At 46.6% G+C, this 72,089-nt stretch overlaps 1 protein-coding gene across 1 annotated transcript; it reads right to left on the bottom strand.

Moving 5' to 3' along the window:
- Nucleotides 1-33,217: 33,217 nt before the first annotated feature.
- Nucleotides 33,218-63,864, bottom strand: LOC141088173 (NADP-dependent alcohol dehydrogenase-like). Its single transcript, XM_073574096.1, has 6 exons — nucleotides 63,844-63,864; nucleotides 59,938-60,023; nucleotides 52,717-53,258; nucleotides 52,546-52,601; nucleotides 35,174-35,242; nucleotides 33,218-33,865 (listed from the first exon to the last, which is right to left on the bottom strand). The coding sequence occupies exons 1-6, from the start codon at nucleotides 63,862-63,864 to the stop codon at nucleotides 33,218-33,220; spliced, it is 1,422 nt and encodes a 473-aa protein (XP_073430197.1).
- Between the last annotated feature and the right edge of the window lie 8,225 nt (nucleotides 63,865-72,089).

Below are 72,089 nucleotides of genomic sequence, written 5' to 3'. Positions count from 1 at the left end.
TGATGTCATAATGCCCCTATCTGCATAATGGGGAAAGAGTGTGTGCGTGTCAAGCCCCGCCCCTCATTATGATGTCATAATGGTTGCCATGGCGACGCTGATGTCATCATAGGTTGCAAGCCCTGCCGCTCATTATGATGTCAAAATGGTTGACTATGGGATGGAGGATGTGTGATGGGTATATGGGCACTGGACTATGGGATGGAGGATATGTATGACGGGTATATGGGCACGGGACTATGGGATGGAGGATGTGTGATGCGTATATGGGCACTGGACTATGGGATGGAGGATATGTATGACGGGTATATGGGCACGGGACTATGGGATGGAGGATGTGTGATGGGTATATGGGCACTGGACTATGGGATGGAGGATATGTACTACAGGTATATGGGCACAGGCCTATGGGATAGTGGTTATGTATGATGGGTATATGGGCACGGGACTATGGGATGGAGGATAATTATAATTTGCTATAACTAACCACAGTTAGTAACTATGCCCAGGCAGCGCCGGGCTCTTCAGCTAGTTGTAAATACATTCTTGTAAATATACCCCTGTAGTTTTTATCTCCCCCACCTCATTGTAAATTGTAAGTTGTCACGAGCAGGATTGCATTTTTGGGGGTTAATTATTGATATCGTTGTTACTTAGTGTAGAATGCAAGCTGTCACGAGCAGAGTCATTTTATTTTGGTTTAATTATTGTAATATTGTTGTCGTTATTACTTAGGACTGTTGTGCTTGAAACTGTTAAACTGCAAATATGTTTGCTCTATATAAATAACCACCAACTTGGTGGATTCCTCAAAGTTTTGGAGGATGGCACATATGTCTGAAATCCATGTCCACTCCTGAGATCTTATGTGTGAAGTCAGAACTGATTGCCGACAACCTTGTTGATGCTGGTAGATTAGTCACCAAATGCCCTCTTCTGCTCACAAATCCTTTCCAACATCTGCAGTGTAGAGTTCCATCCCCTGAGGACATCACACACCAGTCAGTGAGCCAGAAGCTGCAAGCGCCGCTGAGGCACAGCAAGGACGGATGAAGATGGAGATGACTTTCAAAATGGGTACGCAGAGAGTTGTACTTTTCTAGCAGATCTGTCAGCTCTTTGTCGCTTTTCAGAAAACATTGACTAATGAGATTAAGCGCATGAGCCAGCCATGGCACATGTGTGAGCTCGCATCGCCACAGACCAGCCACCAGGTTCCAGCCATTGTCACACACAACCATGCCTGGCTGTGGGTTCAGCGGTGTCAGCCACAGATCTATTTCAATGTGAAGCGAAAAAAGGAGAAATATGCAGCACTCACCGATATAGCTGAAAAACTGTGCGTCTTTATTTCACATAAATTCCATCAATAGTTAAGTGGACATGCAGGATGTTAGAGGAATGCTAGGGGAGGGAGGTGCCGGACAACGGCCATTTCGCGATTACTCGCTTCTACTGGTCCAAGACTGGAGTGCTGCATATTTCTCTTTTTTTCGCTTCACATTGAAATATTCATGTTTTCCATTTCGTCCCTCTGGACAACACCATGGAGGAAGTCCTCCCTTGACCTATAGCGGGACAGGATCACAGAGAGGTTAAAAGGTCCCTCCAGCCTCCAGTGTTTTTCATGTCCCAAAGGGGACGGTCGTAGGAGAGGTTGCTCCAGGAGGAGTGAAGATAGAAGGTGAACGTTTGACGGGGCCCAGGGGGATCGGGCGGCTGGGCCAAACCTTCCCCCTGTCAAGCAGCCCGGGGCTGAAACCCTCCTAGGGGGGTCCCTCAGCCACAGAGACCAGGGTGCGGACGAGGCTCCTGGGTAGAGCCGCTTCCTCCCACAGTCGAGGCTCTCGGCTCTGATGCCGGCCTGCAAGCCACTGCTACTTACGGAAATCGGGGGAGAAGAAGGCGTCGCTCCTCCGGTAATGCCAGAGCAGGTCGGCGTGCGTTCCGCTGTAGAACGCGGTTGTGCAGAACGAGACAGGCAACGGGCGAGTTTCCTGGATCTCGTGGGGCACAGGAGAAGAAATCATTGGCAGTAATGCAGCATGCCTGACGGGACGCCGCTTCCCTCCATGGTGGGCACTCGGCATTACCAGCTCCCCCTGTTTTCTAGCAGGTATGGAGCCAGCACAGGTAAGTGCACGGTGGAATGCTGTTGATGGCCTAGGCCTCTGGACGGATGCTAGTCTCATGCCTTTGTGCTGAAAGCTGCTCAGGTGATGAGGTATTTGTTCACATATATGCAGCTAAGCCTTGCACCTCTAGGCTATAATAAGGCCATATGTCCAGGTTACATCTCATGGTTCGACTTAACTACTCTATCCATAGGAGGACACAGGGGGTTAATGCAGCACAGTGTCTCCATGAAGGCCCTCCATCTGCAGCTCAGTAATTAGCTCCTTCGGGTGGGGTCAGGCTGACAAATGAGATGTTCCGTTCAGAGTGGCAGCTCATGGCCCTAGCCGTAGAGACACAGAGGGAAAGGAAAAGAAAGAAAATCACACCACTCAACAGGATTGAGAGCAACGGTTGGGTCTACGGATTATATTGAGCATCTATGCTTTAGATTGCATTATAGCGTTTCCATGCTTTATATTGTGGGCATCTGTACATCATATTGCATCAGACTGCCTCTATGCATTACATTGAGTGTTTCTCTGCACCATATGGCTTCTATGCAATATATTGGGTGCCTCTATGCTTCATATCGCATTAGAGTGGTTTTATGTTTTATATTGAGGGCCTCTGTCCATCATATTGCATAGTGCCTCTATGCATGGCACTGAGTATCTCTATGCATCATGTTGCTTCTTTGCATTGAGTGCCTCTATGCTTCATATTGCATTATAGTGCTTTTATACTTTATATGGAGTGCCTCTGGACATCATATTGCATCATACTGCCTCTACGCATTACATTGAGTATCTCTATGCATCATGTTGCTTCTTTGCATTGAGTGCCTCTATGCTTCATATCGCATTATAGTGCTTTTATGCTTTATATGGACGTGTCTCTGTGCATATCATTTCAACATAGCATCACATTGAGTATCTCTATGCATCATATTGCCTCTATGCGCTATATTGAGTGCCTCTATGCTTCATATTGCATTAGAATGCTTCAATGCTTTATATTGAGTGCCTCTATGGATCATATTGCTTCAGGATGCCTCTGCAACATATTACATCATAGTGCATCATATTGCATCCATAGTGCCCGGGGCATCAGATGGCATCATAATGCCTCTGTACATAATTACATCATAGTGCCTCTATGCATTATATGGAGTGCATCACGTTGCACCAGATTGCATCATAGTACCTCTGTCATACTGCCTCTAGGCATTATATTGAGTACATCAGGTTGCACCATATGGCATAGTGCTTCATAGTGCCTCTGCATATTGAACCATAGTACTTCTCAGTAATTCGACATCATATTGCATCAGAGTGTTTCACAGCAACGCTGCATCATATCGCATTATAGTGCATCATATTGCCTTTAGGCATCATAATGCTTCATAGGCCTCTGTGTATATTGCAGCATACTGCTTCACAGTGCCCCTCATCATATTACTTCATATTGCTTCATATTGCATCATAGTGCTTCATAGGCCTCATGCCCCTCATCATATTACTTCATATTGCAACATAGTACCTTTTTGCATCATATTGCATCAGTGTTTCAGGGTGCCTTTGTGCATCATATTGCATCATAGCGCTTCATAAGTGCCTTTTTTCATATGGCATCATAGTGCTTCATAGCGTCTCTATACATCATATTGCGTCATAATGCTTTGGTGCATCATATGGCATCATAGTGCTTTGGTGCCCCTGTGCCTCAGGGTGTATCACTAGTGTTTCATAGTGCTTCATGGTACATCATGGTGCCTCATAGTACTTCGGGTGTTGTGGCTTTGTGCCGCTGGCTGTGGGCCTCTGGCTTAGACCATCTGACTTGGGCCTTGTTGTGTGGCCGCACCCTGTTTTGTTGGCCTACCACTTCACGTTTTATCTCAGGCCCAGAGTCCTTCAGTTTGGACCCAGATCCAACTTTTGTTGCTTCTTTCTTGGCATCCGAGCTTAGCCAAAAAAAAAAAACCACCTATGCTTGAATTGGCCCAGTAAAGTAGCATTTCTTCCGTCTGGAACAGAACTCTCATGGAGCTACTGCCTTGAGTGCTAAGGGCAAGTCTATTGCATAATTAGCTTTAAAGGGAGATATACATCTTTGGGTTCATCCTACAAAGGACATACTATGGTCCTGGGAGCAGTAAATCCCATGAGGTGGAAGGAGAGAATCTTTCCCAGCTCCACATACGGCAATCAGACTAGTTGCCTTGATCAACATCCAGTAGACAGATTTTTGTCACATAAGTCTGTTGTATTATGTTTACCAGGAACTGCATCATTGCCTTTGTAAAAACAAAAGAGAACATTCAGCTCACCCCCGAGATATAATTCCAAGCACAAGAAGGAGCACGGCTTCCTCACTGCTGCACAGCCTCCAAGGCAATAGGGAAAATAGAAGTGGATCCAGCTCACTCACAAGGCTTATTTAAAAATTAAAAAAAAAAAAAAATTTTATTGGATGATCCTTAAAAAATTCAAAATGACAAAACAGACATCTCAGATGGCACAGCAATGACAGGGGGTGGTGTGTAATGAGACCATATGCGTTTCGAGCAACACGGCTCTTAAACACTGTTTTTTTCATTACCTTGTGGCGAAACAGCAGCACTGCGTCAGGTGGCAGAGGATACCACACACACTGTCCTTACAGCAGTCAGGGCTCCTGAGATAAAGAATCTGTAACCTGGACGCTTAGAGTTGAGAACCCATAGTCCCATTGCCTCACAGTAGGTAATCCCCCTCTGTGATGGGGAGAAAACTACTCTCTCTAGCTATAGGGTATGGTTACTCCCACCATGGCAGTCTGGGTGTATAAATATCACTGAGAAAATTGCCTTTTAGGCTACGCGTGTATATATGTGTGTATAGATAGATAGATAGATAAGTTGACTTATATATAATGTCCGGACTAATGACTCGTATAGAGGCAGTTCGAAATAATCTCTCGTATTACAGGTTTTTTACCAACAACCCCCCCACCAACACCACTTTCATCGATTCCAGAGTCCAGACTCCCTGTATCTAACATACTGTAGGTAAAACAGGCATGATCCCCGTTTCCCTTTCAGTGCTTCTAATAAGAAGCCCTATGTGGGTAATGGCAGGAGATATTACCTGGCAGATAGCATATTTCCTTAGCTTCAATAATAATCAACCCTTAGGCCGGGGTCACACTGGCGAGGAATACGGCCGAGTGAGAGGCGCTAAAAGCACGCATTAGACACGGACCAATGATTCTCTATGGGGTCCCTCGCACCAGGCGTATATTACTCATCCGTATTCTAGGCTCCGTGCCAATCGCAGCATGCTGAGATTGTCAGCGTACTACGGCCGTAGTACGCCAATGCAAGTCTATGGGTGCGCAAAAAATACGGATTACACACGGACCATACATGTGACCTGCGAGAAATACACACCCGGTGTCTTTTAGCAAAGCCGACAATTCAGTGCGCTTTACAGTAAACTCACACTGACAGTTTTAATAAAGAAACGAATGAATAGATATATACACATAGAATACATATACCGTATATATATATATATAATATATATGCATTCTATGTGTCTATATCTATTCTTTGGTTTCTGTTATAAACCCTGTCATAGGGCTCCATTATATGTCCATTTTGCAAGCCGGCGAGAAAATCTCAGCATACGGATGCCATACGGATTACATACGGATGCTGACATGCGCAAAATACGCGACCACATCTTGCTTACGGATGACATACGGAGCACTCTTTAGGGGTAATTCATCCGTATTACGCATGTAAAATACGGACTGTGTTTTGCGTCGGTTAGTGTGACCCCGGCCTTACTTGGGGGTTTAGACATCAAAGGGTTCGGAATAGATGTGATCTCCTGGATGAGTAGTGTATGTGCATCCCAATGCTCTGCCCATTATCCATGTACTAACTTATTGGTTTGATCTTCCCGCAGTCCAGGGTCTCTGTCTTGCAGATTTCCTTGTACTATGGTAAGCTGATCTCTAACCAGGGTTTAACCTTAGCCCAGGAGGACCAACGAAGGAACAACCTTTTGTCGTTAACCACATGCAGCGGATTACTGGTCTGTACAGTCCTCATGGTGTTGTGGCTGCGGCTATCACCATACTTTGCTGGGCAATAAGGTTTTTAAACCTATTCTGTGGCTGCGGTGTTTTTTAAGTATCTATCACAACAACTATAATTCACGGCTGTTGGTTATTGGTATTGGGGGTACGGCGGGTGTGTTTCACTCTGTTTCTGCTGCATACCTTGTTTACCACATTCATACTGAAATTGGAGATTATAGACATAGATCAGACACTCACTACGGTGTTTATCTTTGCGCTTTTCTTTAGACATCTATATTTCTTTAATCTTGCAGATCATATCTATATCTGGCCTGGTTCTTGCCTGGGACTTTGGTCCTTGGGTTTCTGTACCCACCCTGGGATCTTTCCTTTGGTATTCTCCATGGTGCTGTCCGGAGGGACGAAATGGAAAAAGGGAATTAGACCTACCGGTAATTCTGTTTCCAGTAATCCCTTAGGACAGCACCCTTAATTCCCTCCCTTATGTTTGTCTTTAGGCTTGCACGGAATCAATCTTCCGGCAGATCGTTCGTCCGTCAGGTCGCCATGGCTCCAGACTAAGATGAAGTTATTAAATGGTCTCTTATAGATGCGTTTGTAAGGGCGCGTTTGGACCATTTCCATCCATCCTCGGTGGTACTTTGAAAAAACACTGGAGGGTGGAGGGACCTTTTAACCTCTCTGTGATCCTGTCCCGCTATAGGTCAAGGGAGGACTTCCTCCATGGTGCTGTCCTGAGGGACTACTGGAAACAGAATTAACGGTAGGTCTAATTCCCTTTTTTTCATGCAAGCACCTCCGTTTTTTGACTGAAATATATACCGTAATACTTCAGATAAATAGCTCTGTCTGTTAATGTGGTGATTTGTGTGCTCTAGTATGCCTTTCATATGTTTGCTCTTTGCTGGGATCAGCCACAGATCTGCCTGCTCTTTTACAGCTGTCCACAACTCTTCATCATTTTGCGGTTTGTCACCTAAGCATATTAGCTTCAGCACAGCCTGTTGCCGCTTGGATGAGGCAGTGCCTCAGTAGTTCCAGCTTGTGACTGATGTGCTACTTTTGGAGATGGAAGCTGAAGAGGTGGCGAAGGAGGAGGAGGTGCAGGAGCTGTAGACTGTGTGGGCAACCCAGATTGATGTAGGATCCGCAATACTCGGGGTTGGGAGGATGTGCACGATACCAAAGTCGGAGTGGGTCCCGGCTTCCACTATGTTAATCCAGTGTGCCTCAGTGAGATGTGCCGTCCCTGACCACAAGCACTTGTCCACGTGTTTGTGGTTAGGTGGACTTTCCCAGTAACAGCATTATGGAGAGCACGGGTAATGTTATGGGACACGTACCTGTGTAATGCCGGGAAGGCACACCGGGACAAATAGTCCCACATGTTCGTGGCCTCGGTTTGATCCTCGACTCTGCCCTCTCTTTCAAGCTACAAATCCAAGCCCTTGCCTCCTCCTGTCCACTACAACTCAAAAACATTTCCTGGATCTGTACATTCCAAGAAACTTCAGAATGTTTGTGCACGCCCTCATGATCTCCCGCCTCAACTATTGCAACCTTCTACTCGCTGGCCTCCCCTCTAGCACTCTTGAACCACTCATATCTATCCTATCTGCTGCCAAAGTAATCCAACTGTCCCTCTGTTATTCCCCAGCCTCTCCTCTGCCGGGCCCTTCACTGCCTTCCTATTGCCCATAGGCTACAGTTCAAAATCTTAACTATGACATACAAACCCTTCCACAACCTGTCTCCTCCATACATCTGTGACATGGTCTCCCAATGTCCATCTGGGTCATGACTTCTTCTACGGTAACCCAGTGTGCCATCAGCGAGATGTACTGTCACTGCCGAAAAGCACTTGTCCAGGTGTCTGTGGTTAGGTGCACTTTCCTTGTAACAGCATTGTTGAGGGCCCGGGTAATGTTGTGTAATGTCATGACGGCAGACCGGGAGAAATTGTGGTGGGTGGGGAGCAAGTACCTTGTGACGGTCACCACCATCAGGTTGCGGAAAGCTTCCGTCTCCCATGAGCCTAAAATGCAACATTTCAAGTGCAAGCAGATGAGAAATGTGTGAATTAAGTTCTGTGGAGTTGGCTGCGTAATTACGCTTGCATTCCAAGGACTGGGGTATGGAAGACTGAATGCTGCGTTGGGACATGGACGTGGACGTGCTTGTTAATGGTGCTAGTTGAGTTTGTGTGCAACTACAGATGCAGGGCAGGAGGCATCTTTGCATGCACCATGGGCAGGGGATTGGCTTGCACGCACAACAGTGGAAGAAGCAGTGGTATCACCCGTAGACACTGTTCATGGAGCCTGATGTTCAATCAACAGTCGGGTGCTTTGCTGCCATGTGCCTGATCATGCTGGTGGTAAGGCTGGTAGTTTTGCTACCCTTGCTGATGCGGCATGGCCGGTGGTGCAAATGGCCTTTTAGGGGTTATCGGCAGAGTCTTTAAAAAACAACAAGACTGTTAGGGGGACATTCATTTTCTCCCTCTCCCACACCACCTCCTCACCTCGACACCTGTCTTTCGGTGTTCCCCAAGGCTCAGTTCTAGGATCCCTACTCTTCTCCATCTAAACCTTTGGCCTGGGACAGCTGATGTAATGTCACGGTTTGCAATATCATCACTACGCCGATGACACACACATCTACCTATCTGTACCTGACATCACCTTCTTGCTGACCAAAATCACATGTCTTCAGGCTGTATCATCCTTCTTTTCTGCTCGCTTTAAAAAGTGGACATGGACAAATCAGAACACATCATCTTTCAAGCATCTCACGCTGAGTAGACATGAGAGCTTTGTATGCATCATTCAGTACCACTTTAGTAAGAGGGAAACTTTGCCCAAGAGAAAATGATTTTCCAAACATTCACGGACTTTTTTGCACATTTTTTTGCAGCTGTGATCTTCATCTTCTTGGTGTGGATATGGTAAATTTCAAAGTTGTCATCAATACCATCATCTTCCATAATTTGTAAAGAGAAAATCTGGTGTTACCAAGGGTCGTGGTTATGTACGTTTAGTGGCTTTCCTTAGTGTTCGTTACACTAGGACAAATTATTTTCGACTGGTACATTTGGATATTATTGGTAATATGTATGGGTGAAGATAAAGAAGCTTATGCCACGGGTGTGTTTATACACCGTGTGCAGAATTATTAGGCAAGTTGTATTTGAGAGGATTCTTTTTATTATTGAATAACAACTATGTTCTCAATCAACCCAAAAGACTCATAAATATCAAAGCTTAATATTTTTGGAAGTTGGAGTGGTTTTTTTTTAGATTTGACTATCTTAGGAGGATATCTGTTTGTGCAGGTAACTATTACAGTGCAGAATTATTAGGCAACTTAATAAAAACCAAATATATACCCATCTCATGTGTTTATTTTCACCAGGTAAACCAACAGAGCAACACAAAATTTAGAAATAAACATTTCTGACATTCAAAAACAAAACAAAAAAATTAGTGACCAATATAGCCACCTATCTTTACGATGACACTCAAAAGCCTTCCATCCATAGATTCTGTCAGTTGCTTGATCTGTTTACGATCAACATTGCGTGCCGCAGCCACCACAGCCTCCCAGACACTGTTCGGAGAGGTGTAATGCTTTCACTCCCTGTAGATCTCGCATTTTATGAGGGACCACAGGTTGTGTATGGGGTTCAGATCAGGTGAACAAGGGGGCCATGTCATTATTTTTCCTTCTTTTAGACCTTTACTGGCCAGCCACGCTGTGGAGTATTTGGATGCATGTGATGGAGCATTGTCCTGCATGAAAATCATGTTTTTCTTGAACGATACAGACTTCTTCCTGTACCACTGCTTGAAGAAGGTGTCTTCCAGAAACTGCCAGTAGGTCTGGGGGTTGAGCTTCACTCCATCCTCAACCCGAAAAGGTCCCACAAGTTCATCTTTGATGATACCAGCCCATACCAGTACCCCACCTCCACCTTGCTGGCGTCTGAGTCGGAGTGGAGCTCTCTGCCCTTTACTGATCCAACCTCGGGCCCATCCATCTGGCCAATCAAGAGTTGCTCTCATTTCATCAGCTCATAAAACCTTAGAAAAATCAGTCTTAAGACATTTCTTGGCCCAGTCTTGACGTTTTATCTTTTTTGTTGAAAGGTGGTCGTTTTTCAGCCTTCCTTAGCTTGGTCATGTCCGTCAGTATGGCACACCTTGAGCTTTTTGATACTCCAGTAACGTTGCAGCTCTGAAATATGGCAAAACTGGTGGCAAATGGCATCTTGGCAGCTTGACGCTTGATTTTCCTCAATTCATGGGCAGTTATTTTGCGCCTTTTTTATCAACACGCTTCTTGGGACCCTGTTGAATATTTGCCATGAAACGTTTGATTGTTCGGTGATCACGCTTCAAAAGTTTGGCAATTTCAAGACTGCTCCATCCCTCTACAAGACATCTCACAATTTTTGACTTTTCAAAGTCTGTCAAATCTTTCTTTGGACCAATTTTGCCAAAGGAAAGGAAGTTGCCTAATAATTAAGCACACCTTATATAGGGTGTTGATGTCATTAGACCACACCCCTCATCATTACAGAGATGCAAATCAACTGATTTACATAATTGGCAGTTGGCATTCAAGCCTATACAGCTTGGAGTAGGACAACATGTATAATAAGGATGATGTGATCAAAATACTGATTTGCTTAATAATTCTGCACCCAGTGTAGTCACGGACGGTGCACTCCTCTTTAAACTTAGTTTTCCACGAGCATCAGTTTGTTTGGTTTTCCTCCAACACTGACCTGCTTTCTCTAATTTAGCATCTCACGAACATGTTGCACTTTGCCCTTTATACAGACACGTGCATCTTTGGCAACATATTTTGGACGGGCAATTTTTAGGCCGAGTCTCACACGTGCATCTGTTACACCGATCTTCTGACGGGCATGAAAACCATTCTGGTAATTAATGGTGGCTAAACGACGAATCATTGTAGGCTGTATCCTAGATCTCATACCTCCCATAGCCACTACTGTTATTAATCATGTATGTTCCCATTCCTGTCATCACCATGCCCCTTTTCCTGATCACTTCATCCAGTGATTCGTTTGCCATATTTTTACTGAAAACCTGCACCTTCCCAGCAGCAACTGTGTAGTAAACCACATTACAGTTTTGCAAGGTGTTTATGATGCCCCTAAAAAAAAAATTACATGCTATGTTGATATGTACCCCCAGGGGGAAATGTTTGTGTATGGGCATTCCAAGTATAGATGAAATGCTCCTTTGTAATGTGAATTTTTTATGAAAGCCTCCCCCATGTTTCTTACAAGGGGGATTGTGGTGAGTGCAAATTAGGGCCAGGTCTTGCATTCACTTTAGGGACAAACTTTATGGTAATAAAAAATAAAATAATAATGGAAACTTTTGTTTCATGTAACTATCCAGTACGTGGTTTCAGATTCTTATTGGGGTGCATATGACTTGGCAGCGGGCCAGGCCTTGCAGTCAATGCATAAGAAAAGAATATGGGAGTACAAAATGAATAATGTGAAGTGGATTTTCCTGTGCCCATCCAGTACCTGGGTTCAAAGGCTTATTGGGGTGCATATGACTTGGCAGCAAAGCGCTCTGCCCATTCATGTGCAGCAAGACATTTCTTAAGTGCTGTTCCAGCTATGGCCATTAGATGTCATAGTTGCCCTTCTTTTTCCTATTCTTGGAGTTAGGGGCTCCTTCCCCTTAATTGTTATTCTGTTCAGAACCGCCCCTTCATCTTCCAGTGCTGAAGGATGTAGCCATTTTCCCTCAGATCCCAGAGCTGCTCACACGTGTCCAGCTCCCTGCAAAATCACTGCTTATATCAAGCGGATTCCGGTGAGGGTTTAATGCAATTATGTGATATGTGTTGTGTATCTGTGTTGGCTGGCCATGATGCAGCCCCATGATGTTGCAATGTATTTTCAGTTCCTTGTAAAACTTTTACACTGCATGTTAGACAGATGCCCCATTATTCAGTTAGCACAATGCTTGCAGCCTAAGTTGTTTATATATCTCTTTTCACTGCATTGTGTGTTGTATTGTTCAGCCTCTGTGGTGATGCCTACTGATGTAACAGCACTTTGTAATAATGCCTGCTGTGTATCATTGCTTTACTGTTATGATAGCACCTTGTATTATTGCTGTGATGTTATCTGCCAGCACTGACATATTGCACTGTCTATTTATTTATAGTTTTTACCCAAAATCATCCACTTCTATATCTCCGATATCATCCACTTCTATATCTCCGATCTCATCCATATTGTGTTCACCAATCTCCTCCAATATATCATCCTTTATCATTTACCATTGTTGTTCACATCATCCTAATAAATATGGACTTAAGCACCCATACAGTCTTGTTACTGGGAGTGGATGAAGGGTTTAGCCGTATGCTGGAATCCACACAGCGTCATACATGGAAGAAGGCAGAACAACAGGCTTTGCTGTCAATGTATAAAAAAACAGTATTGGAGTACGAAATGAATAATGTGAAGTGGATTTTCCTGTGCCCTTCCGGTACATGGCTTCAAAAGCTTATTGGGGTGCATGTAACTTTGGGGCAGGGCAGGCCTTGCATTAAATGCAACATTTTTTCAGGAAGCCCTCTTGTACCTCTCGTGAAAGGGGTATTGGGGTGTGTCGTAATTCTTGGCAGTCCATCCACTCACTGCATAGGCAATAACAACATAGGAGACCCACTGTTTAATAATGTCCCTTTAAGAAGATTAATGCTGCCTGATGCCCCTGTAAAAATAGGCTCTTTCACTTTAAGAGTCCATCCTTCATAAATGAAACAAGATGTGTCTGCTTATGTGTCACAAACCACATGGCCAGCTAGGGTTGTGAAATGTTGCAATGACATTTCCTAGTGGGGAGACAGTGCTTTTCGTTCCTCCATAACAGAGCCAGAGTCATTGTCCACGGTCTATGACGCCATGACGCCGGCGGGAGATATTCCAGCCTTCCCCCAACAAAATCTTCAAGCGATAAGTTATCTCTTTTTCGATCACCCTTTTCAAAATATTGTGTTTTTTGTGGAAGTCCTGTTGTTGCGCTCAGAGTTTCTGCATTTTCCCACTGTTGATTTGATCTCCCTGCGCTGAGTATTCCTTGTACTTCCATAACCTGTTGTAGTAAATCTTGTTAACCCCTTCTCTGCCTCCGGCTCTTCACTGCATCCAACTAACCTCTTACAATATTACACAAGGGAAATCTGTTTACTGCAGGTGTGTAAGTGACCTTCTACAGGTGTCAGTAATAGAGGGGTCCTGTTTTGGATAGTAAGCCAACATGATCACAGAAGTTCCAAGTTAAAAAAAAAAATAGTCTATTACAATAAGAGTTTGTTCACATAACCATATAATATGGCCTAGAACTATCTGATGTTTTATCAGATAGCACAAGACCCAATGTTATACCCCTGGGCAGAGCAGATCTGCTATTTTTTTCTCATACTAATTTGGCATGAGAAAAAAAATCGCAGCAATGCCACCTGGCCACGTCCTGATGGGCACCATCAAGAATGTTCATGAAGTGACCAGATAAAGTCCATTATCATCCTTCTCCGTGGTTCAGCTGGACGTGGCTCTTCTTTAGCACATGAGGTTCACGAAGGAGTCACAAAAGCATTTTTTTACTAAGCAGATATTCCATTTGTTGCTCAAACTGTTTTTATTGAAAATGTTCTAATTATTATATAAAATGGAGTTAAACAACATGAAGTAAGAGAAAAGGAAAAATATGGTGAAACAAGGGAAAATAAAGGAAAATGGGAGAAGGAACTATCACAAAGCAATAACAGTTATTGTGTCTCTGATACATGTACCAAGAGATATTAAGATCAAGGGTAAAACAATGGAATTATCATTTCTTTGAGAGTATCTCACCAGTTTGATAGTTTCATTATCACATATTATGTAAGCTAGCTATGTTCCTGATCAGGGCTACCAAAAGGAATTTCAGGGCCCCATAATGGCAAAATTTTCGGGCTCCCTTGAAACTCCACCCAGGCTCCACCCCAGTTCTGCCTCTACCCCCAAGCCCCGCCTACACCCTTCGAACTTTGCACAGTCCCATCGCCCACTCTTGGAAAAACTCTTCTGCCCCGTCGTCACCAATCACACATTAATAGTTCCCATGTAACGATACCACAAACGTAACCATCAGCTTTTCTTTTGACCAACAGGTTTTTTAAGCCTGCCACCACGACAAGGTAGACTCTTTTGGCAGGGCCCTACTCTACTCTAACGTATTAAACATTTCTTAAAATATCCAATAATCTTTTTAGGTATATTTTTTACTTATTTTTCTTTAAGGGAATGTGTCACATGCATTTATAAAATTTTTAAACTAATTGAAATCAGATTGTTATAATCTTTTGTATAATCTGTATTTCTGATTGCAGATCATTGTATTCTGTTTCCTGTACATTTATGGAAGCTGCTCTCTTGCCTGTTTGAAGATATGGACATTGGACATATACATGTACAGTATATATATCATAAGACATTATAAGGGACTCTATTTCCTTGGCAGAGTTTTCTATTCATGTTCTCATGTTTAGTGACATGCAGATGTCATTGTGCAGGAAGTGGGAAGAGGTGAGCTGTGACACTACCTACTGTGAATGGTGAATTCTATTAACTCTCATTGTAATCCTGCCTATTATGGTAATGAGGTGACTGCTAATAAGGGATCTCTTCTGGACATGCCAGTCTATTAGAAAAGTCGTTTCTTTTGATTTATTATTTTATGATATAAGGGGTGACAAAATTTAAAGTAAATTCTTGCAAAACTTTAAACTATGATTAAAAGGATTGGACATTTTCTGGTTATTGTTGACGAATGTTTTTGAGATGATAAGGCTGACGTTTTTAATGATACCACTTTTGCGGAGATATGTTCTTTTGATCGACCGTTATTGCATTTTAATGCAATGTCACAGCGACCAAAAAAAGTAATTCTGTTTTTTTTATTTTTTTCCCGCTACACCGTTTAGCGATCAGGTTAATCCTTTTTTTTATTGATAGATCGGGCGATTCTGAATGTGGCGATATCAAATATGTGTATGTTTAATTTTATTTTTATTGTTTAATTTTGAATGGGGCATGATTTAAACTTTTATATTTTTCTATTTTTTTTCATCTTTTTAAATACATTTTTTTTTTACTTTTAGCATGCTTCAATAGCCTCCATTGGAGGCTAGAAGCTGCCAAAGCTTGATCGCCACTGCTACATCTAGGCGATGAGCAGATCGCCTACATGTAGAAGAAATACAGCATTGCTATGAGCGCTGTCCACATTGTGGCGCTCATAGCAATCCGGCATCAACAACCATAGAGGTGTCCAGGAGACCTCTGATTGTTGTTCCAACGCATTTGTGACCCCCTTATCACGTGACGGAGGACAGCGGTGCGCGTATTTCTGACCACGCGGCCAGAGCGCTTGTTAAATACCGCTGTCAGTGTTTGACAGCAGCATTTAACTAGTTAATAGGGGAAGGTGGATCGCGATTCCACTTGCGCCTATTGCAGGCACATGTCAGCTGTTCACCGCCGGAGCCCTCATCAAAGCGGGGGAGATGTCCAATGATGGACTATGTCCGTCATTGGACATTAAGGGGTTAAGATTGTTGTACTTGTGTTTATTATGGACACCCCTTTTCACATGTAAAGCACCATGGCACGATGGAAAAAATGGAGCTATAATAATAAATAATGGCAATAATATACACATTGGTTAATAATAACCAGATAGTGGTCAATGTCCAAAACCTAAAAGCTGAATAACACATTCCCACTAAACATTTTGCTAATTAAATCTATTTTCTTTAGAGTCATTTAGTTTAACCCTTTGGTCAAATACATAAAGTGCAAAATTACAGTACCAATAACAGAAAAGAAAACAAACAAATAAAGAAAACAGACAAAACAAAGACAACACTTATAACCAATCAGAACAATGAAAATAAGGTCATTTTGTGGGATCAGAGAAACAACAAAGCATTATCATAAAGACAGAATATAAAACTTATCCACAACAAGACCATTAATATGAGGCATACAGGTAGGACTAGCTTACCATTTCTATTACCTGTATGCTCATATTAATAGGCCATATACGTCTCGCGGGGGGGGTGACAGATTCCATTTAAAGTATAAACAGACATATATTAATTCTTATCTATTTAATAGGATGACGACAGCTGTCCAGACCTGCATCCCACCACAACATCCACTCCGGAGTAATCCCTGGCGAATGCTATCCTCCTCAGTAACACAGTGACTGGCTACGCGCCCCCTTCTGCTCTGAGGGTATGTACTCATCTAAGAATGATGCTCAAACTGTTGGGGTGCAGCTGTGGGACCCTATTTTCAGAGATGATGTCCTCCACCCAAGTCTCAAAAGCTGAAAGGGTCTTCAGGAGAGGTGGGTAGTCGAGCTAGGCTATCAGACGGTCACCTCTGTAGCTGTAGTGTCATCCTTCCTATGATTCCATTCAGGGGTGAACAAGGGCAGACATGTTGTTGGTACAACTTGTGCAACTGCACACGGGCGAAGAGGTACATATATTAATCCTTATCTATCTATCTAATAGGATGACGACAGCTGTCCAGACCTGCATCCCACCACAACAACCACTCCGGAGTAATCCCTGGCGAATGCTATCCTCCTCAGTAACACAGTGACTGGCTACGCGCCCCCTTCTGCTCTGAGGGTATGTACTCTTCTAAGAGTGATGCTCAAACTGTTGGGGTGCAGCTATGGGACCCTATTTTCAGAGATGATGTCCTCCACCCAAGTCTCAAAAGCTGAAAGGGTCTTCAGGAGAGGTGGGTAGTCGAGCTAGGCTATCAGACGGTCACCTCTGTAGCTGTAGTGTCATCCTTCCTATGGTTCCATTCAGGGTTGGACAGGGGCGGACATGTTGTTGGTACAACTTGTGCAACTGCACACGGGCGAAGAGGTACATATATTAATTCTTATCTATCTATCGAATAGGATGACGACAGCTGTCCAGACCTGCATCCCACCACAACCACCACTCCAGAGTAATCCCTGGCGAATGCTATCCTCCTCAGTGACACAGTGAGGGGCTACGCTCCCCCTTCTGCTCTGAGGGTATGTACTCATCTAAGAGTGATGCTCAAACTGTTGGGGTGCAGCTGTGGGACCCTATTTTCAGAGATGATGTCCTCCACAAAAGTCTCAAAAGCTGAAAGGGTCTTCAGGAGAGGTGGGTAGTCGAGCTAGGCTATCAGACGGTCACCTCTGTAGCTGTAGTGTCATCCTTCCTATGGTTCCATTCAGGGGTGGACAGGGGCGGACATGTTGTTGGTACAACTTGTGCAACTGCACACGGGCGATGAGGTACATATATTAATCCTTATCTATCTATCTAATAGGATGACGACAGCTGTCCAGACCTGCATCCCACCACAACAACCACTCCGGAGTAATCCCTGGCGAATGCAATCCTCCTCAGTGAGACAGTAAATGGCTACGCGCCCCCTTCTGCTCTGAGGGTATGTACTCATCTAAGAGTGATGCTCAAACTGTTGGGGTGCAGCTGTGGGACCCTATTTTCAGAGATGATGTCCTCCACCCAAGTCTCAAAAGCTGAAAGGGTCTTCAGGACAGGTGGGTAGTCGAGCTAGGCTATCAGACGGTCACCTCTGTAGCTGTAGTGTCATCCTTCCTATGGTTCCATTCAGGGGTGGACAGGGGTGGACATGTTGTTTTTACAACTTGTGCAACTGCACACCGGCGATGAGGTACATATATTAATCCTTATCTATCTATCTAATAGGATGACGACAGCTGTCCAGACCTGCATCCCACCACAACAACCACTCGGAGTAATCCCTGGCGAATGCTATCCTCCTCAGTAACACAGTGACTGGCTACGCGCCCCCTTCTGCTCTGAGAGTATGTACTCTTCTAAGAGTGATGCTCAAACTGTTGGGGTGCAGCTGTGGGACCCTATTTTCATAGATGATGTCCTCCACCCAAGTCTCAAAAGCTGAAAGGGTCTTCCGGAGAGGTGAGTAGTCGAGCTAGGCTATCAGACGGTCACCTCTGTAGCTGTAGTGTCATCCTTCCTATGGTTCCATTCATGGGTGGACAGGGGAGGACATGTTGTTGGTACAACTTGTGCAATTGCACACGGGCGATGAGGTACATATATTAATCCTTATCTATCTATCTAATAGGATGACGACAGCTGTCCAGACCTGCATCCCACCACAACAACCACTCCGGAGTAATCCCTGGCGAATGCTATCCTCCTCTGTGAGACAGTAAATGGCTACGCGCCCCCTTCTGCTCTGAGGGTATGTACTCATCTAAGAGTGATGCTCAAACTGTTGGGGTGCAGCTGTGGTACCCTATTTTCAGAGATGATGTCCACCACCCAAGTCTCAAAAGCTGAAAGGGTCTTCAGGAGAGTTGGGTAGTCGAGCTAGGCTATCAGACGGTCACCTCTGTAGCTGTAGTGTCATCCTTCCTATGGTTCCATTCAGGGGTGGACAGGGGCGGACATGTTGTTGGTACAACTTGTGCAACTGCACACGGGCGATGAGGTACATATATTAATTCTTATCTATCTATCTAATAGGATGACGACAGCTGTCCAGACCTGCATCCCACCACAACCACCACTCCGGAGTAATCCCTGGCGAATGCTATCCTCCTCAGTAACACAGTGACTGGCTACGCGCCCCCTTCTGCTCTGAGGGTATGTACTCATCTAAGAGTGATGCTCAAACTGTTGGGGTGCAGCTGTGGGACCCTATTTTCAGAGATGATGTCCTCCACCCACGTCTCAAAAGCTGAAAGGGTCTTCAGGAGAGGTGGGTAGTCGAGCTAGGCTATCAGACGGTCACCTCTGTAGCTGTAGTGTCATCCTTCCTATGGTTCCATTCAGGGGTGGACAGGGGTGGACATGTTGTTTTTATAACTTGTGCAACTGCACACGGGCGATGAGGTACATATATTAATCCTTATCTATCTATCTAATAGGATGACGACAGCTGTCCAAACCTGCATCCCACCACAACAACCACTCGGAGTAATCCCTGGCGAATGCTATCCTCCTCAGTAACACAGTGACTGGCTACGCGCCCCCTTCTGCTCTGAGGGTATGTACTCATCTAAGAGTGATGCTCAAACTGTTGGGGTTCAGCTGTGGGACCCTATTTTCAGAGATGATGTCCTCCACCCAAGTCTCAAAAGCTGAAAGGGTCTTCAGGAGAGGTGGGCAGTCGAGCTAGGCTATCAGACGGTCACCTCTGTAGCTGTAGTGTCATCCTTCCTATGGTTCCATTCAGGGGTGGACAGGGGTGGACATGTTGTTTTTACAACTTGTGCAATTGCACACAGGCGATGAGGTACATATATTAATCCTTATCTATCTATCTAATAGGATGACAACAGCTGTCCAAACCTGCATCCCACCACAACAACCACTCGGAGTAATCCCTGGCGAATGCTATCCTCCTCAGTAACACAGTGACTGGCTACGCGCCCCCTTCTGCTCTGAGGGTATGTACTCTTCTAAGAGTGATGCTCAAACTGTTGGGGTGCAGCTGTGGGACCCTATTTTCAGAGATGATGTCCTCCACCCAAGTCTCAAAAGCTGAAAGGGTCTTCAGGAGAGGTGAGTAGTCGAGCTAGGCTATCAGACGGTCACCTCTGTAGCTGTAGTGTCATCCTTCCTATGGTTCCATTCAGGGGTGGACAGGGGCGGACATGTTGTTGGTACAACTTGTGCAACTGCACACGGGCCAAGAGTTAAGGGTACCAATTTCCACTTCCAAAGCTGATGAAGCTGTGCGTTATGATGAGTCATTGGGCTGATCATTAGCATAAAGACAGAATCTAAAATTTATCCACAACAAGACCATTAATATGAGGCATACAGGTAGGACTAGCTTAACATTTCTATTACCTGTATGCTCATATTAATAGGCCATATACGTCTCGCGGGGGGGTGACAGATTCTATTTAAAGCATAAACAGACATATATAAATTCTTATGTATCTAATTGGATGACGACAGCTGTCCAGACCTGCATCCCACCACAACAACCACTCCGGAGTAATCCCTGGTGAATGCTATCCTCCTCAGTAACACAGTGACTGGCTACGCGCCCCCTTCTGCTCTGAGGGTATGTACTCATCTAAGAGTGATGCTCAAACTGTTGGGGTGCAGCTGTGGCACCCTATTTTCAGAGATGATGTCCTCCACCCAAGTCTCAAAAGCTGAAAGGGTCTTCAGGAGAGGTGAGTAGTCGAGCTAGGCTATTAGACGGTCACCTCTGTAGCTGTAGTGTCATCCTTCCTATGATTCCATTCAGGGGTGAACAAGGGCAGACATGTTGTTGGTACAACTTGTGCAACTGCACACGGGCGAAGAGGTACATATATTAATCCTTATCTATCTATCTAATAGGATGACGACAGCTGTCCAGACCTGCATCCCACCACAACAACCACTCCGGAGTAATCCCTGGCGAATGCTATCCTCCTCAGTAACACAGTGACTGGCTATGCGCCCCCTTCTGCTCTGAGGGTATGTACTCTTCTAAGAGTGATGCTCAAACTGTTGGGGTGCAGCTATGGGACCATATTTTCAGAGATGATGTCCTCCACCCAAGTCTCAAAAGCTGAAAGGGTCTTCAGGAGAGGTGGGTAGTCGAGCTAGGCTATCAGACGGTCACCTCTGTAGCTGTAGTGTCATCCTTCCTATGGTTCCATTCAGGGTTGGACAGGGGCGGACATGCTGTTGGTACAACTTGTGCAACTGCACACGGGCGATGAGGTACATATATTAATTCTTATCTATCTATCGAATAGGATGACGACAGCTGTCCAGACCTGCATCCCACCACAACCACCACTCCAGAGTAATCCCTGGCGAATGCTATCCTCCTCAGTGACACAGTGAGGGGCTACGCGCCCCCTTCTGCTCTGAGGGTATGTACTCATCTAAGAGTGATGCTCAAACTGTTGGGGTGCAGCTGTGGGACCCTATTTTCAGAGATGATGTCCTCCACCCAAGTCTCAAAAGCTGAAAGTGTCTTCAGGAGAGGTGGGTAGTCGAGCTAGGCTATCAGACGGTCACCTCTGTAGCTGTAGTGTCATCCTTCCTATGGTTCCATTCAGGGGTGGACAGGGGCGGACATGTTGTTGGTACAACTTGTGCAACTGCACACGGGCGATGAGGTACATATATTAATCCTTATCTATCTATCTAATAGGATGACGACAGCTGTCCAGACCTGCATCCCACCACAACCACCACTCCGGAGTAATCCCTGGCGAATGCTATCCTCCTCAGTGACACAGTGAGGGGCTACACGCCCCCTTCTGCTCTGAGGGTATGTACTCATCTAAGAGTGATGCTCAAACTGTTGGGGTGCAGCTATGGGACCCTATTTTCAGAGATGATGTCCTCCACCCAAGTCTCAAAAGCTGAAAGGGTCTTCAGGAGAGGTGGGTAGTCGAGCTAGGCTATCAGACGGTCACCTCTGTAGCTGTATTGTCATCCTTCCTATGGTTCCATTCAGGGGTGGACAGGGGCGGACATGTTGTTGGTAAAACTTGTGCAACTGCACACGGGCCAAGAGTTAAGGGTAAAAATTTCCACTTCCAAAGCTGATGAAGCTGTGCGTTATGATGAGTCATTGGGCTGATCATTAGCATAAAGACAGAATCTAAAATTTATCCACAACAAGACCATTAATATGAGGCATACAGGTAGGACTAGCTTAACATTTCTATTACCTGTATGCTCATATTAATAGGCCATATACGTCTCGCGGGGGGGGTGACAGATTCTATTTAAAGCATAAACAGACATATATAAATTCTTATCTATCTAATTGGATGACGACAGCTGTCCAGACCTGCATCCCACCACAACAACCACTCCGGAGTAATCCCTGGCGAATGCTATCCTCCTCAGTAACACAGTGACTGGCTACGCGCCCCCTTCTGCTCTGAGGGTATGTACTCATCTAAGAGTGATGCTAAAACTGTTGGGGTGCAGCTGTGGGACCCTATTTTCAGAGATGATGTCCTCCACCCAAGTCTCAAAAGCTGAAAGGGTCTTCAGGAGAGGTGGGTAGTCGAGCTAGGCTATCAGACGGTCACCTCTGTAGCTGTAGTGTCATCCTTCCTATGGTTCCATTCAGGGGTGGACAGGGGCGGACATGTTGTTGGTACAACTTGTGCAACTGCACACGGGCGATGAGGTACATATATTAATCCTTATCTATCTATCTAATAGGATGACGACAGCTGTCCAGACCTGCATCCCACCACAACAACCACTCCGTAGTAATCCCTGGCGAATGCTATCCTCCTCAGTGAGACAGTAAATGGCTACGCACCCCCTTCTGCTCTGAGGGTCTGTACTCATCTAAGAGTGATGCTCAAACTGTTGGGGTGCAGCTGTGGGACCCTATTTTCAGAGATGATGTCCTCCACCCAAGTCTCAAAAGCTGAAAGGGTCTTCAGGAGAGGTGGGTAGTCGAGATAGGCTATCAGACGGTCACCTCTGTAGCTGTAGTGTCATCCTTCCTATGGTTCCATTCAGGGGTGGGCAGGGGTGGACATGTTGTTTTTACAACTTGTGCAACTGCACACGGGCGATGAGGTACATATATTAATCCTTATCTATCTGTCTAATAGGATGACGACAGCTGTCCAGACCTGCATCCCACCACAACAACCACTCCGGAGTAATCCCTGGCGAATGCTATCCTCCTCAGTAACACAGTGACTGGCTACGCGCCCCCTTCTGCTCTGAGGGTATGTACTCTTCTAAGAGTGATGCTCAAACTGTTGGGGTGCAGCTGTGGGACCCTATTCTCAGAGATGATGTCCTCCACCCAAGTCTCAAAAGCTGAAAGGGTCTTCAGGAGAGGTGAGTAGTCGAGCTAGGCTATCAGACGGTCACCTCTGTAGCTGTACTGTCATCCTTCCTATGGTTCCATTCAGGGGTGAACAAGGGCAGACATGTTGTTGATGCAACTGCACACGGGCCGAGAGGTAAGAGGACCAATTTCCACCTCCAAAGCAGATGATACTGTGCGTTATGATGAGTTATTGGGCTGATCATTAGCATAAAGACAGAATCTAAAATTTTTCCTCAACAAGACCATTAATATGAGGCATACAGGTAGGAGTATCTTAACATTTATATTACCTGTATGCCCATATTAATAGGCCATAGACGTCTCACGGGGGGATGACAGATTCTATTTAAAGCATAAACAGACATATTTAAATTTTTATCTAGCTACTAGGATGACGACAGCTGTCCAGACCTGCATCCCACCACAACCACCACTCCGGAGTAATCCCTAGCGAATGCTATCCTCCTCAGTGACACAGTGAGGGGCGATTCGCCGCCTTCTGCTCTGAGGGTATGTACTCTTCTAAGAGTGATGCTCAAACTGTTGGGGTGCAGCTGTGGGACCCTATTTTCAGAGATCATGTGCTCCACCCATGTCTGAAAAGCTGAAAGGGTCTTCGTGAGAAATGGATTGTCAAGCTGGGCTATCATACGGTCACCTCTGTAGCTGTAGTGTCATCCTTACTATCTCTCCATTCAGGGGTGGACAGGGGCGGACATGTTGGTGTAACTTGTACAACTGCAGACAGGACAAGAGGTAAGGTGACCAATTTCCACCTAAAAAGCAGATGAAATTGTGCGTTATTATAAGTCTTTGGGGTGATCATTAGTATGAAGACAGAATGTAAAATTTATCCACAACAAGACCATTAATTTGAGGCATACAGGTAGGACTAGCTTAACATTTCTATTACTTTTATTCATTCAGTGACATCACTAGTTGAAGGTAATGGGGGTGAAACCAACAACCAAAACATTTAGTGACATCACAAGTAGTGTCTTATGGGGGCAAAGCTAACAACCAAAACATTCCGTGAAATGAAAAATAAGAGCTAATGTGGATGAAGCCAATAACCATAATCTTCCGTGACATCATATGACGCAGCTATTTGGGGTGGATCAACTATCCCATCACTCTAAGACAGTGTTCCCCAACTCCAGTCCTCAAGAGCCACCAACGGTTCATGTTTTCAGGATTTCATTCGTATTGCCCAGGTGATGGAATTTTTGCCTGTGCAGGTACTGCAATTATCACGTAGGCCATACTAAGGAAAGCCTGAAAACATGAATCCTTGGTGGCTCTTGAGGACTGGAGCTGGGGAACGCTGCTCTAAGACATAACAAGGAACAGCTAATGTGGGCAGAGCCAACAATTACCACATTCCGTGACATCGCAAGTAGCAGCTAGTGGGTGCGGATCCAACAACCTCACTTCCACTGAAGTGCATTGTCCAATATATTAGAGATCAAACTATATGAATCCTACCAATGTGGGGGAATATTTGAATAGTTTTACTACATATGGAGCTAATATGTATATACATCGGTGTTGTACAAGGATTTCCCAATATTGGTTGGATTTATATTTTTGACCTGGACTGTATTTTACTATGTGTCTCTATAACATCCGACAATTACATAATTATCTTCATGTTACATGTGTTCCATTTACAGGATGTAACTTTAATCTCCCAGATTTGGATGATTCTATAACAATACATGGCCTAAAAATCAAGAAGTCGTCATGTTCCAGTTATGGCTGAGGGGATTCTCTCAATTATAACTAATCTATGGACCTGATGAGCAAGAAAGTCAGAAACCAGTAAAATGTGATGGATAATCGGTAAATCATTGTCATTTCTGTACTTGAAGATAAATCCCGTCACATCCTATGTATCTCTTTACTGTTGGAAGAAAGGCTGTAAAATTTGGACATCTCCTAATATGAGGGGTTCACTATTTATTTTGGACCTGCTTGTATTATAGAGAATAAAGACTCCTTAATGAATAAAAAATAAATGAGAAATAGATGATAGAAGAAAATGAAGGACACAACAAGAGATGACATAGCGCCGACTTATCTCTCTCCACCGTCTGCAACTGTCAGATGGAATGTTGGCTCTGCAGCTCTTTACACAATATTTGTGTGTGATGTCATAATGCAAGGGGGCAGAGCCAGAAACCTCAACATTCCGTGACATCATCAGCAGGAGCAGCAGCTGTTTAAAGAGACCAGAGCAGGCCATACAACCAATTCATTACCATATACATGAAATGGACTCTAATTATCCACCTTGGCTTCTTAAAACTTTTATAAAATGCCACAATGTTACCATACACTGTAATTCCGGAGTAGTTCCTACTGATTTGAACAGTGATAAATCAATAATAATAACTCATATATCCCAGTATTATAGAAGATTAGATTATATGGATGGTTGGATGGGGAGGTGGACATGCTACTGTAGGATAATGTTACTATATACCAGGGTTGGGCTATTACTTATCCCAAGGGGCTACATGGTAGACTCTAACATATTAATTACAATTATTATTTTATAGTAATAATAACTTTATGACTTAATATTGAGCAGAATTAAATATGCTGACACCCCATACATACCATATGAGCCCATATACAGCTCTCCTCTATACCTCTTTATACTGTAAGAGCTCACACTTAGCTTCCTACATACAGTATGATTCCTCACATAGCCCCTCTATATACGTTGTCAGAACCCACGTAGCCTCTCTATATATAGTATGAGCCCCCACATAGCCTCTATATATAGTATGAGCCTCCACATAGCCACTCTGTATATAGTATGTGCCCCCAAATAGCCTCTCTATATTAAATATGAGCCCTCACATAGCCTCTCTATATTCAATATGAGCCCTCACATAGCCTCTCTATATATAGTATGAGCCCTCACATAGCCCTTTGTATATAGTATGAGACCACACATAGCCACTCTATATATAGTATGAGCCCCCACATAGCCTCTATATATAGTATGAGCCCCCACATAGCCACTCTATATATAGTATGAGCCCCCACATAGCCTCTATATATAGTATGAGCCCCCACATAGCCACTCTATATATAGTATGAGCCCCCACATAGCCTCTATATATAGTATTAGCCCCACATAGCCTCTACATATAGTATGAGCCACCACATAGCCTCTCTATATTCAATATGAGCCCTCACATAGCCTCTCTATATTCAATATGAGCCCTCACATAGCCTCTCTATATATAGTATGAGCCCTCACATAGCCCTTTGTATATAGTATGAGACCACACATAGCCACTCTATATATAGTATGAGCCACCACATAGCCTCTCTATATTCAATATGAGCCCTCACATAGCCTCTCTATATATAGTATGAGCCACCACATAGCCACTCTATATATAGTATGAGCCCCCACATAGCCTCTATATAGTATGAGCCCCCACATAGCCACTCTATATATAGTATGAGCCCCCACATAGCCTCTATATATAGTATGAGCCACCACATAGCCTCTCTATATTCAATATGAGCCCTCACATAGCACTTTGTATATAGTATGAGACCACACATAGCCACTCTATATATAGTATGAGCCCCCACATAGCCTCTATATATAGTATGATCCCCCACATAGCCTCTCTATATTCAATATGAGCCCTCACATAGCACTTTGTATATAGTATGAGACCACACATAGCCCCCTATATACAGTATGAGCCAGAGGTGTATCTAGAAGTGATGAGCAAGCCTGCTTGCCACTGCTCAATACTTGATCAAGCATCGCGGTCAGTGGCGTAGCGTGGGGGGGGCAGGGGGGGTGGTCCGCCCCAGGCGGCACGTGTGTGGGGGCGGCGCGGTAGCAGCCGCAGCAATTCCTCTCCTCTGTGGGAGAACTCATTTCCGCCCAGTCTCCCTGGCTGTGGATGGTGCAGCAGTGCTGGAGGTCTCCTCCTTCCTCCAGTTATGGGGGGTGGCTGGGATTGCTGTAGGCCAGCCCAGTCTGATGTGTATACACTGGATCCAGGGCAGGGTTTGCTCCATGCTCTCACTCATGCTGAATGTGCCCAGGACAGGAGCTGTACAGCCTGGGAACCAAGTCCTCTGCCAGGCTGATGCCCACTCCTGCCCTGCAGGTAAGCTGCCCCCCTGCTGTGCTGGGGGCACTGTGTGGGTGAGGGGCTATAGAGTGCCAGGAAGCTCTGCTGCAGGGATCTGTGCCCCAGGCATGGGGGGAGAGCAGGGCAGCCCTGCTAATCCTATTAGTATGTGCAACTAGTAGAAAACTCATGAAGTTTTTTTTTTTCTTTTTTTATTATTAATGGAAAAAACTGCTTCACCAGGCTGCATGCCCTCTGTATGTGTGATCCCTGCCAAGAGGTTCTGCAGCAGCAGCTCAGAGCTGATAATAGTGATGTGGTTATGCACAGATATAGCAGAGTTGGGTGTGTCATATAACTGCATGCTGTACAAGCAGTGAAGCAATTGCATTGTAAGCACTTTCCCATTCCACATCTTGTAGCCCAGTTTAGGAGCCTGAATTTTACGTACCCTTACGACTTGACTTTTTTACACCCCTTGTGCATGTCGTACAGCAGGCGGTTGACACAACTGATGAGAACTGAGGGGAAAAAAAGAAAGATTGCCAGGGAATTGCTCACAATGCAATTGCTTGATATATAGTAGGACCCAATGCAAAAACAATTGCCTTATTATGTGACAACTAGCTGGAGAGCTCGGCGCTGCCCGGGCATAGTTACTAACTGTGGTTAGTTATAACAAATTATAATTATCCGCCATCCCATAGTCCCGTGCCCATATACCCATCACACATCCTCCATCCCATAGTTCCGTGCCCATATACCTGTCATACATATTCTCCATCCCATAGTCCAGTGCCCATATACCCATCACACATCCTTCATCTCATAGTCCCGTGCCCATATACCCGTCATACATATCCTCCATCCCATAGTCCAGTGCCCATATACCCATCACACATCCTCCATCCCATAGTTCCGTGCCCATATACTCGTCATACATATCCTCCATCCCATAGTCCAGTGCCCATATACACATCACTCATCCTCCATCCCATAGTTCCGTGCCCATATACTCGTCATACATATCCTCCATCCCATAGTCCAGTGCCCATATACCCATCACACATCCTCCATCCCATAGTCCCGTGCCCATATACCCGTCATACATATCCTCCATCCCATACTCCCGTGCCCATATACCCATCACACATCCTCCAACCCATAGTCCCGTGCCCATATACCCATCACACATCCTCCATCTCATAGTCCCGTGCCCATATACCCGTCATACATATCCTCCATCCCATAGTCCCGTGCCCATATACCCATCACACATCCTCCATCCCATAGTCCCGTGCCCCTATACCCATCACACATCCTCCATCCCATAGTCCCGTGCCCATTTACCCATCACACATCCTCCATCTCATAGTCCCGTGCCCATATACCCGTCATACATATCCTCCATCCCATAGTCCCGTGCCCATATACCCATCACACATCCTCCATCTCATAGTCCCTTGCCCATATTCCCGTCATACATATCCTCCATCCCATAGTCCCGTGCCCATATACCCATTACACATCCTCCAACCCATAGTCCCGTGCCCATATACCCATCACACATCCTCCATCCCATAGTCCCGTGCCCATATACCCGTCATACATATCCTCCATCCCATAGTCCCGTGCCCCTATACCCATCACACATCCTCCATCCCATAGTCCCGTGCCCATTTACCCATCACACATCCTCCATCTCATAGTCCCATGCCCATATACCCGTCATACATATCCTCCATCCCATAGTCCCGTGCCCATTTACCCATCATACATATTCGCCATTTCATAGTCGAGTGCCCATATACCCGTCATACATATCCACCATCCAATAGTCCAGTGCCCATATACCCATCACACATCCTCCATCCCATAGTTCCGTGCCCATATACTCGTCATACATATCCTCCATCCCATAGTCCAGTGCCCATATACCCATCATCCTCCATCCCATAGTCCCGTGCTCATATACCCGTCATACATATCCTCCATCCCATAGTCCAGTGCCCATATACCCGTCATACATATCCACCATCCCATAGTCCAGTGCCCATATACCCATCACACATCCTCCATCCCATAGTCCCGTGCCCATATACTCGTCATACATATCCACCATCCCATAGTCCCGTGCCCATATACCCATCAGACATCCTCCATCCCATAGTCAACCATTATGACATCATAATGAGCGGAGGCAGGGCTTGCAACCTATGATGACATCAGCGTCGCCATGGCAACCATTGTGACATCATAATGAGGGGCGGGGCTTGATACGCACACACTGCTTCCCCAGGATGCAAATAGGGGCATTATGACATCATAACGAGGGGCGGGGCTTGACGCACACACACTTTTTCCCCAGTATGTAGGCAGGGGCAAAATTGTTTGGTGAATTGGAACGCACAGGGTTAAAATTTCGCCTCACAACATAGCTTAAGACGCTCTCGGGGTCCAGACGTGTGACAGTGCCAAATTTTGTGGCTGTAGCTGCGACGGTGCGGATGCCAATCCCGGACATACACACACACACACACACACACACACACACACACACACACACACACACATACATACATACAGTTGTGGCCAAAAGTATTGACACCCCTGCAATTCTGTCAGATAATACTCAGTTTCTTTCTGAAAATCTTTGCAAACACAAATTCTTTGGTATTATTATCTTCGTTTAATTTATCTTAAATGAAAAAACACAAAAAGAATTGTCCTAAAGCCAAATTGGATATAATTCCACACCAAACATAAAAAAGAGGGTGGACAAAAGTATTGGCACTGTTCGAAAAATCATGTGATGCTTCTCTAATTTGTGTAATTAACAGCACCTGTAACTTACCTGTGGCACCTAACAGGTGTTGGCAATAACTAAATCACACTTGCAGCCAGTTGACATGGATTAAAGTTGACTCAACCTCTGTCCTGTGCCCTTGTGTGTACCACATTGAGCATAGAGAAAAGAAAGAAGACCAAAGAACGGTCTGAGGACTTGAGAAACCAAATTGTGAGGAAGCATGAGCAATCTCAAGGCTACAAATCCATCTCCAAAGACCTGAATGTTCCTGTGTCTACCGTGCGCAGTGTCATCAAGAAGTTTAAAGCCCATGGCACTGTGGCTAATCTCCCTAGATGTGGACGGAAAAGAAAAATTGACAAGAGATTTCAACGCAAGATTGTGCGGATGTTGGATAAAGAACCTCGACTAACATCCAAACAAGTTCAAGCTGCCCTGCAGTCCGAGGGTACAACAGTGTCAACCCGTACTATCTGTCGGCGTCTGAATGAAAAGGGACCGTATGGTAGGAGACCCAGGAAGACCCCACTTCTTCCCTGATATTTTGGGGTTGCTTTGCTGCCTCTGGCACTGGACTGCTTGACCGTGTGCATGGCATTATGAAGTCTGAAGACTACCAACAAATTTTGCAGCATAATATAGGGCCCAGTGTGAGAAAGCTGGGTCTACCTCAGAGGTCATGGGTCTTCCAGCAGGACAATAACCCAAAACACACTTCAAAAAGCACTAGAAAATGGTTTGAGAGAAAGCACTGGAGACTTCTAAGATGGCCAGCAATGAGTCCAGACCTGAATCCCATAGAACACCTGTGGAGAGATCTAAAAATGGCAGTTTGGAGAAGGCACCCTTCAAATATCAGGGACCTGGAGCAGTTTGCCAAAGAAGAATGGTCTAAAATTCCAGCAGAGCATTGTAAGAAACTCATTGATGGTTACCGGAAGCAGTTGGTCGCAGTTATTTTGGCTAAAGGTTGTGCAACCAAGTATTAGGCTGAGGGTGCCAATACTTTTGTCTGGCCCATTTTTGAAGTTTTGTGTGAAATGATCAATGTTTTGCTTTTTGCTTCATTCTCTTTTGTGTTTTTTCATTTAAGACAAATTAAATGAAGACAATAATACCAAAGAATTTGTGTTTGCAATCATTTTCAGGAAGAAACGGAATATTATTTGACAGAATTGCAGGGGTGTCAATACTTTTGGCCATGACTGTATATACATACATACATACATACACACTTTGAGCTTTATATATTAGATGAGTGAGTTATGCCAAATGACAAACATGGCTCTGCTACATCTGTAAGTAAGCTGAATTTAAGCAAAAGCATTATAAATGCAGAATGGTCAAATTGCTGGATGAGCTTTCTGGATGCCCTGGTGCCGGTGTTTGCGCTGTCACTCTACTGCACACCAGGACGTACAGCAACGTGACCAACAGGTTTTGGATTTATTATTTTCTTCTGTGATATTTTATTGGATTGTTTCATTGCAGACAGGGTTTCGCTGTTAATCCACCTTTACTGGGGACGGCCAGATATTTGTGGTATTAATACACAAACATCTTTAATCCACACAGCTCTTGCTAATACATGGGGGTCCTGGGCAGGTGACCACCTCGCAATGACGGGTATACAGGGTTTATCTTCGTGAGACATTTATTTTGGTTTCCTTTCTTTGGTAGCATCATGGTTGGCACTTGCTATGTGGTGGGGGCCCTCTGTGTGGCGCTGTAAGTGGGGGCCCTCTGTGTGACTGTGTTTGGTGGGGGTCCTCTGTGTGGCGCTGTTTGGTGGGGGCCCTCTGTGTGACGCTGTTTGGTGGGGGCCCTCTGTGTGGCGCTGTTTGGTGGGGGCCCTCTGTGTGGCGCTGTTTGGTGGGGGGTCCTCTGTGTGACGCTGTTTGGTGGGGGCCCTCTGTGTGGCGCTGTTTGGTGGGGGCCCTCTGTGGCACTGTTTGGTGGGGGCCCTCTGTGTGACGCTGTTTGGTGGGGGCCCTCTGTGTGGCGCTGTTTGGTGGGGGTCCTCTGTGTGGCGCTGTTTGGTGGGGACCCTCTGTGTGGCGCTGTTTGGTGGGGGCCCTCTGTCTGACGCTATAGGTGGGGCCCCCAGCCCCTTATGTATTATCAACGACCAAAGGGGCGGCAAATTTTTCGACCGCCCCGGGCGCCACAAACAGTTGCTACGCCACTGATCGTGGTGCTTGGTTACACTCGTTACTCGATTGAGTATCGCGGGTGCTCAAGTGCCATTCTCAAGTAGTTTTGGATTAGAGGCATACAGGCAGGATTTATTGCCTTACAGGCCTTCCATAGGTATACTGCTGCTGTAAGCTAAAAACAAAAGTCCTTTTCAAGGCAACATATTTTCTTTTACCTATTAATACCAGAAAATTTGCATGCATAAATTATATACGTAATTTAAAAAAGCACAAGGCGTGGGGTAAGGGACAGAGAAGTTTACGTGCTGCTGATGGTGCACGCAGAGGCCAAAGCCGTTGGCCAAGTGAAACTATGCATGCTTTGGGAACACAACAAACACGATCATCCATGAGACGTAGGTTCCTGTCCCATTTTGCAGAGCGTTGCAGGACACCACTCTTAAAGCCAGATCAGTGCAAACAGGTGGTTGGTTAAATGGCAGATAATGCTTCCAGTATTTCCCAGCACTACCTGTCTTCCACACGGTCCAGTCTCACTAGCCAGGAGTCTGGACCACAGAATCCTCACCCTGATCCTCTTTCCTCCCACCATGGCGAGTCCCAGGAGCAGTAACGGCGTTAGGGGCAGGCAGACCAGGCAGCTGCCTAGGTTCCCCGCTAACCCAGGGGCCCCCCGGGTAGCGGCACATCACACATCCGCTATGGGGCCCGTGAGGCGGGGGACCCACCTGCCGCTAGTGGCGACTCCCCCCACTGCCGCCACATTGAACTATACCGGTGTCTGCATTAGTATAGAAATTGAACCAAAGCAAATGCCGAAATTCTTAAGTGGATTCTATCACTGTGAACAAAAAAATCATACACCAATCAGATAGGAGAATGTATGCATATAAGATATGATTAATCAGAAGCTGTAAAGTGCATTTCTACAAGGACAGCTCCATGGTCTACTTCCATATTTTCACTTGCAGTACGATTAGAATATCACAATACTCCGAGCTCCTGCCCCACTGCTAAGCAGTTCAAATGCTTCATTGATTTTTTCCAGGGCTAGCTTCTTGCTTACTAAATGTTCCAGATTGTTCCTTTTGTTCATATAATCTGTAACCAGTTTTGGGATATCAGAACCCTTGTAGCCTCCAAATATAGATCCTTTCAAGGTACGCCCTGTGACAAGCAAACCTGGATGCAAACAAAGTGTGTCCTTGGGAGATGCCACACCCAACACAACAGCAACACCATTTCCACAGTAAGTACACTGGAGAGCAGTCAGCATGGATTCAGTGCGTCCTGCACATTCAATGGCAAAATCCACTCCTCTGTTAGTTAGCTCCGTAATGACCTCATGGATGGGTTTATCATAATCCTTTGGGTTTAGGCACTCAGTGGCTCCCAGTTGTAGGGCTTTTGGATACTTATCCTTATGTGAACCTACGCCAATGATTCGTGTAGCGCTTGCATCCTTGCATCCTACAATTGATGAAAAACCAACTCCTCCCAAGCCAAAAACAGCACAACTAGAGCGCTTGGTCACCTTAGCAGTGTTGACAGCTGCACCATATCCAGTAGCAAATCCACAGCCTATAAGACAAACTTCAACAAGGGCACGGGCATCTGGGTCGCCCTCCAAGGGCTGTGGGGTACTCGGTACCGGGCCAGTGTAAGTGGGATAAGTCACAGCAGCTGTGACCCGGTCCGTGGCCCTGGGCGCCCAAATCAATGGTGGTTTGTAATATAGTTTATGTGATAGTTTGTGACACCACCTGTGGTGTTTGGCAAGCAAGATGGTAAGCCAACGCTGCGTGCAGATCCTCTGGGGCTGATGGTGTGTTGCAGCATAGATGGTGTAGCTCCCCACAGGTGAAGCTGTAACCCCAGGACAGTGTATAGGCGTAGGCGGTGTGAGGAATGTTGGTAGCCAGATGTAGCGGTGCTGACGGTGTTGGCGCACAAATGAATGGAAGACACCAGGGCTTGCAGTTCCAAAGCTTTACTCACAGTTCATGGTACACACTGGTGCCTGACTCCGGGGTAGAGACTCAATCAACCTCCCGGGCTAGTCAGGATTATCCTCTCCAACACTCCGCCAACATGTACCTTTCCTAAACGACTCCTCTATTGCGCCTTTTAGTGTGAAGAGCTCGAGCACCGTGGTACTCTGAAGTTCCTCCTGTCAGATGTTCCTAACAACTCTACTCGTATGGCAGACAGCTGTAGCCTCTCTTGGGGACTCCCTTCTCCGGAGTCCTGGCTCTCTATTCAGTTGCTGTTGTGCCCCAAGTCTTAGATGGGAGTAGTGCATTTACAGCCAACTACTCCACCAGTGTCTGCTGCAGAACCATAAGTGTCCATACAACCTCGGGGACCGGTCCCTGGCCTTGCGCTGAGAACCTATAGGCAGGGTTCCTCTTCCAACCCACAACTCCTCTCTGTTCTCCTACTCCTTCGTTCCGCACTGTTTCTTCTCTCTCTTATGGAAGCTTAGGTTGCAGTTCTACGTCTTTCTCCTTCTGTTCCTTTTCCGTGCCAGATGGCTCAGGTCACTGAGGCAGCTGCAGCACTCCTTCCTCCATCCCTTCTTCCAGGGATCCCCACTCCTCCCGAGTGGCTCCCTTCCTTCCTTTCTGACCCTCTGTCAGACTGAACCTCCATACTGATCTGTAATTCTAAACCTTCCCAACCTTTTATATATCTCAACTCCACCCACCTCCCAGCACATCTCGTGTTACGAAGCAAGGACCCACGAAAGGTGCGCTGCTACCCTCTAAGCATGGAGCCGCAATGTGGTCCTGCTGAACTATCCTGTGTGTGGGGTGCAGGTGTTGGAGTGTGGAAAGGAGTTCCCTACTTACCTAGGTGGTGGGGCACTACACCTTAGGAGAAGGTGCAGTACCTCTGTGGCGACTGAGCCTCAGGGGCGCCACACATCCACTTTGGCAACGCAAATGTCAGACACCACTGTGTATTCAGTAAATGTACTTGTGCATGCGTAATGATTAGTGTTGAGCTATACCACCCGATACTGAAAAATATCGTATCGGAATGGATCGGCCGATCTAAAAAAAAGTATCGGGTATCGCAGATTCCGATCCTGGAAGTCCCATTCAAGTCAATGGAACAGAAATATCGGAATTAAAAAAAACCCTTTCTTTCCCTGTAGGTTAATTCTACATGAAGAAAAACAACTAATAATAATGTAGAATGTATTGTGGGAGGTGTAGGAGACATTAAAGCCATAGAGGTTTAGCCCAATCAAATGGAATAGCAGGATTTTTTTTTTTTTTTAAAGACGTTCATAGTTACAAAGATATTATTATTATTATTTATTGTTATAGCGCCATTTATTCCATGGCGCTTTACATGTGAGGGGGGTATACATAAAAACAAGTACAATAATCTTAAACAATACAAGTCATAACTGGTACAGGAGGAGAGAGGACCCTGCCCGCGAGGGCTCACAATATTCAAGGGATGGGTGATAATATAGTAGGCGAGGGTAGAGCTGGTCGTGCAGCGGTTTGGTCGATCGGTGGTTACTGCAGGTTATAGGCTTGTCGGAAGAGGTGGGTCTTCAGGCTCTTTTTGAAGGTTTCGATGGTAGGTGAGAGTCTGATATGTTGTGGTAGAGAGTTCCAGAGTAGGGGTGATGCGCGAGAGAAATCTTGTATGCGATTGTGGGAAGAGGAGATAAGAGGGGAGTAGAGAAGGAGATCTTGTGAGGATCGGAGGTTGCGTGCAGGAAAGTACCGGGAGACGAGGTCGCAGATGTATGGAGGAGACAAGTTGTGGATGGCTTTGTATGTCATGGTTAGGGTTTTGTAATGGAGTCTCCGGGCAATTGGGAGCCAGTGAAGGGATTGACAGAGGGGAGAAGCTGGGGAATAGCGGGGGGACAGGTGGATTAGTCGGGCAGCAGAGTTTAGAATAGATTGGAGGGGTGCGAGAGTGTTTGAGGGGAGGCCGCAGAGCATGAGGTTGCAGTAGTCAAGGCGAGAGATGATGAGGGCATGGACTAGGGTTTTTGCAGATTCTTGGGTGAGGAATGAACGGATGCGTGAAATATTTTTGAGTTGAAGTCGGCAGGAAGTGGAAAGGGTTTGGATATGTGGTTTGAAGGAGAGATCAGCATCAAGGATTACTCCGAGGCAGCGAGCTTGTGGGACTGGGGAGAGTGGGCAGTCATTTACTGTAATTGATAGGTTCGTAGGGGGGGTCATGTGAGATGGGGGAAAGATGATGAATTCTGTTTTGTCCATGTTGAGTTTCAGATATCTAGTGGAGAAGAAGGATGAAATAGTGGACAGACATTGAGGGATTCTGGTTAGTAGGGAGGTGATATCTGGTCCAGAGATGTAGATCTGTGTGTCATCAGCATAAAGATGATACTGAAAGCCATGAGATTCTATGAGCTGTCCCAGGCCAAAGGTGTAAATAGAGAACAGCAGGGGCCCTAGGACTGAACCTTGTGGGACTCCGACAGATAGGGGGCGAGGTGAGGAGGTGGTGTGTGAGTGGGAGACGCTGAATGTCCGGTCTGTTAGGTATGATGAGATCCAGGAGAGGGCCAAGTCTGTGATGCCGAGGGATGAGAGGGTCTGTAATAATAGGGAATGGTCCACTGTGTCAAAGGCAGCCGACAGGTCCAGGAGGAGGAGGACAGAGTAGTGTCGCTTGCTCTTGGCAGTTAAGAGGTCATTGGTGACCTTAGTAAGGGCAGTTTCAGTGGAGTGGTGTGACCGGAAGCCAGATTGTAAGCGGTCGAAGAGGGAGCAAGAAGAGAGATGGGAGGACAGTTCAAGGTAGACGTGTTGTTCCAGTAGCTTGGAGGCGTATGGGAGAAGTGATATAGGGCGATAGCTAGATACAGAGGATGGGTCAAGAGAGGGCTTTTTGAGGATAGGTGTGATGGAGGCATGTTTAAAGCTTGAGGGGAAAACACCAGTTGTTAGTGATAGGTTGAAGAGATGGGTTAGGGTTGGGATGAAGACTGTGGTGAGGTTTGGGATGAAGTGGGATGGGATCGGGTCGAGTGCACAGGTGGTGAGATGTGATCTTGAGAGTAGAGTGGAGAGTCGATCTTCTGTAATGGTGGAGAAGTTGGTTTTGAAGGTGGAGGGCTGGGAAGTCGGGAGGAAGGGCTCTGGGGGTTGTTGACCAAAACTGTCCCTGATGTTATCAATTTTCTGCTTGAAAAATGAGGCAAAGTCTTCAGCTGAGATGAGTGGGGAGGGAGGAGGTGCTGGGGGGCGGAGGAGAGAATTGAAGGTGTTGAATAACTGTTTAGGGTTGTGAGACAGGGAGGATATGAGAGATGAGAAGTAGGTTTGTTTAGCTGTGGCGAGTGTGGTCTTGAAAGTAGTGAGGGACTGTTTGAATGCGATGAAATGCTCGTTGGAGTGGGATCTTTTCCATCTGCGCTCAGCAGCCCTGGAAGCTCGCCTCAGCTCTTTGGTCAGGCTGGTGTGCCAGGGCTGTCTGTTGATTTTGCGAGTTTTGGTATGTGTAAGTGGGGCAGCGGATTCCAAAGCTACAGCTATTGTGGTGTTATATAGAGCGGCAGCGTCATCCGCATTGTGTAAGGAACTTATATCTGTAAGAGGGAGGAGGGATTCGGAGAATGAGTGTAGGTCAAGGTGTTTAAGATTCCTGCGAGGGTGTGAAAGTTTGTGGGGTGGGGATTGTAGACATGGAGTGAAGAGGGAAGAGAATGTGAGCAGGTTGTGGTCAGAGAGAGGAAGAGGTGAGTTAGAGAGGTTAGATAGGGAGCAGAGGCGGGTGAAGATGAGGTCCAGTGTGTGGCCATCTTTGTGGGTGGCTGTAGAAGACCATTGAGTGAGGCTGAAGGAGGAAGTGAGAGATAGAAGTTTAGTGGAAGCTGAGAGGGAAGTGTCAATGGGGATGTTGAAGTCGCCCATGATGATAGTAGGGATGTCCGCGGAAAGGAAATGAAGTAACCAGGTGGTGAAGTGGTCAAAGAAGGTGGTGGCTGGCCCTGGGGGGCGGTAGATGACAGCCAGTTGGAGGTTGGAGGGGGAGTAGATGCGCACAGAGTGCACCTCAAAGGAAGGGAGGGTAACAGAGGGTGGCAGTGGGATTGGGGTGAAGGAGCAGGTATCTGACAGGAGAAAACCAACTCCTCCACCATGTTTGCTGCTGGGGCGGGGGGTGTGAGAAAGGTGGAAGCCGCCATACGAAAGTGCAGCAGGAGAGGCTGTGTCAGAAGGGGTGAGCCAGGTTTCGGTGATGGCGAGGAAGGAGAGTTTGGTAGTAACAAAAAGATCATGGATGTAGGAAAGCTTGTTGCAGACAGAGCGAGCGTTCCACAGAGCTCCTGTTAGTGGGACTGGGGAAGCGGGGGCTGGGTGAATGGGTATAAGGTTGGAGAGGTTACGGAAGGTTGTGATAGAGCGTGGATGGGAGGTAGAAATGACTGTGGGAATGTGGTGAGGAGGACCAGGATTTGGAGAGATATCACCAGCAGTGAGAAGGAGCAGAGAAAGTGTTAGCAGGTGGGAGCAGGAGAGGGCATGAGGGGGCTGTCTGTGTTTGGAGACAGAGGATTGTATGTTAAGGAACAGTTTTGAGGCGGAGGTGAGGTGGATGGGGAGGATTGAAGAAGAGATGAACAGTTCCTTACTAGGAGTAGGGATTAGGGGAATTAGCAGAAAGTGAAGGATTATTGGGGTGAAAGTGAAAACAAACAGAAACATTGTTTACAGTGACTGTGTCCAGTTACCTTCAGTTCCCTTCTGGTTCAATTCTGGTTTTAATTCTTAAATTAATCTTCACACTTCTAGCACACACTTATAGCAATCACAATGCAGACTGAAGTCTATGCAGACTTGTACTCTGCAATATATGTACAACTAAGTGCAGTCAGGTGTGAAGCAGAGAGGAGTGGTCTCTGCTCATCTTGGCCAGACAATTAAGAGTGGACCAGATGTATATGATCAAGCCAGAGTAAACAAGGTCATAAATAACACTGGGGTAAGCTGGGGTTAGCTGAAAGGCATACCATGTGAATGCTAGGTGCAGAGGCAAGTCTATGTGCAAAGCTGGGTGACGCACTGTGTGTCCTTCATAGACAGACAGCAGGAGAGCAGGAGAGCTTGGTGGATGGACATACCATGTGAATGCTAGGTGCAGAGGCAAGTCTATGTGCAAAGCTGGGTGACGCACTGTGTGTCCTTCATAGACAGACAGCAGGAGAGCAGGAGAGCTTGGTGGATGGACATACCTGTCGGAAGAATAGAGATGCTTGTTAGAGTGCGATGGTGGCAGGTAGCAGGGCACAGTCTGTATTCATCCTTCTGGTTTTAATTCTTAAATTAATCTTCACACTTCTAGCACACACTTATAGCAATCACAATGCAGATATTGACTATGTTAAAGTCTTTAATTTTTTGTCAGATATGTATGTTTCACTACTTCCATGCTCTTTACCTTCTTTTTTACTTCTCCCACACTTTCTCCTTCATGATCCTCAGCAGCAGCATCTTTTTCATCAACTTCTTCTTCTTTTTCTTCTTTTTTTTCTTCTTTTTCTTTTTTTTTTTTACATTCTTCATATTCTTCTTATTCAACTATTATTCTTCTTCATATTCTACTTCTTCATCTTCTTCCTATTCTTCTTCATCATATTCTTATTTGTGTCAGGCATTCCTGTAGTTGTTATCTATAAAAGTTTGAAGATTACACCTTCCGTTCAGCCTGTCACAAAAGATTTACAACAGGATTTGTCCGCGTTCAGTTTGTCCTGCAGCAGCAGGCCTTTTCCAGGGGCACCACGAGGAGGAACGGACACACCCCTGTTGTGAGTTCATTTTCCCCTTCACCGTCGCTGTCTGATGAACTCCCTCTTCTGGTGAAGGAAGGTAGTGAGGCTGATTACCAAACACCTGACCTGGTAGATGATGACTGGGTAACAGGAAATTCTGACTGGATATAAGGCAGCCGACGCCCTTCTGAGTCGCTGGTGATTTCTCTGCTGGATTCTTGGAGACCAGTCTGATTCCTGCTTCCCAAAGATAAATTTTTGCTCTGCTATTGAACTTATTAGTTTTGTTTTGTTTACCTTGTTTTTTGGAGTTCAGCCATCCCCGGTCGGGGGTGTGCTGAGTTCCATTTTTGTCTCTTGGCTCTGTCTTCAGAATTTACCTGAGTGCTGATATAGCGACTTCAGGGCCTGTTTTTCCTATCAGACGGTTGGGACATTTTTTGGTAGGGTTTTTTACGGATTGCAGACAGCAGCTTTTCTATCCTGTCCTTTTTAGTTAGCTTGGGCCCCATCGTTTGCTCAACCTATCTTTCTATCTGTGTTAGTGTTTTCATCTTGCTTCACCGTCATTATTTGTTGGGGCTGCCTATTGCTTTGGGGTCTGCTCTGGGGCAGTTTAGATTTCCCCTTTCTTTCTTTAGGCCTATTTAGTTCTCTGGCTGTGATCGAGGGGTCTAGGGCATCGTAGGAACCCCCCACGGCTACTGTTAGTTGTTGTGGATAGGATCAGGGGTCTGCAATCTGATTGCTACCAACCTCTCCGGTTTTTCTGGACTTAGCTTGTATTTTGGTTTTTTCCTCCTTCGGTGACTCATTCATAACAGAATTACCAGCCATACCGCAGATCCTAGGGTACTCAATAGCAGGAAAGAATTGTAAAAAAAAAAGAAAGTTTGTCAGAATGTTTTTTTTTTTGTGTATATTTCTTCCTCTATGTCTCTGAGGCCGTAGGGGGAATTTTTTTTTTTCTTTCTCAATGGAGATGAAGCAATTGTCTGATCGTGTGGAGCAGCTCACTGCTGAAGTGCGGAGAATTTCCGCCTATCTTGCTCATTCACATGCTGCTGAACCAAAGAACCCTACTCCTGATGTGTTTTTGGGGATCGGTCTAAATTTTTGAATTTTAAGAATAATTGTAAATTATTTTTTGCCTTGAAGCCTAACTCGTCGGGGAGCTCCGCGCAGCAGGTTAAAATTGTCATCTCTTTGCTGCGCGGCGATCCCCAGGATTTCTTTGAAACATGATGATCCTATTCTTACTAATGTGGACGCATTTTTTCAAGCCTTGGGGTTGTTGTATGATGAACCTAATGCTATTGATCAGGCTGAAAAGGCCCTGTTGGCATTGAGCCAGGGTCGGGATTCTGCAGAGTTGTACTGTCAAAAATTCCAAAAGTGGGCGGTCCTTACTACCTGGAATGATGGTGCCTTGGCAGCTCTCTTTCGGAAGCATTTGTCAGAAACCGTAAAAGATACTATGGTGGTCTCTTGGCTCTGTCTTCAGAATTTACCTGAATGCTGATATAGCGACTTCAGGGCCTGTTTTTCCTATCAGACGGTTGGGACATTTTTGGGTAGTGTTTTTGGTAGGTTTTTTACGGATTGCAGACAGCAGCTTTTCTATCCTGTCCTTTTTAGTTAGCTTGGGCCCCATCGTTTGCTCAACCTATCTTTCTAACTGTGTTAGTGTTTTCATCTTGGTTCACCGTCATTATTTGTTGGGGGCTGCCTATTGCTTTGGGGTCTGCTCTGGGGCAGTTTAGATTTCACCTTTCTTTCTTTAGGCCTATTTTGTTCTCCGGCTGTGATCGAGGGGTCTAGGGCATCGTAGGAACCCCCCACGGCTACTGTTAGTTGTTGTGGATAGGATCAGGGGTCTGCAATCCAATAGCTACCAACCTCTCCAGTTTTTCTGGACTTAGCTTGTATTTTTGTTTTTTCCTCCTTCGGTGACTCTTTCATAACACACCCCCATACACTGCTTAGTCTTCTTCTGCTTATAAATTTGATAATATCCCTTGCTCAGATTTTTAGTCTTATGCTTAATGTTCTTCTGCTTTTGTTTTTTATGCTTCTTGGTCTTCTGTCTCTTGTTGTTCTGCATCTTGGTGGTTGTCTTCCTGTTCTTTGTCCTCTTGGTCATCTTCTTCAGGGTCATCTTTTAGGTATTCTTCTGTGTGGTCTTCAGGGTATTTGTCTTCAGGGTCATTTTCATGGAGATCCAGAGTGAGAATCAAAAACCATTTCCACAAGCTTGAACTTGGAAAAGTAGCAGAAGTTACAAGAAGGCTGAGGAACTGTCGAGAACCAGCTGACGGTACTGGAACCCGGAGTGGCAGCAGAATGAACAAGAGCCAATGGCGCAACCGTGGACCAGCTGACTGTGCTGGAACACAGTTACTATGCAGGAGGTACCTGTGCTCCAAAGCACTACAAAGGACCAGCAGACGTTGCTGGAACTCGGATACCAAGAAGGAGGCACCTAGGCCAAAGGCACTGCCGAAAACCAGCTGATGGTGCTGGAACCCGGATGGGTAGCAGAAGCTACAATACTCAATGGAACTACCGAGAACCAGCTGACGGTGCTGGAACCCGGAGGGGCAGCAGAAGGAACAAGAGCCAATGGGACAACCGTGGAACAGCTGACGGTGCTGGAACACCGTTACTAAGCAGGAGGTACCTGTGCTCCAAAGCACTACCAAGGACCAGCAGACGTTGCTGGAACTCGGATACCGACAAGGAGGCACTTAGGCCAAAGGCTCTGCCGGGAACCAGCTGACGTTGCTGGAACCCGGATGGGTAGCAGAAGGTACCCATGATTAACAAAGTTTTGCATCCGCGAGCAGGCCGCAGTTACCGAAACCCACAGTCCTACAGGGGGTGCTTAGTCTTCTTCTGCTAATAAATTTGATAATATCCTTTGTTCAGATTTTTAGTCTTATGCTTAATGTTCTTCTGCTTTTGTTTTTTATGCTTCTTGGTCTTCTGTCTCTTGTTGTTCTGCATCTTGGTGGTTGTCTTCCAGTTCTTTGTCCTCTTGGTCATCTTCTTCAGGGTCATCTTTTAGGTATTCTTCTGTGTGGTCTTCAGGGTATTCGTCTTCAGGGTCATTTTCATGGAGATCCAGAGTGAGAATCAAAAACCATTTCCACAAGCTTGAACTTGGAAAAGTAGCAGAAGTTACAAGAAGGCTGAGGAACTGTCGAGAACCAGCTGACGGTACTGGAACCCGGAGTGGCAGCAGAATGAACGAGAGCCAATGGCACAACCGTGGACCAGCTGACTGTGCTGGAACACAGTTACTAAGCAGGAGGTACCTATGCTCCAAAGCACTACCAAGGACCAGCAGACGTTGCTGGAACTCGGATACCAAGAAGGAGGCACCTAGGCCAAAGGCACTGCCGAAAACCAGCTGACGGTGCTGGAACCAGGATGGGTAGCAGAAGGAACAAGAGCCAATGGGACAACCGTGGAACAGCTGACGGTGCTGGAACACCGTTACTAAGCAGGAGGTACCTGTGCTCCAAAGCACTACCAAGGACCAGCAGACGTTGCTGGAACTCGGATACTGACAAGGAGGCACCTAGGCCAAAGGCTCTGCCGGGAACCAGCTGACGTTGCTGGAACCCGGATGGGTAGCAGAAGGTACCCATGATTAACAAAGTTTTGCATCCGCGAGCAGGCCGCAGTTACCGAAACCCACAGTCCTACAGGGGGTGCTTGTCCTATTGGCACTATGGAACCAGCCTTTTTTACCAGAACCCGCAGCCCAAATAGGAAGCACCGAAACTGCAGGCACCATAGACTCGGCTAACCCTACCGCAACACGACAGGACAACGTATCGGTGGCAAAGTGACGTTGACACTACCCGGAAACAGCAGGCGTGCTGTAACAAGGCTGGGCAGGAGGGAGTACCCGTGCCAAAGACACTGCCGAGAACCAGCTGACAGTGCTGGAACCCGGATGGGTAGCAGAAGCTACAATACTCAATGGAACTACCGAGAACCAGCTGACGGTGCTGGAACCAGGAGGGGCAGCAGAAGGAACAAGAGCCAATGGCCCAACCGTGGACCAGCTGACGGTGCTGGAACACGGTTTCTAAGCAGGAGTTACATGTGCTAAAAAGCACTACCAAGAACCAGCAGACGTTGCTGGAACTCGGATACCGACAAGGAGGCAACAATGCCAAAGGCTCTGCCGGGAACCAGCAGACGGTGCTGAAACCCGGATTGGTAGCAGAAGGTACCCATGATCAACAAAGTTGCAAGGCCGCGAGCAGGACGCAGTTTCCGAAACCCACAGTCCAACAGGGGGTGCTTGTCCTATTGGCACTACAGAACCAGCCTTTATTACCAGAACCCGCAGCCCACATAGAAAGCACCAAAACTGCAGGCACCATAGACTTGACAAACCCGACCGCAACACGACAGGACAACGTATCGGTGGCAAAGTTACGTTGACACTACCCGGAAACAGCAGGCATGCTGGAACCAGGCTGGGAAGGAGGGAGTACCCGTGCCAAAGACACTGCCGAGAACCAGCTGACGGTGCTGGAACCCGGATGGGTAGCAGAAGCTACAAGAGTCAATGGAACTACCGAGAACCAGCTGACGGTGCTGGAACCCAGAGGGGCAGCAGAAGGAACAAGAGCCAATGGCACAACCGTGGACCAGCTGACGGTGCTGGAACACGGTTTCTAAGCTGGAGTTACCTGTGCTGAAAAGCACTACCAAGAACCAGCAGACGTTGCTGGAACTCGGATACCGACAAGGAGGCAACAATGCCAAAGGCTCTGCCGGGAACCAGCAGACGGTGCTGGAACCAGGATGGGTAGCAGAAGGTACCCATGATCAACAAAGTTGCAAGGCCGCGAGCAGGACGCAGTTTCCGAAACCCACAGTCCAACAGGGGGTGCTTGTCCTATTGGCACTACAGAACCAGCCTTTATTACCAGAACCCGCAGCCCACATAGAAAGCACCAAAACTGCAGGTACCATAGACTCGGCAAACCCGACCGCAACACGACAGGACAACGTATCGGTGGCAAAGTTACATTGACACTACCCGGAAACAGGCGTGCTGGAACCAGGCTGGGCAGGAGGGAGTACCCGTGCCAAAGACACTGCCGAGAACCAGCTGACGGTGCTGGAACCCGGATGGGTAGCAGAAGCTACAAGAGTCAATGGAACTACCGAGAACCAGCTGACGGTGCTGGAACTCAGAGGGGCAGCAGAAGGAACAAGAGCCAATGGCACAACCGTGGACAAGCTGACGGTGCTGGAACACGGTTTCTAAGCAGGAGGTACCTGTGCTAAAAAGCACTACCAAGGACCAGCAGACGTTGCTGGAACTCGGATACCAAGAAGGAGGCACCTAGGCCAAAGGCTCTGCCGGGAACCAGCTGACGGTGCTGGAACCAGGCTGAGCAGGAGGGAGTACCCGTGCCAAAGACACTTCTGAGCTGCAACTGGCGATGTTGGAGCCCAGGGGTCAATCATGCAGCAGGCTGAGGCCTACTTCGAGCTAGTTTTATATTGGTTGTACACAACTACTGATTTTTACTGGGCTCCACTTGGGCCTCTGGTTCTACTGTCTCTAGTATTTCCCCTGGCCTACAACCCCGCCAGTCGCCGCTCTGAAGTGGCGTGTTCACAATCCACACTTGTTCCTGTGTGACTGGGGCTCAGTCACGTCAGTTGATCCACTGATGTGTGTCCGGCAAGGTCTCCTGCTCTGTCCACATTCCGACTACTAGTAATGGGAATGGGGACAGAGCGGCAGACATTGCCGGACACACATCAGTGAATCAACTGACGTGCCTGAGCCACAGTAGCACAGGAACAAGTGTGGATTGTGCACACGCCACTTCAGAGCAGCGACTGGCGGGGTTGGAGGCCAGGGGAAATACTAGAGACAGTAGAGCCAGAGGCCTAAGTGGAGCACGGTGGAAAATCAGTAGTAGTGTGATTTTGGAGGCAGCAGGAGACTTTGCCATCCACATAGCAGGGGAACAGCAGGCGTTACTGAACCCCACAGACACAGGAGCGAGTGTTTGAATCTGTGCGGACAGCACTTCCAAGCTACAACTGGCTGTGTTGTAGCCCAGGATCAATGCTCCGAGCAGGCTGAGGCCTACTTGGAGCGAGGAGAAAATGCGTTGCAGTGTGAGTTTGGAGGCAGCAGGAGACATTGCCATTCACACAGCAGGGGAAAAGCTGGCATTACTGAACCCCACTAACACAGGAGCTAGTGTGTTTTGCTCTGTGAAGACGGCACTTCTGAACACCAACTGGCGTTGTATGAGCACAGGATGAGGCATGGAGCAGGCTGAGGTCTGATGTTGTTGGCATGTGGATGGAGCAGGAGACTTTGCCGTCTACACAGCAGGGGAACAGCTGGCATTACTGAACCCCACTAACACAGGAGCTAGTGTGTTTTGCTCTGTGAAAACGGCACTTCTGAACACCAACTGGCGTTGTTGGAGCACAGGATGAGGCATGGAGCAGGCTGAGGTCTGATGTTGTTGGCATGTGGATGGAGCAGGAGACTTTGCCGTCTACACAGCAGGGGAACAGCTGGCATTACTGAATCCCACTAACACAGGAGCTAGTGTGTTTTGTTCTGTGAAGACGGCACTTCTGAACACCAACTGGCGTTGTTGGAGCCCAGGATGAAGCATGGAGCAGGCTGAGGCCAACTTGCAGCACGTTTTATAGAGGTTGTAGACTACTACTGATTGTAACCGTGCTCCACTTAGGCCTCAGGCTCCACTGTCTCTAGTATTTCCCCTGGCCTCCAACCCCACCAGTGACAGCTCTGAAGTGGCGTCAGCACAATCCACACTTGTTCCTGTGTTACTTGGGCTCAGTCCTGTCAGTTGATCCCCTGATGTGTGTCCGGCAAGGTCTCCTGCTCTGTCCTCATTCATACTACTAGTAATGGGAATGTGGACAGACCAGGAGACCTTGCCGGACACACATCAGGGGATCAACTGACGTGACTGAGCCCCAGTAACTCAGGAAGAAGTGTGGATTGTGCAGACGCCACTTCAGAGCAGCAACTGGCGGGGTTGGAGGCCAGGGGAAATACTAGAGACAGTGGAGCCAGAGGCCTAAGTGAAGCACGGTTAAAAATCAGTAGTAGTTTGAATGTGGATGGAGCAGGAGACTTTGCAGTCCACACAGCAGGGGAGCAGCTGGCATTACTGAACCCCAATAACACAGGAGCTAGTGTTTTTCTCTGTGCAGACGACACATCTGAGCGACAACTGGCTGTGTTGAAGCCCAGGGATTATAGTTCAGGTGGTAGAAACATGAACACAACAGGAGACCTGGATACAGTTGCCAACCAATTATTTAGTCGGGAAGAGGACTGGCAAATTCTGGGGAGATCCAGGCCTTGTTCATTTTCAGAAAAGTAAGCCGGTCAACGTTATCGGAAGAAAGTCGCGTGCGACGGTCTGTTAGTACACCACCTGCGGCACTAAAGACGCGTTCCGATAATACACTGGCAGCAGGGCAAGCCAGCACCTCCAATGCATACTGGCTAAGCTCTGGCCATGTATCCAGCTTAGAGACCCAAAACTTGAAGGGGGAAGAGCCATCTGGGAGTACACTCACAGGGCAAGACATGTAGTCTGTCACCATCTGATGGAAACGTTGCCTCCTGCTGACTGGAGCCGTCAGTGATGGTGTAGACAATTGTGGCGGACACACAAAACTTTGCCACATTTGGGCCATAGTGGTCTTGCCTTGTGCTGAGGCGCTGCCTCTGCTCCCTCTTTGTGCCGAGTTTCCTCCACTGGCTCGACGCACAGAGGTGCTTTGTAAAGCACTAGCACCACTGCTGTCGGGTTGAATGGAAAACATGATGGACTGCACCAGTGTGTCTTGGTACTCCCGCAGTTTACACTCCCGGTTCAACGTTGGTGTGAGGGTTTGCAAGTTGTCCCGGTAGCGAGGATCTAGGAGGGTGTACACCCAATAATCAGCCGTATAGAGAATGTGGGCGATGCGACGGTCGTTTCTCAGGCACTGCAGCATGAAGTCAACCATGTGCTGAAGACTCCCAACTGCCAAAGAACCGCTGTCCCCTGCTTGAGGCGTGATCTCTGCCTGCTCTGCATCACCCCACCCTCGCTGTACATACTGACTAGAGCTTTGTGTACCTCCCTCCTCTGGAGAGATGTCTTCCTCCTCCATCGACTCCTCCTCATCCGCCTCACAAAGTGTCCCCTGCCTAGGCCTTTGTGAGGAAGCACGTAGCGCAGACTGTCCAGTAGCAGATGGCATTTGGGACTCCTCATCCTCCACCTCTTCCAAAACCTCATCCCTTAGTGCTTGCAGTGTTTTTTGAAGCAGACAGATAAGGGGGACAGTCATGCTGACTAGTGCATCATCTGCACTCGCCATCCGCGTGGAATCATCGAAGGCACGCAAAACGAGGCAGATGTCCTTCATAGAGGCCCAGTCAGTGGTGCTGAAGTGTGACCGGCGCACAGTGCGACTTGTTTGCGCCTGATGCAGCTGGTACTCCATGACTGCTGCCTGCTGCTCACACAACCGCTCCAACATATGTAACGTAGAATTCCACCTGGTGGGTAAGTCACATATGATGCGATGTTCCGGAAGGCGTAATCCGCGCTGCAGAGCAGCAAGGCGCGACCTTGCCGTGCTGGAACGCTGCAAGTGAGCGCACTCTATGCGGACCTTGTGCAGCAGTGCATCAAGATCCGGATAGTCGCTCAGAAAGCTCTGCACGACCAAGTTGAGCACATGTGCCAGACATGGGATGTGAGTGAGGTTGCAAAGGCCAAGAGCTGCCACCAGATTTCGGCCATTGTCACACACTACCAAGCCCGGCTGGAGATTCGCTGGCAGAAACCACACGTCGCTCTCCTGCTTGATGGCATTCCAGAGCTCCTGCGCTGTGTGGCTTCGATTCCCCAAAGAAATTAATTTCAGTACGGCCTGTTGACGTTTGGCCACGGCTGTGCTCATATCGGTCATAATAGGCTCCTGCTGCGCTGTTTCAGAGGAACTTGAGTAGGAGGAGGAGTCAATGTGTACAGACTGGATTCCTGCAATCCGTGGAGTTGGCAGAACACGTACAGCGCCACTCTCCAGATCTGTACCCGGCTCAGCAACATTGACCCAATGGGCAGTGAGGGAAAGGTATCGTGTCCCTGTCCATGGTTACTGGTCCACGCATCGGTGGTCAGGTGGACCTTGCTACTGACGGCGTTTAGTAGCGCATGTTTTATGTTTGCCTCCACATGTTTCTGCAGGGCAGGGACGGCTCGCCTGCTGAAATAAAAGCGGCTGGGCACGGTGTATTGTGGGACCGCCAATGCCATGAAGTCCCGGAAGGTGTCAGTCTCCACCAGCCTGAATGACAGCATTTCAAGTGCCAGTAGTTTGGCAATGCCAGCATTCAGAGCCTGTGCTCGGGGATGGTTTGCCGAGTATGGTCACCTTTCTCCCATGCCTGTGCTACCGATGGCTGTCGAGTGGCCTGGGAGTGTGAGGATGACTTGGAATGTGGTGCTGTGGGTGGAATGTCACAGGGTCTCCGGACAACAGTGCCAGAGGTTCTTCCTTGGCGATCCTGTGAGGAAGCCGAACCAGCTGTGTGTGAGCTGGAGGAAGAGGCCCCAACACGAGCTGAAGAGGTGGTAGGTGGTGCTGTACGTTGGCCTACGTCTTCAGTGTGTCTGTGTAACTCCACCTCGTGCTTGGTCCGCACATGTTTCCACATATTAGTGGTATTGAAGTTGCTGACATTTTTCCCTCTTTTGACTCTCTGATGACACAGCTTGCATTTGACAAAGCAAATGTCATCTGCAACTGTGTCAAAAAAGGACCACGCACTGCAAGTCTTGGGAGCGCCCGTTTTGCCTTTTGAAAGTGGAATGCTCTTAACGTGTGCCGAAGTGGAGGCTACAGGCAACCAAGTCTGCCCCTCTCCCTCTCCCTCCGGTTTTGGCCGTTCGGGGAATCTCTTCCTCAGAGTTGCTCCCACCACCTTCCTGTTCCTCACGCCATGATGGGTCAAGGACCTCATCATCTACACTCCCCTCTTCAAACACCTGCTTCTCCTGGGTTGTCTCGCCAGCACCGTACGCAACAGAAAGTGGCAACTGTGTCTCGTCATCATCTGATGCGTACTGAGGTGTGCTGACCATAGGCACTGGCCCACCCGCCTCTTCAGATTCAGAGGGACAAAGAAGTTGCGCATCACTGCATACTCCCTCTTCTTCACAATCTGGAATGCTGCTTGGCTGGCCCCCTCTTTCCAAACCAACAGATTCCAAGAACAGAAGTAGAGACTGTGATGGCTCCTGTCCAGTGCTCTCTGACTGCCTGGGCACTTTGGCAGGTGGTGAAGAGACAGATGGTTGCTCTTCGGTGCTCTGGCCCTGAGAGGATGTGGAAGTAATTGAAGTCGATGCGTTAGCTGGCATCCATCCCACAACGGCTTCAATTTTGTTCCTCCTGCAGCAGTGGGGTACGGTGAGGTCCTACAAAGCTGCGCATAAAGGACTGTTGCCTGCTAAAACTGGGGGATGCTGACTCACTGGTGCCAACAGCAGGCACAGACTCCCCACGTCCTCTCCCTGCAGAATCCCCACGTCCTCTCCCTGCAGAATCCCCACGTCCTCTCCCTGCAGAATCCCCACGTCCTCTCCCTGCAGAATCCCCACGTCCTCTCCCTGCTGAAACTCCACGCCCACGTGCCTTACTCCCTGCCTTCTTCATCTTGCTAGACTGAGAAAGATAGGCAGAAAAGTACAAAGGGGGGCCTTAGTGTGCTTATTCCTGAACAGCTGGTTACAGGTATAAGAAACACTAATTTTATGAAGTGTGTGTATCGACTACACTTTAATGGGAGCTAATGTGGCCTACACAACTTTCAAATGTAGTGTTTGGTGAACTTTGCTGGGTTTTTTTGGGGGGAAAAAAAACTAAAATGATGTGATCAAAGATTTGAAAGTGAGAGTATCACCAACTTTCTGGAGCTATTACAATGCAGGCAGGTAACCTACAATGCAAAAGATGAGGCTCCAAAAAATTTGGGTAATACTAATCTGGCTGCAGCTGAAGGGCACAAGCCAGAAAAAAGGCTCCTCTACTCTTATATAGTGTTTGCAACCAACCAATGTAGATGGATATGGATGGACGCACACTAATAGGAGAAGAAAAAATGAGCTGCAATTAAAGAAAAATATGTGCGAGGCAGTGACGCACGCTGAGCAGCCTACAACCAGACGTAGCTGCAGGACACACTACTCAGCGTGAGCTGCACTCACACACAGTCAGAGACCTATCAGACAGCCGTGAACAATGCAGCTAAGTGGGCACTAGCACTGACAGGCTGCAGAAAGGCTCCTCTGTGTACTCCTAGAGTGTTTGCAACCACCATATATGGATACGGATGGATGCACACTAATAGGAGAAAAAATGAGCTGCAATAAAATAAAAATGTGTGAGGCAGTGACACGCTGAGCAGCCTACAACCAGACGTAGCTGCAGGACACACTACTCAGCGTGACCTGCACTCACACACAGTCAGAGACCTCTCAGACAGCCGTGAATAGTGCAGCTAAGTGGGCACTAGCACTGAAAGGCTGCAGAAAGGCTCCGCTGTGTACTCCTAGAGTGTTTGCAACCACCATATATGGATACGGATGGATGCACACTAATAGGAGAAAAAATGAGCTGCAATAAAAGAAAAATGTGTGAGGCAGTGACACGCTGAGCGGCCTACAACCAGACGTAGCTGCAGGACACACTACTCAGCGTGAGCTGCACTCACACACAGTCAGAGACCTCTCAGACAGCCGTGAACAGTGCAGCTAAGTGGGCACTAGCACTGAAAGGCTGCAGAAAGGCTCCGCTGTCTACTACTAGTGTTTGCAACCAACGTATATTGATACGGATGGAAGCACACTAGATAGAATTTTTTAAAAATAAGCAGCTCAAAAAGGAAAATATGTATGAGGCAGCAGTGAGGCACGCTGGGCGGCCTACAACCAGACGTGGCTGCATGACCCACTCCACAGCGTGAGCTGCACTCACACAGCCCTTGCAGACAGCTGTGAACACTGCTGCTAGGGAAAAGAAAGCTACAGTGGTGGTTTATGTAGCCTGGGTAAAGCACAATATTGTTTTGAGAATCGCTATTTCTAACTGTCCCTCACAGTCTTCAACAGCAGCCTGTCCCTAACTGAATTCACAGCCGAGTGACCAGAAATGGCAGCGGCTTTTATAGTGCATCATGACATCATTTCAGCAGCCAATCACAGCCATGCCAATAGTTTACATGCCTAACAGGATGTGCCCACACTTCTGAGGATTCCCATTGGCTGAATCAAAGCGAGCGGGCTGATAGCATTATGGGAACTTCCCATTCCGTTATCCGATACGAAAAAAGTATCGGAAGTCAGTATCGGAATTCCGATACAGCTAATATCGGCCGATACCCGATACTTGCGGTATCGGAAAGCTCAACACTAGTAATGATAAATCACTTTCCCTTTACAGGTAAATCTGCTTGTACCATCATCCATCAGTCCTGATTGAGCTCCAAATGCAAACTCTAATTTTTTGCAGATGTTACTGTGTGGGCCATCGCAAGCTCTGCACGATTTCTTTTGACTTCATGACCAAACAAGCAACACCATTTCCACAGTAAGTACACTGGAGAGCAGTCAGCATGGTTTCAGAGCGTCCTGCACATTCAACGGCAAAATCCACTCCTCCATTAGTTAGCTCAGTAATGACCTCATGAATGGGTTTATCGTAAACCTTTGGGTTTAGGCACTCAGTGGCTCCCAGTTGTAAGGCTTTTGGATACTTATCCTTATGTGAACCTACTCCAATGATTCGTGTAGCGCTTGCATCCTTGCATCCTACAATTGATGAAAAACCAACTCCTCCCAAGCCAAAAACAGCACAACTAGAGCGCTTGGTCCCCTTAGCAGTGTTGACAGCTGCACCATATCCAGTAGAAAATCCACAGCCTATAAGACAAACTTCAACAAGGGCACGGGCATCCACTTTGGCAACGTAAATGTCAGACACCACAGTGTATTCAGTGAATGTACTTGTGCATGCGTAATGATAAATCGCTTTGCCTTTACAGGTAAATCTGCTTGTACCATCATCCATCAGTCCTGATTGAGCTCCAAATGCAAACTCTAATTTTTTGCAGATGTTACTGTGTTGGCCATCGCAAGCTCTGCACGATTTATTCTGACTTCATGAGCCTTTGGAGGAGCTACTTCAATATCTTCAATGCTGAGGGGCTTGCATGGTTCCCAGGCAATAGCGGCCTTGCATTTAATAGCCTTTCCTGCGGTGCTCATGGTGGTTCCGGTTCAAAGCAATGATGGAGGAGAGAGCGTCAGCTGATGCCTCCTCTCCCATCATTCCCCTCTGCCTCTGACACTGCGGGTGTGTGATGACGTCATCGTGCACTCACTGTGTGCCAGGCAGTGCAGCCATTGAGACAGGAGCCCCCTGAGGAAGCGACGAAATATCAAGCGAAACGTGCGTTGGGGAACGTGGTCACAGCACGGGCAGTCATTATGGGTAATTAACCTCTTCATTCTTTACTTAGTCATGTAGTGGTCTTTGCATACGTAATGTATACATAAATATATTTATTGTTGATACTGTGGTAATTGCAGGTACGCAGGATGCAGTGACGAGTCGCGAGACAATTTGGTGCTTTCTATAATAACTTTTATAAGACTAGAGGGAACTTTCCTCAGTCACGGCTTGATCACCAAAAGCGGTAATGGAGCGCCGACACCAGGGCCTAGCGGGGTACTCTGTATCGGGCCCGTTGATCTCAATGGGAGTGTTACGGAAGCTGTGACCCGGTCCGTGGCCCTGGGGCTCCATGGCAAAAAAGGGGGTGAATGAACAATGAAATAAAGTTTATGAATAGTTTGTGACGCCACCTGTGGTGTTCGGCAAGTGAGGTGTTAGACCGACGCTGCATGCAGATCCTCTGGGACTGGTGGTGGGTTGCAGCCAAGATGGTGAAGCTCCCCACAGGTGGAGCCGTAGTCCCAGGGCAGTGTAGATGTAGCAATGGAGGAGAGGCACAGGCAGTGTAGAGGCCGTTGCCCAGATGTAGCTTTGCAGGGTGTAGTGATGCGGGAATAAGTGGAGGACACCAGGGCATGTAGTTCCAAAGCTTTACTCACAGTCTGCAGTTCACACAGATGCCTGCCTCCGTGCTGTGTCCTCCGGGTCCTGGGCTCAGTCAACCTCCAGGCAAGATAGGATGCTCCCTTCGAACACTCCGCCAACATGTACCTTTCTGAATGTCTCCTCTATAGCGCCTTTTACTGAAGTACTCCTAGTACTGAGTTACACTGGAGTGCCTCCTGACAGATGTTCCCAAGAACTCTACTTGTACAGCAGACAGCTGTTGCCTGCTTCGGGGACGCCTTACTCCTGAGTCCCAGCTCACTATCCAAGTTGCTGTTGTGCCCCCAAGTCTTAGATGGGAGTAGCTCACTACTCCACCGGTGTCTGCTGCAGAGCCTTCAGTATCCATACAACCTCGGGGACCGGGTCCCGGCCTTGCGTTTAGAACTTCTAGGCAGGGTTCTCCTCTAACCAACGTCCTCTCTGTTCCATTTTTCTCCTTCATTCTGTACTAATCCCTCTCTCTCATAGAAGGTCAGGTTTCAGTCCAATGTCTTTCTCCTTCTTTCCTTTCCTGTGCCAGCTGGCTCAGATCACTGAGGCAGCTGCAGCACTCCTTCCTCCATCCCTCTTCCAGGAATCCTCACTCCTCTCCGAGTGACTCTCTCTCTCTCTCGCTGACTGACTGACTAACTAACTCTTCCTGCTCTTTATGTAGTCTAAACTCCACCCGCCTCCCAGAACGTTTCGTGTTCCAAGCAGGGAACCACCAAAGGTGCTCTGCTACCCTCTAAGCAAGGAGCCGCAATGTGGCTTTGCTGAACTACCATGTTGTGTGGGATGCGAGTGTTGCAGCGTGGTCAGGAGATCTCACCTTACCTGGATGGTGGGGCACCACACCTCAGGAGGAGGTGCAGTACCTCTGTGGCGACTGAAGCCTCAGGGGTGCCACAGTAACACGGGTTGCCCTCGCAGGGGCTCTAAAACAAGCAAACACAAACGGGTAGAACACGACTACTTCCGGCAATAGCCGGTCACTATAGGGCCGCGGTATGGCTGACTACGGGTCCGTAAATATATAGTCAACTTAGCCGTCCAGGCGTCCCTCGCCATTCGGGATGGTGGTCTTTCGGCGTAGTAGTCGCTGGGCCCAGTTGCTGAGGCGTTGGCGTAGTCTTCGCACGCTCCAGCGCTCTGATGACACTGGAGCCCCACAGGCCCCGGCTGAGTCCTTGGACGGATGGGCCGCAGTTCCCAGACTGGGGCAAGTGGCAGCAATGTAGGGTGGCGAATCACAGACCACCCGCGCAGCTAACGGCTGCGACGGGGAGTCCACGGCCAGCAGAGGCTCGGCCCCTGCTGTGAACCGGTGCGGGACAGTGGTGGCCGGCGGCGGCACTGTACTTGCCGCGAACACTGGTGAGAGCAGGGCGACTGCGGGTGGCGGGGAACAGGTCGCTGCCGCGGGGTGGAGCGAGATGGCAGCGGCCGCGGGCGACCGCGGGTAGGCTGCAGCCGCGGGCTGGAGCGGGGCAGCAAATCTCGGATGATCGCCCTGCCACCGTCCCTCTGGAGTCCTCAGTCGGCATCTTCCCTGGCACTGGTAGGTCGCTCTATCTTGCAGTCGCTCCCACAGTCTCCTGCTGCCTCTGTCACAGTCTGCTCACTCATCGTCCCGGGGATTCCCCGCCTCCTTTATATTGTTCCCTCCTCCAGCCCATCTGTCTGTCACAACAGCCTGTCCTCGAACTCTGTGCCCCGGGGACAGTTTCCCCCGGAACCCAGATGACGGCTCCCTTGGTTCCGGTCCGGACACTCGACGGGGGCCATTCCTCCCACACTACCATGGTGATGTTTATGATTTAGGGGCACTTGTTCAGCATACCATTGCACTGCATGGTTGGCTATATGAGCCTCCTGATACTGAGTGAATCAGCTGCCTGATGTTTACATTAACTCTTTCTATTACTATTGGTTTGACATAGGTTATTTTTTGCTCTGTCCTGCTATTATGTTCTGCTCATAGTCTGTGGCCATCAGTCTTGTGAATCATGTGTATTCATACATACTAATTGACATATGATATATTTTATTGTACATTTTACTATTTATGTAATTGATGAACTTCTGTATTAATAAATACTTATTTTTCGTTGTATATGGTAAACTCATTTTTTTCTCTGTATTTTCTGATATGTATCTGAGTTTATATACATGAAATTTTCTTGACTTTGTGCTGGTACTTTTTATGTTTCTGTAGGAGCCAGACGGGAGCAGCGCATGGCACGAGGAGAGGTGAAAATTGTGGAGTTTTTTAATATATCAGTGAGTTCTGGACTGTGGGGCCATTCTCGGGGGGGGGGGGGATGTGGACTGTGTTATATATTATGTGGGCTGTGTTATATTCTATGTGGCTGTGTTATATACTATGTGGGCTGTGTTATATACTATGTGGACTGTGTTATTTACTATGTGGGCTGTGTTATATATTATGTGGCCTGTGTTATATACTATGTGGCTGTGTTATATACTATGTGGATGTGTTATATACCATGTGGCTGTGTTATATTCTATGTGGGCTGTGTTATATTCTATGTGGCTGTGTTATATACTATGTGGCTGTGTTATATACTATTTGGCTGTGTTATTTACTATGTGGACTGTGTTATATACTATGTGGCCTGTGTTATATACTATGTGGACTGTGTTATTTACTATGTGGACTGTGTTATATATTATGTGGCCTGTGTTGTATACTATGTGGGCTGTGTTATATACTATGTGGCTGTGTTATATACCATGTGGCTGTGTTATATTCTATGTGGCTGTGTTATATACTTTGTGGCTGTGTTATATACTATGTGGCTGTGTTATATACTATTTGGCTGTGTTATATACTATGTGGACTATGTTATTTACTATGTGGACTGTGTTATATATTATGTGGCCTGTGTTATATACTATGTGGGCTGTGTTATATACTATGTGGCTGTGTTATATACCATGTGGCTGTGTTATATTCTATGTGGCTGTGTTATATACTTTGTGGCTGTGTTATATACTATGTGGCTGTGTTATATACTATGTGGCTGTGTTATATACTATGTGGGCTGTGTTATATACTATGTGAGCTGTGTTATATACTATGTGGCTGTGTTATATACTATGTGGGCTGTGTTACATATTATGTGGACTGTGTTATATACTATGTGGGCTGTGTTATATACTATGTGGGCTGTGTTACATACTATGTGGACTGTGTTATATACTATGTGGACTGTGTTATATACTATGTGGGCTGTGTTATATACTATGTGGCCTGTGTTATATACTATGTGGGCTGTGTTACATACTATGTGGACTGTGTTATATACTATGTGGACTGTGTTATATACTATGTGGCCTGTGTTATATACTATGTGGCCTGTGTTATATACTATGTGGCCTGTGTTATATACTATGTGGGCTGTGTTATATACTATGTGGCCTGTGTTATATACTATGTGGGCTGTGTTATATACTATGTGGACTGTGTTATATACTATGTTGGCTGTGTTATATACTATGTGGCCTGTGTTATATACTATGTGGCCTGTGTTATATACTATGTGGCTGTGTTATACACTATACTATGTGGCTGTGTTATATACTATGTGGGCTGTGTTTTATACTATGTGGCTGTGTTGTATACTATGTGGGCTGTGTTATATACTATGTGGCCTGTGTTATATACTATGTGGCTGTATTATATACTATGTGGCTGTGTTATATACCATGTGGCTGTGTTTATATACTATGTGGGCTGTATTATATTCTATGTAGGCTGTATTATATTCTATGTGGGCTGTGTTATATACTATGTGGCTGTGTTATATACTATGTGGGCTGTATTATATTCTATGTAGGCTGTATTATATTCTATGTGGGCTGTGTTATATACTATGTGGCCTGTGTTATATACTATGTGGGCTGTATTATATTCTATGTAGGCTGTATTATATTCTATGTGGCTGTGTTATATACTATGTGGCTGTGTTATATACTATGTGGATTGTGCTATATACTATGTGGCTGTGTTATATACTATGTGGGCTGTGTTATATACTATGTGGCTGTGTTATATACTATGTGGGCTGTGTTATATATTATGTGGGCTGTATTATATTCTATGTGGGCTGTGTTATATTCTATGTGGCTGTGTTATATACTAAGTGGGCTGTGTTATATACTATGTGGACTGTGTTATATACTATGTGGCTGTGTTATATACTATGTGGGCTGTGTTATATACTATGTGGGCTGTGTTATATACTATGTGGACTGTGTTATATACTATGTGGCTGTGTTATATACTATGTGGACTGTGTTATATGGGATTTGGATGTTTCGCCCCCCCCGCAGTTCGCCCCCAGCAGTTCGCCCCCGCACATTTCGCCCCCAGCATTTTGCCCCCAGGGTGTTTCGACCCCGCACATTTCACCCCCGCACATTTCGCCCCATACCCAAGGAGCTGCAGCTGTGACAGGTAAGTATGTCAGTTTTTTTGTGTTCTAGGGTGATAATACTCCTTTAAGGCCAGCCAGATGAGACACTGGGTGAGCTGCTGAAAAGGCAGCCACAGGAATCCCCAGCAATTGGGGTCCTGTATATTTTACCCTCAGGTATGTTCAGCCCTAGATGTTTTGTTCCCTGCATGTTGACCCCAAAAGCTGAGGGTGAAACATCAGGGGTCAACATGCTAGGGGCGAAACATCAGATGGCGACCCATCCAGGGACAAAATGCTGTAGGTGAAACATCCTGGGGCGAAACATCCAGGGGCGAAACGCTGGGGGCGAAATGTGCGGTGGCGAAACATCCTGGGGGCCAAATGCTGGGGGCAAAATGTACCTGGGGCGAACTGCTGGAGGCAAATTGCTGGGGGCGAAGCTTCCTATAACCGCTCTTAATAGGGTGCATTTCCTGGAGTTGGACAATGCATTATTCTGCACATTGCTTCCTTCTAGAATTCCTGCGCATGATAAGGAGATTAAAGATTTTCTCTATTTCCTATTTTCAGTAACAAAACAAAGGTTCAGGAAGAAGATGAGCTGATAGAAATAATAAGTGATGACCCAGGTAAGTACAATAATGTGGGTCTATAAAAAATAAAGCAAATGAACTGCATATTTTTTTTTACTGCTTAAAGGGTAGGAGAACTTATTTTTTGGATAGAGGAAAAAACGATTGTACCGTGATGGAAAAAGCGGACACATTGACCAAAAATGGATGAAAATTTTCTCTTTGCATGCAAAAACAACCCCAAAACATCTGAATGAGGCCTAAAGGTACTGTCACACTTAGCGATGTACCAGCGATCCCGACCAGCGATATGACACGGTCAGGATCGCTGGTGCATCGCTAAGTGGTCGCTAGTGAGCTGCCACACTGGCAGATCTCACCAGCGACATCGCTGGGGACGGGCGTCGCTACTTACCTGTCACACCAGGCGATCCTGCATCCTCCCGTCCGGCTCCACGCGTCGCTCGTCATCACAACAGGAAGCTGACGACGAGAAGCGGTCCTGAACGTTCTCGCGCGATCAGCGATAACCAGGGGGGGAGCGGGTTGTAGGTAAGTATCACACACAGCGATATCGCTAGCAATATCGCTATAACGTCACAAGTTATAGTGATATTGCTAGCGATATCGCTTAGTGTGACAGTACCTTTACTAATTTTGAGTTGGCCTCCTCCATTACACCCAAAGAAATAATTACATTATCTTCTCCTGTTTTTCACAAACAGAGCGTCCCTTCAATATCAGAAAAGAGGAAATAGTGGACTGGGTAAGGTCAGTGGAAGGCTGAAAGAGACGAAGAAAGAATACAATCAAGATTTATAGACAACATTATTATTATTATTATTATACAATTTATAGCGCCATTTATCCATGGCGCTTTACATGTGAAAAGGGGCAAATATAGACAAGTACAATAAACATGAGCAGTACAAGACACACATAAGTACAGAAGGAGAGAGGACCCTGCCCGCAAAGGCTCACAGTCTACAGGGTTGGGTGAGGATACACTAGGAGAGGGTAGAGCTGGTTGTGCGGCAGATCAGGAGACTGTGGGTCACTGCAGGTTAAAGGATTGTCGGAAGAGCTGGGTCTTCAGGTTCTTTTTGAAGGTTTCCATGGTAGGCGAGAGTCTGATGTGTAGGGGGAGGGAATTCCAGAGAATGGGGGAAGCACGGGAGAAGTCTTGTATGCGGTTGTGGGAAGAAGAGATAAGAGGAGAGTAGTAGAGAAGGAGATCTTGAGAGGATCGAAGGTTGCATGCTGGTAGGTACCGGGAGACCATGTCACAGATGTAAGGAGGAGACAGGCTGTGGGTGGCTTTGTATATCATAGTTAGGGTTTTGAACTGGAGCCTCTGCACAATAGGAAGCCAATGAAGGGCTTGGCATAGGGGAGAGGCTGGGGAATAACGGGGAGACAGGTGGATTAGTCGTGCAGCAGAATGTAGGATGGATTGGAGTGGTGCCAGAGTGCTAGAGGGGAGGCCAGAGAGTAGGAGGTTGCAGTAGTCAAGGCCGGAGATGATAAGGGCATGCACTAGTGTTTTTGCGGTGTCATGGTCAAGGAATGCACGGATCCGGGAAATATTTTTGAGATTGCGATAGCAGGAGGTTAGGGTTTGGATAAGTGGCTTGAAAGCGAGGGCAGAGTCGAGGATCACCCCGAGGCACCGAGCATGCGGGACTGGGGAAAGTGAGCAACCATTGACATTGATGGATAAGTCTGGTGGAGGGGTAGAGTGAGATGGGGGAAAGATTATGAATTCTGTTTTGTCCATGTTCAGTTTTAGAAAGCGAGCAGAGAAGAAAGCTGAAATAGCAGACAGACATTGTGGGATTTTGGTCAGTAAGGAGGTGAGGTCAGGTCCAGATAGGTAGATCTGCGTGTCATCGGCATAGAGATGATACTGCAAGCTGTGGAATTCTATGAGCTGTCCCAGGCCAAAGTTGTAGATGGAGAAGAGTAGGGGTCCTAGAACTGAGCCTTGAGGAACACTGACAGAGAATGGGCAAGGTGAGGAGGTGGTGTGGGAGAGGGAGACACAGAATGATCAGTCTGTTAGATATGATGAGATCCAGGATAGGGCCAAGCCTGTGATGCCCAGAGAAGAGAGAATCTGGAGCAGGAGGGAATGGTCCACAGTGTCGAAGGCAGAAGACAGGTCCAGGAGAAGAAGGACTGAGTATTGTCGCTTGCTCTTGGCGGTTAGTAGGTCGCTGGTGACTTTAGTTATGGCAGTTTCAGTTGAGTGGTGCAGTCGGAAGCCTGATTGTAAGCGGTCAAAGAGGGAGCAGGAGGAGAGGTGGGAGGACAGTTCAAGATGGACAACATCAACAATATCATCATTACCACCAGTGAGATCATCACTACCATCATCATCATTACCACCAGTGAGCTCATCACTACCATCATCATCATCACCACCAGTGAGATCATCACTACCATCATCATCAATACCACCAGTGAACGGTTTTGTCAGCAGATCGTCAGTATTCTCACAAATAAATCTAAAGAGAATAGAACATCAGAAAGTTTCCTGAATGCAAAAAACTTTCTTAAAAATAAAAGCAGAAAATGTGATAGTTTCACATTTATACCTGTACGTACTGTGACAAATATTGTCTGTGTAATCATATTATAATATTTATTGCCCCCAATTTTTTTTAACTCTCAACTTTTTTTGTTATTTCAGTCTTTGACATATACCCTTCACTTTTCTACTGTTGGGATATGGGTATTTTTTCCTTAAAATTCATGTATTTGGGGCTAAAAATCATTTTTTCAACTAGGTTTTATTAATGAACTTTACACCAAATGAGATGTCCCTTTTCAGAGATTCCTTGACGAGGTGGGTTGGGTTGATCTTTGAGGGATGCGTCCGCCATGCAGGGTCGGTTTTAGACAAAGTGGGGCCCTTGGCAAAAGCTTAAAGTGGGTCTGCAAATGCTCACATATCGCTCCATCACTCAGAAACATTTCTGTTGTATTTACTTGCGCTGAGTTCAGGCCGCTAAACGAGCCCGATCGACAATATTGAAGTCATTCAACGCTTGTTTCCTGGAATTTTTAGGGTATCTGCACACGTTCAGTAATTGGCAGCGATTTGTATGCAGCGCATGTCCGCTACGTCCATAGTGTTGCCAGCTATTGAATGCAGGTGATTCTGAATGTGTCCATTGAACTGTGCGGAATTAAACCTTCAAATACATTGTACGGGTGAGATTTATCTTACGGAGGCTTGTGTCTCTGCAAGATAAATAGACATGCTGCGAACTGGAGAGACACGCCACATGTCCATCTCTGGGTGATCCGCGGGCATCGGTGCACGCACAGTAGGCATGGGATTTCTTGAAATCCCATCCGCTATGCTGTAACATCTGGATGCTGCACAGGTACGCAGCATCCAACCCACATCATTTACTGACCGTATGCACCTACCCTTACTCTGGCTGAGGGAGAATGATTGGTGCAGATAGTCCTTGATACTGTATAATGCAGGTCCCATATAGTACATATAGTAAAATGCGCTCCCATGGTCCTTGATAGAGTATACTGCAACCCCCCTCAGAGTATAAAGCAGCCCCTCAGAGTATAATGCGGCCCCCCACAAACACACACACACACACATAGTGCAGCCCTCACACACAGTATAATGCAGAACCCACACCCATAGTATTATGCAGCCCCTTCAGAGAATAATGCAGCTCCCTCAGAGTATAATGCAGCCCTTTCAGATTATAATACAGCCCCCCACACACACAGTATAATGTAGACCCCCAGAGTATAAAGCAGCCCCCTCAGAGTATAATGCAGCCCCACACACACAGTATAATTCATCCCCCCACAAACACACACAAAGTATAGTGCAGCCCCCACACACAGTATAATGCAGCCCCCCACACAGTATAATGCAGCCCCCACACACAGTTTAATGCAGCCCCCACACATACAAAGTATAGTGCAGTCCCCCAAACACACAGTATAGTGCAGTCCCCCCACACACACAGAATAGTGCAGACACACAAAAAAACAGTATAGTGCATTCTCCCCACACACAGTATAATGCAGACAACACAGTATAGTGCAGTCCCCCACACACAGTATAGTACAGCAGACAAACACACACCAAAGTATAGTGCAGTCCCCCCATACACATTATAGTGCAGCAGACATACACAACACAGTATAGTGCAGCCCCCTACACACAGTATAGTGCAGACAACACAGTATAGTGCAGTCAACCCCACACACAGTATTGTACAGCAGATATACACACTCCAAAGTATAGTGCAGTCCCTCCATACACACTATAGTGCAGCAGACATACACAACACAGTATAGTGGAGGCCCCCCCACACACAGTATAGTGCAGACAACACACTATAGTGCAGTCCCCCCACACACAGTATAGTACAGCAGACACACACACACACCAAAGTATAGTGCAGTCCCCCCATACACACTATAGTTCAGCAGACACACACAACACAGTATAGTGCAGTCCCCCCATACACACTATAGTTCAGCAGACATACACAACACAGTATAGTGCAGTCCCCTCATACACAGAATAGTACAGCAGACACACACACACAGTACTTACCTGCTGCTCTCGCTTCTGCATACTGCAGAGCTTCTCAGCTTCAAATCAGCTCCCCTGTTGGTACATGCTGAGTCAGAGGCGAGTGATGGGAGAGGGAGCATCACATGATGCTCTCTCCTTCATTACTGCTTTCAACTGTATCGGCATCTATAATTTGATATGATTATTAACAGGTTGGCTTAAGATTATTTCAAGGTTTTCTATGGGTCTGATCACTTTGATAATGGCTACAGTAACGAGGCGTACGGAGCGGAGTCGCATGTGTACGAGGTGTACGGAGCGGAGCCACGTATGTATGAGGTGGATGGAGCGGAGCCGTGTGTGTACGAGGTGTATTAAGTTTGAAAGGAATGGCGCCCGCCAGCTCAAATTTTTTTTATGTGCGGCACATTTACTCTGCCGAGTTTGAGACCTCTGCTGTAAAGTGTCAGATCACTGATCTGACACTTTGCAGTGCACTGTGTAAGATCAGCGATCTGACATGTACTGCAGGAGGCTTTCTGAACGCCTAATCTCAGCAGGCACTGAGAAATCCACCTCCCTGCAGGACCCCGAAGGCCCCCGTGGCCATCTTGGATCCGGGGGCCTGCACTGTTCCCTGCGTGATTCTTCCCTATGCCCATGTTTGATCGCAGTGTGCCAGGGGTTAATGTGCCGGGGGCAGTCCGTGACCGCCTCTGGCACATAGTGCCGGGTGTCAGCTGTGATAATCAGCTGAGACCCTGCCACTATCAGCGGCGCTCCCCCCGTGAGCGCTGCTGATCACTATGACGTACTATCCCGTCCATGGGAATTAAGTCCCAGGTCACATGGACGGGATAGTACATCATATGACAGAAAGGGGTTAATATGGAGCATCTTATAGGGCCACCATTAACCTTTGTGCAGCATTATATGGGGCATATATTAATATGGAGCATCTTATGGGGCCACCATTTTACTTTTATTAGTATCTATTTTTATTTTTGAAATTTACCAGTAGCTGCTGCATTTTCCACCCTCGGCTTATACTCAAGTCAATAAGTTTTCCTAGTTTTTTGTGACGAAATTAGGGGCCTCGGGTGATGCTCAGGTCGGCTTATACTCGAGTATATATGGTATGTCAAATTGGTAGCTAGACCCTAGTGGGTCTTGCACAGTGTCATTTTTACTACAGTCCACAGATGTAATTTAGATCCCTAATCTCACCTCTGCTTTACCAGCATGATGAATTAATAGGAAAAACACATGGTATTGATGGAGCTGTTGTTTTCCTGCCAAAGAAACTCAATAAGATCAATGAGGTGGTTAGCCGCACACGGAATGGAGAAATAGTAAAGATGACAATTAGTTTCACATTTGAGTTAAAACTCTCTTCACCAATTTGCTTTCACTTTTACAACATTATATTCCGAAGCCTTGAAGAAAAAGATGAATATATTGTGAAGCAAATAGGTGTGAATAATTATCACCCAATTGATGTTACATAAGTCAAATCAATCCTATAAAGAGAGCACGGCACTCAGGAATAGCTTGGTTGTTGGTGCTCAAGTCGGGTATCCAACCCATCAATCAAAAAATGACAAAAATCTTTGCAGTCAATATGTGAAATATTCAGACACTTTTATTTTGTGCATCCAGACAGAAAGGTTTAAACGTTTTCGGTCCAGCATAGGACCTTCATCAGAAAAATCTCGTTTACTGAAATAAATAAATCCTTGCAATGGTAGCCAAAAGAAGGACAAAGTAGAGAGTCTGGATGGCCAGTGGAAATGTTAAATGGCTGGCGTCTGGAAAGCGTATGTGGACTGAGCCGTCCAAAGTCATAAGTCAAAACATACACAACCTAACAATGGGGAATTGATTTACCACCAAAATTTTGAAGTATGAGACTAAGATAAGATAAGATAATCCTTTAATCGTCCCACCAAGGGGAAATTCAGAGCATTACAGCAGCAAGGCAGGAACAAGTACAGATACAGATGCATAAAGGCATTACACTGACATTAGGTAGGTACATATACGAAAAAAAAAAAAAAAAGATGTAACCGGACTATCACAACTTTGGATCTATCAGTTCACTGTTTGGGTCGTTCTCCATTTTGGACAGTGCTGGTTATACAGCCTAACTGCAGCAGGAAGGAAGGACTTTCGATAGCGCTCCCTCTCACATTTAGGATGAAGTAGCCGGTCACTGACAGTACTGCACATCTTTGTCACGGTCTCATGCATGGGATGGGAATCATTCTGCACCATGTAGCTCACCTTGGCCAGTATCCTCCTGTCGCCTACTTCCTGAACTGGATCAAGGGGGCATCCCAAGACAGAGCTGACCCTTCTAATCAGTTTGTCCAGCCTATTTCTGTCCCTGGTTGATATGCCACTACCCCAGCACGCCACACCAAAGAAGATGACTGATGCCACAACAGAGTTGGAGAAGGATGCAAGGAGTGCCCCTCTAACTCCGAAGGTCCTCAGCCTTCAGAGCAGATAAAGCCTACTTTGGCCCTTCCTGTACACTGCATCCAAGTGATGGGCCCAGTCAAGCTTATTATTGAGGATCACACCAAGGTACTTATAGGTGTCGACTATCTCAATGTCATTTCCCTGAATGTTCACCACTACTGGTGGATTTTTTCCCTTGCGAAAGTCCACCACCAATTCCTTGGTCTTCACGGAATTAATCCTAAGGTGGTTCCTCTGACACCACTCCACAAAAGCTTGGTTAGTATCTCTGTACTCTCTTTCATCTCCTCCTGAGATGAGGCCTACTATTGCAGAGTCATCAGAATACTTCTGCAAGTAGCAGCTAGATGAGTTGCACTTAAAATCCGCAGTGTACAGTGTGAAGAGAAAAGGGGCAAGAACTGTACCTTGAGGTGCCCCTGTATTGCAGATCACTGTGTCTGACACACTGTCCTGAACCTTTACAAACTGAGGTCGGTTCGTGAGGTAGTTAAGGATCCAGGTGGAGAGTTGGAGGTCCACGCCAACAAGGCCCAGTTTGTCTCTCAGTAGAGCTGGCTGTATGGTATTAAAAGCGCTAGAGAAATCGAAGAACATTCTCACAGTGTTCCCAGGTTTCTCCAGGTGAGAGAGAGTCCTATCTAGAAGGTGGATAATGGCATCATCCACACCAATGCCCGGCCTGTAGGCAAATTGGAGAGGGTCCATATCCGAGCTCACTAGAGGACGGAGACGTGTGAGAACCAATCTCTCTAGTACCTTCATCAGGTGTGATGTCAATGCTAGAGCTCTATAGTCATTAAGGTCTTTCGGATAAGGTTTCTTCGGAACTGGTACCACACACGATAATTTCCACAATTGTGGTACTATACCTATTCTCAGGCTCATATTGAACAGATATGTAATGATCTCACTCAGCTGGTGCCCGCAGGTTTTGATTAGCTTTGCACTGATGCCATTGTGAAGTACAGTATTCAGATGTACAGGACATCTTGTTCTCCGGGATCCATTTTTGTGCTTGCGACGCCATTTTGCTGTTTACGAGTTAAATTTTGTAACTTAACTAGATGAAAGTTCACGGCTGTTATGAAACCAGACTGTTCCAGCTTGTACAAGATATAAGATATGAGATGAGACCCTAAAAGAATGTGCTATTGTTCTATATTCTACGTCACGCAGCTAGGGACATATTCTGATTCTCTTACAATACTATTGGCTTACATGTATTACGATTCTATTGGTAGATGTATACTTTGCATAATTAAGCAGAATGCTATGTAATGTGAGATTCAGTAAAGGGGCTCAGTGATCTGGCTCGATCCTCCCGTACAGAGACCCCCGTCTCCGTGTGGTCATTCCCAGTTGCTAGCAACGCCCTGTGAATTAATTTGGAAATCACTGGCTCAACCGTGAAGGGTTAATTTAGCCCTACCTCAACACCGTCAGGACCTGCAGCCTTCAAAACTTTGATCTTATCCAGTTCTTTTGCAACCTGGGTACTTGTGAAGAACAGACCCTGGCTCAGTTAACAAGTTGCAGCAGGGGATGAGGTTATTGTAGCAGAGAGGTGTGAATGATATGCAGGGGCAGGAGCAGCCAGTGTGTGATTAAATCTGTTAAAGAATAGATTAAGTTCATTAAGCCCCTCTTTATTTACAACCATCCTGGCGACAGTCTGTCTATGCCCAGATATAGACTTTAGACCCTCCCAGACTTCATGAATCCTTTTCTGTGACAATTTCAGTTCAATCTTTGTCTTATAATTAGCCTTTCCCTGCCTGATTAGATTCTTCAGATCTTTCTGCACCTCTCTCAGCCTGCCCTTGTCACCTGATCTGAAGGCCAACTTCTCTTTGAGAAGAGCCTTTATTCCGGGGCTGATCCCTGGTTTATTGTTAGAGAAGCACCTCACTACTTTTGTGGGTACCATGTTGTCTACACAGAAATTAATGTAGTCCGTTATACAGTGTGTGAGACCATCCATGTCATCACCATATGAATCTTGCAGCACTTCCCAAGTGGTTGTTTCAAAGCAGTCTCTCAGTGAGGCAGGTAACATACTGTGTGCAACTGGGTAGTATAGATGCTGGAGACTAGGAGACAAGATGACTAGTGTCATCTTGTGGATTGATATGAGCCACAAAGTCCTTCAAAATGAAACTGTTCTGGATGTAATGATGCTTGCATTAAAGAACTGATTGGCCAGATATGTACGGGGTCAGGATGACCGGGCTGCGGGTACATGTGCTGCATCGGGTCTGGAATTGTCAAGGCTGCGTCCCCTATTTCCCAGGGGAAGGAATAGGGGAACGGACAGGCCCCATTACCCAGGAAGAGGGGGCATGTTTAGACAGGGAACCTGTCCGGAAGCTGAGGAAAAAAATGCAAAGTAGGAGTGAGTCCCCAGCTGTGAGCGTGTGAGCAGCAAGGGGGGCAGTGCACTACGCACCCAAAGCGCCGACGCCGCGACGAACTGTAGCAGACGTACAGACCCAGTGACCTAGAGGCAGGGGGCCAGCTTAAGAGAAAGCGGGCATGACAGCAGAGATTTTTGGCGTGGACAAGCAGCGCATAGGAGGCTGAGCAGTGTGCTCCATCCTTAGAGCACTGGCGCTGCAAAGGACTGTTCCCGTTGGCTCCCGCCACTAAAAGTGATACTGCCAGAGAGCGAGGCGCTGTGTGCCCACTGACCACCAGAGAGCGAGGCGCTGTGCGTTCCTTGACCATGAGTACCACGCACATGCGCAGTAGAGAGAGCAAGTTCATGCCACGTGTTCAGCGTGGATAACCAATAATTATAAGGCACAGAGGAATGACAGAGGACGTTGGTGTGGTCAGCAAGGTACTCCCTCAGCATTTTCCCAAACTTTGCACTCTTTGTGAGAGTCCCCCGTGCCTCGGGGTCAGGGCGATGGGATGGTCTGAGAAAACTCTCCCCGAACTTTGCCAGTGTTCCACTGCGTCTGCTGGATTGGAGTTGTGTTTCTCTCACCTGTACTCCTTGCTTCGCCAATGAACTGAGACCTCTGCTGTCAGCGTTTTCATATGGGAATTTTTTTAATAATTCCGCAAGAAGGGCCCTCTGGTCCTCCAACATTTTAGTACACCTGTCTGCCTCTGGAATAAGAGATATAAAGTTCTCCTTGTAGCGTGGGTCTATAAGTGTCACCAATCAGTATGGGTAGGATACGTAACTCAGGTATATATAGATATATACATACAGTTGTGGCCAAAAGTATTGACACCCCTGCAATTCTGTCAGATAATACTCGGTTTCTTCCTGAAAATGATAGCAAACACAAATTCTTTGGTATTATTATCTTTATTTAATTTCTTTGGCAAACTGCTCCAGGTGTCTGATATTTGAAGGGTGCCTTCTCCAAACTGCCATTTTTAGATCTCTCCACAGGTGTTCTATGGGATTCAGGTCTGGACTCATTGCTGGCCACCTCAGAAGTCTCCAGTGCTTTCTCTCAAACCATTTTCTAGTGCTTTTTGAAGTGTGCTTTGGGTCATTGTCCTGTTGGAAGACCCATGACCTCTGAGGGAGACCCAGCTTTCTCACACTGGGCCCTACATTATGATGCAAAGTTTGTTGGTAGTATTCAGACTTCGTAATGCGATGCACACGGTCAAGCAGTCCAGTGCCAGAGGCAGCAAAGAATCCCCAAAACATAAAGGAACCTCCGCCATGTTTGACTGTAGGGACCGTGTTCTTTTCTTTGATTGCCTCTTTCTTTCTCCTGTAAACTCTATGCTGATGCCTTTGCCCAAAAAGCTCTACTTTTGTCTCATCTGACCAGAGAACATTCTTCCAAAACGTTTTAGGCTTTTTCAGGTAAGTTTTGGCAAAGTCCAGCCTGGCTTTTTTATGTCTCGGGGTAAGAAGTGGAGTCTTCCTGGGTCTCCTACAATACAGTCCCTTTTCATTCAGATGCTGACGGATAGTACGAGTTGACACTGTTGTACCCTTGGACTGCAGGGCAGTTTGGATGTTAGTCGAGGTTCTTTATCCAACATCCGCACAATCTTGCGTTGAAATCTCTTGTCAATTTTTCTTTTCCGTCCACATCTAGGAAGGTTAGCCACAGTGCCATGGGCTTTAAACTTCTTAGTGACACTGCGCACGGTAGACACAGGAACATTCTGGTCTTTGGAAATGGACTTGTAGCCTTGAGATTGCTCATGCTTCCTCACAATTTGGTTTCTCAAGTCCTCAGACAGTTCTTTGGTCTTCTTTCTTTTCTCCATGCTCAATGTGGTACACACAAGGACACAAGACAGAGGTTGAGTCAACTTTAATCCATGTCAACTGACTGCAAGTGTGATTTAGTTATTGCCAACACCTGTTAGGTGCCACAGGTAAGTTACAGGTGCTGTTAATTACACAATTTAGAGAAGCATCACATGATTTTTCGAACAGTGCCAATACTTTTGTCCACCCTCTTTTTTATGTTTGGTGTGGAATTATATCCAATTTGGCTTTAGGACAATTCTTTTTGTGTTTTTTCATTTCAGACAAATTAAATGAAGATAATAATACCAAAGAATTTGTGTTTGCAATCATTTTCAGGAAGAAACTGAGTATTATCTGACAGAATTGCAGGGGTGTTAATACTTTTGGCCACAACTGTATATAACCAGAGGTGTCCGGAGGGATAGTCTGAGACGCCCTCCTCCTTTCACTGCATACTGCGAATTTTGGGCTTCCCAGATGGGGTTGACCTGGTGGAACAAACTGAGACGGCCGCTCCAGTATTGTGCACAACTAAAGGATATTTAGCTCTAAATGAGAGAATCTGTGGAAGGAAAAGAAGAATTTTGTGGCTTGGCACATGAATTGTGTGACGAAGGTGTTAGGAAGAACAGAGGAAGTGAATTCTGATTGTTTCTATTACTGCTATGTTGAAGAAGGAAAAATTGTCTATTATTATGGCAAGGACGGGATGTATTGTGGTTCAAGCAAGTGTCTGTGGTGTGAGGAAGTGATTAAAAGAAGGAACTGAGATTAATGATACTAATGTGTTAGGCAGACTAATAGTTAAAAGTGATGATTTGAAAGAAGAGGTCTCCTTGCTAGATGAGAATTGTACAAGAAGACCGAGAGGCAGCCCCCACCTTTTCTTTGTTAAACGCTCACAGTATCTATTATCAGCCACCGCTGACAGTCTCAGTCCCCGCTAAGAAAAAAAAAAGTTTTCAGAAGAATTTAACCCGTCTGTTCAGCGTACAGAGAAAAAAAAAGCAAGCTAGCAGCCAGCAGCTGCTCCAGCCCCCACCATTGTGCCCAGCGAGGCTGCGAGTTCACAGTCCCTTATCAGTATCAGTGTGCCCTTCAGCCCACACAGCAAACTCTGCCCCCCCACAATCTTCAGCTACTGGGAAACCTGCTCCTCAGCCCCTCCCTGCTAATGCTGGCACTGTGCCAGACTCGAACATTTTCAGAGATTGTCATTCCCCTGCTATTTTAATCGGAGTAGATGGTAGACCCAATTAATATACTTTTATAAACCCTATTTCTGTGGGACCTTTTCCCAAGGTTACTGTTCAGTTTGTAATCTCCCCCACACGTCCAGTAAATTTACTAGGGGCAGATTTATTATTACAGTTCCGCTCCGGAATACAATTCCAAGATGATGGTCAGATGGCTCTTACGTTATGAAGACAGTGAGGAAATCTGTATTTTGCATGCCCTTCCTACAGTTATGATGGCCCTGATAGGCCCAGATCCACCCCCAATATTGCCTGAGGATCAATGACGCACCCCATACCTCTCAGAGATACTATCTAAACTCTGGTCA

The sequence above is a fragment of the Dendrobates tinctorius genome, unplaced genomic scaffold (assembly GCF_039654945.1).
Source record: "Dendrobates tinctorius isolate UK_male_01 unplaced genomic scaffold, ASM3965494v1 ptg000038l, whole genome shotgun sequence".
In the NCBI taxonomy this organism is placed as follows: Eukaryota; Metazoa; Chordata; class Amphibia; order Anura; family Dendrobatidae; genus Dendrobates; species Dendrobates tinctorius.
The sequence above is the reverse complement of the archived record's forward strand: the minus strand, read 5'-3'. Positions and strand labels throughout refer to the sequence as shown.

Bases quoted from the DNA above. Each gene is read 5' to 3' on its own strand.
- LOC141088173 (XM_073574096.1), bottom strand. From the start codon at position 63,864: ATGCAGAAGCGAGAGCAGCAG. The intron at 52,602-52,716 runs GTACTTACTGTG...TTGCATTTGGAG, and splicing joins CATGCTGACTGCTCTCCAGT to CTCAATCAGGACTGATGGAT. The intron at 35,243-52,545 runs ATTTATCATTAC...GTATAGCTCAAC, and splicing joins TTACCTGTAAAGGGAAAGTG to ACTAATCATTACGCATGCAC.